This window comes from Triticum urartu, chromosome 5A, assembly GCF_056163025.1.
Source record: "Triticum urartu cultivar PI428250 chromosome 5A, HENAU_Tu73, whole genome shotgun sequence".
Lineage (NCBI taxonomy): Eukaryota > Viridiplantae > Streptophyta > Magnoliopsida > Poales > Poaceae > Triticum > Triticum urartu.
Window position 1 is genome coordinate 400,007,790 of NC_141877.1, and position 72,089 is coordinate 400,079,878.

The 72,089-nt window shown below is 44.2% G+C and overlaps 4 protein-coding genes across 4 annotated transcripts; all 4 read left to right on the top strand.

The window, feature by feature from the left end:
- The first annotated feature begins 1,096 nt into the window (after nucleotides 1–1,096).
- Nucleotides 1,097–5,448, top strand: AAE17 (acyl-activating enzyme 17). Its single transcript, XM_048674133.2, has 14 exons — nucleotides 1,097–1,538; nucleotides 1,620–1,749; nucleotides 1,851–2,101; nucleotides 2,211–2,415; nucleotides 2,539–2,579; nucleotides 2,662–2,787; nucleotides 2,906–2,979; nucleotides 3,159–3,379; nucleotides 3,719–3,813; nucleotides 3,927–4,143; nucleotides 4,367–4,492; nucleotides 4,570–4,668; nucleotides 4,752–4,961; nucleotides 5,098–5,448. Exons 1-14 carry the CDS (start codon nucleotides 1,276–1,278, stop codon nucleotides 5,203–5,205), a joined length of 2,166 nt encoding a protein of 721 aa, XP_048530090.2. The 5' UTR covers nucleotides 1,097–1,275; the 3' UTR covers nucleotides 5,206–5,448.
- Nucleotides 5,449–7,735: 2,287 nt separating this feature from the next.
- LOC125556054 (uncharacterized) lies at nucleotides 7,736–8,546 on the top strand. The gene is made up of 2 exons (XM_087522812.1): nucleotides 7,736–7,864; nucleotides 7,959–8,546. Exons 1-2 carry the CDS (start codon nucleotides 7,777–7,779, stop codon nucleotides 8,225–8,227), a joined length of 357 nt encoding a protein of 118 aa, XP_087378938.1. The 5' UTR covers nucleotides 7,736–7,776; the 3' UTR covers nucleotides 8,228–8,546.
- Nucleotides 8,547–11,292: 2,746 nt separating this feature from the next.
- Nucleotides 11,293–14,076, top strand: CDF1 (cell growth defect factor-like protein (DUF3353)). Its single transcript, XM_048674132.2, has 5 exons — nucleotides 11,293–11,476; nucleotides 11,574–11,716; nucleotides 12,672–13,054; nucleotides 13,416–13,492; nucleotides 13,566–14,076. Exons 1-5 carry the CDS (start codon nucleotides 11,424–11,426, stop codon nucleotides 13,714–13,716), a joined length of 807 nt encoding a protein of 268 aa, XP_048530089.2. The 5' UTR covers nucleotides 11,293–11,423; the 3' UTR covers nucleotides 13,717–14,076.
- An 8,121-nt stretch (nucleotides 14,077–22,197) lies between these two features.
- Nucleotides 22,198–23,358, top strand: LOC147971590 (uncharacterized). The gene has a single exon (XM_087524036.1). The coding sequence runs from the start codon at nucleotides 22,198–22,200 to the stop codon at nucleotides 23,356–23,358; it is 1,161 nt and encodes a 386-aa protein (XP_087380162.1).
- Nucleotides 23,359–72,089: the final 48,731 nt, after the last annotated feature.

The following is a 72,089-nucleotide window of genomic DNA, read 5'->3' on the forward strand; positions in this document are numbered from 1 at the left end:
AATTTGCCAGAGTAGAAGGAATAGGAGAGTCCGTGCATAAGACCAAAAATTTGTTGAAAAAGGAGCCTGAAATCGAAAGACAGAACACATGTCCAGATCAGACCAAACTACACCAAAGGGCAGGATTAAGCAATGTCCACTTCCAATGGATCTTGATGGTGATGAAGACCTTGAGGTTAATAATGACGATGATATATATATATATATATATATATATATATATATATAGAGAGAGAGAGAGAGAGAGAGAGAGAGAGAGAGAGGTCTCACTCCAAGACAAAGAGGCCTAATAGGAGGAATGTCAAGAAGACCTTCATGAGATTATATCTAAAAGAGTAGAGTTGGAGACCAACCGTAAGCAAGACAATGCATTAAGGTGGAATGAGCTCAAGGAGATCGAGGATGATACATGATAGGTTGAGGGTCAAGGTGAAGCTATGAGATGTGCACGTAAAATATTGATGAGCAGAAGATGAAGACCCAAGAGCGTAGGCTTGTTCATGAGAAGGACATGTTGAGGGTCAAAGTAGAGAACAAAATAAGAGGAAGGAGCAAGAGGCAATGCGCATGTTCATGGACACAGACGAGGTGAATGAAATACAAGAGCGCATCACAAGCTCTCGTGGACTCGTGGTTGTGGAGAGATCTTGGCTTCCGAGGTGCCATGGGAGGACACCTCGGTGGAGGTAGTAGGAGTGACAACGCGCGTTTATGGATGCACTTTGTTTTACGCTATGTGTTCTTGCTCTTTGATGATACATCTAATACGATGATAAACTATTTTCAATGACATTTTTACGGAACTCTTGCGCAATATGGTTTGAGCTCACAGAACGTGAAAAATAACATTTGAAATGTTGTTAATTAAATTGTGATTTTGCACTAGATGTGAAAATATAGCTGAAAGATTTGAGAATTGCCAGAGTAGAAGAAACAGGAGAGCCCGCGCACAAGGATTGTTGAAAGGGAGCCTGCAATCGAAAGGCAGAACACATGTCCAGATCAGACCAAACTCCTCCATCATCGTGCACTCGCGCTGCTTTACAAAACAAAAAGATATCACAGCAGATAGCCCGACAAGCTAGCACACACCTCCGTGTCATCCCATCTCATCTCCCCTCGCCCCGTCCCCGTCGGTAGGTCGCTCGCCCGTTCGGTACACCCGCCCCGCCCCGCCACGCCACGCCCGCGATTTCCCTCCTCTCCACGCATCTAGCGGGAAGCACCAACCAGTAGCAGCAGCATCAGTAGCAGCAGCTCGAGCGCGCGCCAGGCATGGCCGCGGCGACGCACAAGCCCCTGGCCGCGATCACCGCCGACGACCTCGCCGCGGCGGGGGCGCCGGAGCCCGCCGCGCTCCACTCGGCGGTCCGCGGCGCGCTCGGCGCCGCCAGCGGCCGCGGGCCCGCCGCGGTGTGGGGGGAGCTCTCGCGGGGCGTGCTTCGCCCGGGGGTGCCCTTCGCCGTCCACCGGATGCTCTACTACGGCTGCTACGCCGGGTCCCCGTCCACCACGCCGCCCGCCTGGACGCCCGACCCGTGAGAGCTCCCGCCTCCCCGATCGAATACCGTGCCGAGGCTCACTCGCTTGCTTGCTCTAACGTGCTGGGGTTTCTGCAGCGAGGAGGCGGCCCTGACCAATGTTGGCCGCGTCCTGGAGGCGCGCGGGAATGAAATCATCGGCGAAGCGTACAAGGATCCAATCACCAGCTTCCGGGACTTCCACAAGTACTCCAACGAGAATCCAGAGGTGACCAGAGATTTTACTTCTCCCCCATGATATCACTGTACCTGCTAAGCTTCCAGAAGTGGACTTACATCTTCAGTTTGGTTTTTGTGTTTCAAGTACAGGCATATTGGAAGATGGTCTTTGAGGAGATGGGCATCACATTCAGCGTGGAGCCATCTTGCATCTTGCGTGACAGTGATGCGAACCCCGGTGGCGAGTGGTTGCCAGGGGCTGTGCTGAATGCTGCTGCGAATTGCCTGACTGCTAAACCCGGAAGGACTTCCAGCGACGTTGCCATTGTGTGGAGGGATGAGGGGAAGGATTCCGAGCCCCTCAACTTTGTGACTGTGGAGGAATTGAGGACAAAAGTTTGGTAATGATATAGTACTGTTCTAAAGATGACTAGTTCTGATCATATAACTTTGCTTGCTTCATTGAAATCTAACTCCAGAAGTGCTTCTTCTCACTTCTGTCTAGAGTAGCCTCGTGGCAAATGCGCTCGATGCACTTAATCTGGCAAAGGGGTCTGCTATTGCAATTGACATGCCTATGAATGTGAATGCCGTTGTTATCTACCTCACGATTGTGTTAGCGGGATACATTGTTGTCTCGATTGCAGACAGCTTTGCTGCACCTGCAATATCGACGAGGCTAAAGATATCAGAGGCAAAAGCAATTTTCACCCAGGTATTTAGTTAATCTGTACATGCTGTGTAATCGTCTAATATTATGCCTACTTTCTGAAATGTGTTTGTGCTTCAATATACAAAGGCGATGTTCTGGCAATATTGATAGTCTTTTGCTTGCCAGGATTGCATCCTTCGTGATGACAAGGAGCTGCCATTGTATAGGTGCGTTATTCAAGTGCAGAGAGCATTGATCTTAAATTCACAATCAGAATTTATTTCTCATACATCAGTTTTTGTTCTACAGTAGAGTTGTGGAGGCCAAAGCCCCTATGGCTATCGTGATCCCTGCACGGGGATCCACACCGATAAAAGGACTCCGTACTGATGACCTTTCATGGGAAGATTTTCTTGGAAGGGCTGATCATACCAAGTATGATGTTACTTTCTCACTATACCTTTCCTATTCTAACTGGCCAGTGTTCATTCTGCTGAATGATGCCCCCACCCCCGTCTGTAACTAGATTGCACTAATATGACCAAAATTGCAGGGCTGGTATTTATACCGCAGTCGAGCAACCTGCCTACCAGTTCAGTAATATCCTATTTTCATCAGGGACCACAGGTGACCTTTAATTTGATATGTAGTGATTTGTTTATCAGTCCTAGTATAAATTTTCTATGTACAACTACCGTCATGTCTATTATTTGCATTAACATGCAGCATTATATCCTCACCACCTATTAATGGATTATGAGTTGATTCAGTTTCTATTCAAACTTCTGACAGCTCCTCGTGTTCAGGTGAGCCAAAGGCGATTCCTTGGACGCATTTGACCCCTCTTAAGGCAGCTGCTGATGGATGGTGTCACATGGATATTCGTAAAGGTGATGTTGTTGCGTGGCCTACAAACCTTGGTTGGATGATGGGTCCATGGCTTGTCTATGCCTCGCTATTGAATGGAGCATCTATGGCGCTGTATAATGGCTCCCCGAATAGTTCAGGTTTTGCGAAGTTTGTACAGGTAAAGATAGTTACATACATAGTTGACGATTCAATTTCGCAGAGTGTTGAAAAGCCGTATGTGTATTTTATTATCTCAGTTATGTTCATTTGGGAACTCAGTACTAATATCTTAATACATTTGGGTACTCAGTACACACAGTAACAGCTGTTTAACATTAGTTATGCACTCATGCCTTATTAGGAAAATTCAGTCCTTCATGGAAGAGGATTGTTATGCATACGTAACTTCTTGTGTTTTCTGTTGCACTGGGCAATATTGATCTGCACCGTCTGTTGTTAATTAAAGTAATGATTTATATCCGTTCTGCTCCTTACTGTTTATTTTATTGACTTGTAGGATGCTAAGGTGACAATGCTCGGAGTGGTACCCAGCATTGTTCGTACATGGAAAAATACGGATGGTACTGCAGGATTTGATTGGTCAAACATCAGGTAATTTCTGGATTAGTTGACCCTCTATGCCTTTTTTTTCTGTTGTAACTTGCATAAGGGAAATAGTATGCTGATGCCATCTAGTTTGTCACTGGCACCGTTCATCTATGCAGATGCTTTAGCTCAACTGGGGAGGCATCAAGTGTGGATGATTATTTGTGGCTGATGGGAAGAGCTTGCTACAAACCAGTAATCGAGTACTGTGGTGGCACAGAAATTGGTGGTGGGTTTATTACTGGATCCCTGTTGCAACCTCAAGCACTGTCAGCATTCAGTACACCTGCCATGGGTTGTAACCTGTTTATTCTTGACAGCAATGGGAATCCCTTGGTAAGTGTCAGCATGGAATTCTTTGAAGCATTTTGGGTCCATTAAGAATTGATGATCACATTTTCCCTACCAATATACATAGCAACTCATACATCAGTTTCATGTTGCCACCAAATGCTACTTTCCTACCACTTGCACATTCTTTCATTATTTGCTTAGACTCTAGCCGTCCATTATTAACTTCTCTCGGCCTAATGTCAGTGTGTTTCTTCAAACTTTACAGCCACAGGATTCTGCTGGTATTGGAGAACTTGCGCTTGATCCAACATTATTTGGGTCATCAACGACACTGCTAAATGCTGATCATCATGAGGTGTACTTCAGTGGAATGCCAGAATGGAATGCGAAAGTATGTATCATGTGTCCTTGGCTGCTTGTATGATCCTCAAAGGTTGAGGCACTAACCGCGTGACTGTGCATATGCAGGTCCTCCGGAGGCATGGCGATGAATTTGAACGTACCACAGAAGGATATTATAGGGCTCATGGGCGTGCAGATGATACAATGAACCTTGGTGGCATTAAGGTAACAATATTGTAACACACAACTCATCTGCCAAATCACAGCTTTAGTTGGTCCATCTACTGATTTTGTATCATCGGTTTCAGGTCAGTTCCATCGAGATTGAGAGGATCTGCAACAGGGTGAATGATGCCATTCTTGAAACGGCGGCTATTGGGGTTCCACCTGTAGGGGGCGGCCCCGAACAGTTGACCATAGCCGTCGTATTCAAAGATCAAAGTCCGCAAGCAGAAGATTTGAATCAACTGAAACTAATGTTCAACTCTGCTCTGAAGAAATTGAATCCTCTTTTCAAGGTGCTTCGATTGTTCTGCTGAACTGCTCATTGATAACTTACTTTAATAGGAATTTTTTGATATAATATCATGTTGTACTTTGCCTACAGTGAAATCACTTGCTACTCTGTTCCTTCCTGATCCCGTTTGTATGCAGGTTTCATCGGTGGTTGTGGTGCCATCGCTCCCTCGAACCGCCTCAAACAAGGTCATGAGGAGAGTCCTGCGCAAGGAGTTCACCCAGGCAAAGCACTCTAAAATCTAGTAGACGTTAGGAAGTGTATTCTGCGCCTATTAAAATTTCAGGGAATCGCACAGCAAACTGTGAATATATGTACGTGCCGGCTCATGTCTTCAGAAATTCAGGTGTATTATCACACACACATTTGTACAGCGAGGCTAATTCACATTGATCTGACATTGCAGATAAGGTACCAATAAAGCATGATTGCTATCATGTACTAGTACTGTTTTGTTTTCATAATAAAGAAATTATCATTCGGCGGAATTTAGCCTATCAGGGTTTGTTATATTATCTGGCCTTGCGCCTTTGGGTATGGTGATCTCTTCTTCTTGGAGACATCATCTTGGAAGCGTAGGTGAGGTTGTGGGCGGAGATGATCCGCAGGGTGTGGACGGTGGTGGTGGATGGGCAACATGGTCCGAGTGGCGCATGTCTCCTTCCACTTGGCCAACAGCTCCCTCTCTTTGCGATGATGGTTCCAAGCCCTTGACGGTGGTGCTCTCAAGGTGAGCTAGGTACGACGAGGTGTTGTGCTCCCAGGCCCAATAGAAGAAGCAGGCCCTATGGTCATTCCAGTGCCTTCTTTTGGGGTCCTAGCGGCAGTTTCCATCCAGGCCCTAGAGTGAGCGTTTTCACTGGATGGCGTTGATGTACCTGACGGGTCCTGACGGTAGTTTTCATCTAGGGCCTAGGGTGAGCGTTTTCACCGCTCGAGGGTGCTGATGTAACTGGCTAGCGTTGTTGTACCTGACGCAGGTGATGGCGATGGCATGGCCTACCTTGACGGCTAGTCTCCCTGTCGAGATGGCCTCTCTCTCTCTTTGCTGCGAGGGTTTGATGATTCCAAGCAATGCTTCTCTTCTCTATTTTTGTCCGTTCGTTGCTATGTGTTGTTCCTCAGCACACTCATGTTGTTTTCATTTTTGTTGTTGTGCTATGTGGTGTGGTGTGGTGTTGTTCTTGTCTATCTGAGGGTGTCATTATTAGTTTAACACCGGGCCTCGGGCCTTGTATTTCTAAAAAAAGGCAAGACTTACTCCAACTCATTATCCGGTCTTGTTAAAACTTGGAAGGCCATTATGGTTCTGTTAGAGTAAATGCATAAGGTAAAAAAACTCATCTTATATAAAAGAAAAATGGACGGTCATTATTATGAAATCAATGGTCTAAAATCCACCTAAATGACCCGATAAACGTGTACCTCCTTGAAATGGAAATGCGCAAAAAAAACTAATCATCCAAAATCCACCTACTCAACGATCAAAGAAAAGTCTCTAGTTTAAAATGTAGAAGTTTTGCCCTGATCCAGACTTCTCCCCGCGTATGTAAAAGACTTGCCTTGGGCTCCCTCCTATGAATACAACAAAGAAGCTATCTCAAGTTCTCGACGAGGGTGAAGCCATGTCAAAGATGACATCATTCTCGTGTCGCCATAGCTCCAAAAAAACATGCGTGAAGATTGTGTGGAGATTCCGTCGCCGCCCTGGATTAGAAGATCTCATGCACTACCTTTCCAAGACCGAGGAGCCTCGGGCAGGTACTAATCTGCTTTCCGCATGGTGCTACACCATGCGTGCCAGGACACCTCCTATCATATGATGATCAGTGCTTTCATCATGCGGATCACAAAAGGTGCACATCAGTTGATGAGAAAGTCCAGATCGTGCCAGTCTATCAGAAGTTTAACATTTGTTCCGCGACACAAGCCACATGAAGAAGTGACAACCCAGTGACACACGAGAGTTGCATGTTGTCTCATACACCGGAGCGTCAACTGCAAATGAAAAATTCATGATGTGCCATTCTCGATGAGTAGACGCCATTCCTCCCCTCTTCCAATCGGGGACACCTTTTGACATGATGACTTAAGCATCATAAAGTCATGCATCGCGCGCCGATGCTCAAGTTTGGCCCAATGTTGGAGATCCAATAGCCGTCATTTAAGAACCTTGGCCATGATGTGCTTCATCTTGGTCCTAGAGGAGATGCACTGGAAGAGGTTAGGAAAATTTCTTGGACCATCCATCTCCAACGACGGCCACCATTGCCGCCCCTCTCCAAGGCTTGTAGAGATCCGGCGCTTGAGCCATAGCCCATAACCAAACCATGCAGTGCACAAAGACAAAGCCAGGTCAGGATGCATGCAAGGGGAATTATTTGGTAAATGTTGAGAGAGATAAATGTGCAATTAAAGACTACTTATGGAAAATTCTTAGTCCATCCATCCAATGTCAATCCAAAAAGTGCTCCGGTGCCCATCTCCAACGATGGACACCATTGCCGCCTCAAGCAACGACCTAGACTTGGCAGTAACCAACCATCCAGTGCACAAAGACAAAGCCAGGTCAGGATGCATGCATGCAAGGCGAATAATTTGGTAAAAGTTGAGAGAGATAAATGTGCAATTAATAAAGACTACTTATGGACACCTGTCATCGCGAGGGCGAGCCCCACAAGTGGGGACACTTGTCAGCCAGCCCAGCAGCGGCCTCCGGCCGGCTCCGGTGGCTTCCACGCGCTCCCTACCGGAAATGAACAGTGTTGGCCAACGTGACCCCCGGCGGAGGAGAGTAACGGCGCCCAGCGCAGCCCATGCACGCATCCATCCATCCATCCATCCATACGAGTCCCAACCCACCACCACCGCCGTCTCTTCCGCCCAAAGCAAACTGCTCCCCCGGTAATCAGCGAGCGCATTGAAACGGATATATACATCCTAACCTGAGCGCCGCTCTCCATCTATCCATCCATCCATACCATCGTCTTCCCCGTAGATTTCCCACGCAACTTGGAGGCGGCGGCGATGGGGAAGCTGGCGAGGCTCGTGGACGGCATCAAGAGGAGGCTGACCAGGAAGAAGCAGGGGGAGGACCAGGAGGCGGCGGCGGCGGCGTGCTACGACAAGGTGGGCAAGACGGAGAGCATGCGGGTGGAGATCAGGAGCCGCCGCGCGCAGGAGCTCATCGCCAAGAACCTCGCCGCCGCCGACTCCATCGGCCACGGCGGCGCCAAGAAGGCCAAGAAGCGCTTCTTCGCCTTCTGACCCACCGGAATCGGGACCTCCGTCTCTCGATCGATGTATCCTTGTGGCAAGCAAGATCGATCAATCCCCGGTCTTGTACTCTTGTCCCCCCGTGTGATGATTCATTAGTTGCTCGATTAGCTCCCTGCCTGCAGTTGATCATCATGTACTGCAAATATGACTATCTCCTCTAAGATTAAGATGTAATCCATGCATGTCTTGTTCTCTGAGCGCTGACATATACTCCGTATATCTGTATGTTGTTCGCCTTCATCTCTGAGATTTCATATACTGTATTTTGTTATTGGAAGATGAACAGTATTAAATGGTGCAGAAAGGTAAACAGGCTGCGCTACAAGAAAACGTACGGCTGTGCTGCGACTCATGGCGCAGCAACAGTGTTATGATGCGGAAATTGTCAATAATTGTTGCAGCAAAGTATGAGCTCTAGAACAACAAATTGAGGGTATATCCCGTTTGGACTGCAGGATTTCTGTTGAAACTTTAGGGACATACTCAATTCTTAATTAATTTTGCCCCAGGATTACCATGCCAAATTTTGGTCAAACTTTTTCTAGTCCATGAGTTGGCGAACGTTAACGCCTTGTTCGGCAATCCATCGACTCTCGGAATTAATGGAGCGAGGAAACTGCAGCTCCGCCCGCTTCGGGAGCGGAGTTGTGGAGCGGAGCGATTTCGAACAAGGTGTAATTATCAAGAAAAATGAACGAAAGTGGACAAACAGATTGGCATGCCAAAACATTGGCAACTATATCGAAACAAACACCGAAATTTTGGTCATGGACGATTCTTTTGGTAGGATGAGCTTTGTTCGCCTTCATTTCTAAGATTTCATATAGTTTTTTGTTATTGGAAGATGAACAGTATTAAATGGTGCAAAAAGATAAACAGGCCACGCTACAAATGAACGTACAGGCTATGCTGCAACTCACGGCGCAGCAACAGTGTTCTGATGCAGAAATTGACAATAATTGTTGCAGCAAAGTATGAGCTTTAAACAACAAATTGAGGGCCTATCCCGTTTGGATTGCAGGATTTCTGTAGAAACTTTGGGGATACTCGATTATTAAGGAAATTTACCCCAAGATTAGCCTACCCTATTTTCCTAGCCAAAAAATTGGTCAAACTTTTGCTAGCCCATGAGTTAGCCAAGATTAGCACGTAAAATGAACTATGGGCATACGGGCATTGGCTTGAAAAAGCATCGGCAACTATATCGAAACTAACACCGACGGGCCTCTTTGATTCACACAATTCTAAAAATGCGGGAATATGAAAAATGCCATGCTCATCTCAACCATACAAGATTTTTGGTTGTTTGCATGCATAGTAGAAAAAACAAAAGGATTCTTTCAAAGAGGTTCGAGTGGATTCTAGAAATCCTATCGAGAGTAGTACAAAGAAATCCTTAGGAACAATTCCTATATGATTCAATCCTATGAATTAAACAACCAACAAAGGAGAAATTCCCAAGGATTCTAACCTTCTAAAATTCCTATGAAAATCCTTTTAATCAATGGAGCCCTGAAGTTTTGGTCATGGATTTTTTTGGGTAGGGTGAGCTTTAGGCACCATCTAGACATACCCAAAACTATAGTTATCAAAGTCCCATAGAATACACCTCTTGGACCTTAATCTCGTAGGAAGTCTAACATGAGCTCATACCTTGTTCTTTTTATTCAAGTCAAATGCACTTTTTTTTATCTCCGTTTACTCTCTCCTCATATCTCTAACTTATTTGTCTTCATTTGCTGTGAACCATCCACAAGGCACTGCTACAAAAAACTCATGGGTTTCAAAATCCTGTAGTACATCTCATCTCGTGATTTATTTTTCCACATATTTTCTATTTCCTGCAATTCAAAGACACTCTTAAATTAATCCTACACAAAATAAACTACCATGGAGAAATAAATACTGCCACAAAATCCAGCAACCTCACCCTGAGACATACAATGGCAAGACATCCTTTCCTTCTCCTAGAGTTTGTATGTTTTTTAGAGGATGGCCAAACACACCATTGACCATCTCCCCTCTATTGTCACGATGTCTTTGTCGCCTCCACCCTATGGATTCAAGATTCCAAGAAACAAGCATTTTGAAGAAATAGTGTGAGATGTCCAATGACATTTTGGGAGGACTTATTTCAGATTCACATGCCTAAGAGTCCATGTTTCTTTTGTGGATATCTGATTTGTAAAGGTTTTTTTTAAGTTGCACAAATTCAAAATCTATTCCAGCATCAATGAAAATTACTACTCTTACCTTAAAGAAACTAGCTGATTGCTCGTGCGTTTTCCAATGAGGGCATACATATTCTAATGACACAAATCGTGTCTGACATACTCCCTCCGTCCGTTAAAGAGTGTACGTTTGACTTTAAAATTTGCTCACAAAAGAGTGTACTTCTAGCTTCCCAATGCACATTAAAGTAGAAAAAAATATTTCTCTCTCATCACAAGGTAATCAATACCAATGACAATTTACACATGGTCTTCTTAATTTCTACATGCACTTAGCTCATTGAGGGTTAGGTAATTAAAGAGGAAAAAGATAGTAGCTTGCACCTTTCCAATGTATTTTTTTACTTAATATCATAATTTGTCCTAAAATTTCTAGATGTACACTCTTCACCGGACGAAGGGAGTATCCCTTACAACAACCATATTATAATGCAACAAGTGATTTTATTTTATTTGATCGAGTAAATGCAAACAATTTGACTGGATTTGATTGCATTTGTCCGACATATAGCTAGTATGATTTGATATATTTTTTATGAGTAGTATGATTTGCTTTGTTTGGATTGAGTTAATGCAATTATTTTACATCCACCAACAAAAGATTTGATTTGATTTGATTGAGTTAATGAGGGATGCTTCACGCCTTCACCAATGGATGTAGGACCACCAACAACTTCACCAATGGAATATCCTTAAAAACAACCCAAATCAACTTTTTTTTTTGAGAAAACCCAAATCAACTCAAAAATGGAAAAGGAAGTGAACAAAGCCCGGCCCACTAAAGTCCGTAGGCAGCAAAGCCAGCCTCACAGGCCCATCACCTGCCTGCCTACCCCCTCCCCTTCTCCGTCTCGTCTTTCTATCCAATCCCATCTCCTTCCCTCCTACGGCGGTCTGCTTCGCCCGCGACCACCTCGCCGCCGCATCCCTCTCAACCACCGCCGGCGTCGGAGATGCAGGCGACGGCCGCATCCTTCCTCGTCCGCCCCCTCCCGTGGCCCCGTCGGTGAGCACAGCCTTAAACCCCCTGACTCCTTGATCCAGGTCTCTTTCTTTTCTGGCGTTCTGACTAGGCCCTGTGCCTGTGATTCTGTTGGGTGCAGCATTGGCAGGAGCGCGTATGGGGCGGTGGCGGTGCGCGGAGGCGTCTCGCCACTGCCGCCGCGGCTGCGGGCGGTACGGTGCTCTATGAGCCTCTCTATCGGCGCCGGTTCGAGCGACATCGGAGACAGCGGATTCAGCTACCGTAAGATAGCTATTCGAACCCTAGCTCCCATATGAATGCCTTCGCTGATTTATTTTCGGAGGATATAGGATTGGATGGTACTGTAGGTATCTGCACAGAAAAAAAGAGAGGATGCCATGGTACTGTAGGTGGCCTTTGCGTTGCTGGTGCACGAGGCAAGGAATAATATGTGTGGGCTGTGCACAATTGAGCTGTCTTTCTGTTGGTTAGTACCTGATAATGTTAATTGGTGGTGTCCTGCGCATAAGTTGCATTGTGATCGTGAGGAAGCTTGGAGTTGCAACAATGTGTGCAAAAGATGCAGATTTAGAGGAATGTTTATTGATTATTAGAAGCTTTTCACTACATAATTTAGAGAGGAGAGATTCATATGCATTATGGGGACAATTTAGAGTCATAAGGAAAGAGCATCAGTGACGAACACAGAATGCAGTTGCTGGTTCAGTACTATATCTTTGTTATCCTGTGGATCGATCAAACTAATGGACCATGTTTTTCTCGCAGTGTGCAGTTGGCTGAAATAGTAGTTAGTATTCTAGTTACAGAGAACTAAAATGATTTGTTTCTATTTCATTGTTGACTTGCTGCCGTATACAACTATACATAATTACATACTGTCAGCAACCACAGACTTGGGATTTATTACAATTTATGAAGCCCCGATAAACCTGTTTTATAATTATCATCAGTAACAAAACTAAATACAGTCTGCAGCTCTGCTCACAAGTAATATTTTCTTCTTGAATGTTGACATGAAAAGCAAATTTGTAGGTAGAAAATTTTCATTCGTTTAGCTGTTATAGCTTGTGTCGATTTGTATTTATCTGTTTCCACAGTTCTTCTTCTTGCAACTCTCAGTTGTTATTCTCATTGATAAGAATGCCCAGAGTCATATGCTCCATCCTTTGTGTTTATCTGAGGACCTTATGAGCAAAGTGTATGTGTATCTCTGCAGAGTATGCTCCGGTCTTCCGAAGATACCGTGAGCGGGATCCCTACAAGCTTCTTGGTGTTGACCGTGATGCATCTGAAGAAGAGATCAGAAGTGCAAAAGACTTCCTAGTTCAACAGTATGCTGGTCACGAAGCAAGTGAAGAAGCTATTGAAGGTGCTTATGAAAAGATAATAATGAAGAGCTACCAGCATAGGAAGAAAACGAAAATTAATCTGAAAACCAAGCTTTTAAAGCGAGTCGAGGAATCCCCGTCATGGGTAAAGGCATTTCTTGGATACTTTGAGGTGCCATCAATGGATATTATTTCCAAAAGATTATTCTTTTTTGCTTTCATCGCTGGGTGGAGCATAGCAACTTCTGCTGAGAATGGACCTGCATTCCAGGTATATGCTTTGATTATCCTGACCTTTGAAAGGTCTGTCTTTTCTTGTTTGGTGACATGTTTCAGTCCTGTGGTTGCCTGTGGAGATTAACCTAAAAAACATGACACATAACTTGTTGATTTCACAAGGACCAAGTTGAGTGCCATTAAGTTCTAACCAATCACCAGCTATAAACTCACAATCCACAATGCTTGCCCTGTGCGTCTGTCTACCCTTATTTCTGTATGACAGCTGAGAATTCAATAGCAATGGGAATGCAAGACCTGATAAGTCCTAGACTTGGATATTTACTTATTATAAGTTAGAAGAGCTTCCCAGCTTAGGGATCACTGTATTGACATGTAGTTTACCTTCTCTGCAGCTTGCAATATCACTCTTCTCGTGCATATACTTCCTTAATGACAAGATGAAGAACCTTCTGAGAGCATCAACTACTGGGTTAGCGAAATTTCTTAGCGAATGCCTTGACTTTTTATCCATAGCATGTTTGCTCACGCATGTGTTCTTCCAGGTTTGGAGTACTTGTTGGTGGCTGGATTGTTGGTTCTATGTTGGTCCCTCTTATCCCAACATTTATCATCCCACCTACATGGTCGCTTGAGCTTCTTACCTCCTTGGTTGCATATGTTTTCTTGTTTCTGGGGAGCACTTACCTCAAATGAAGCAACGTCAATCTTGTAACCGTAAATTGTAGTATTGTTTGGAAAATTTTGGCAGTTACTGAAATCTCTACAATTGCATGTACCGGCAATGTTGTTGAATCCTTCGTCCTTCGTCTCAGCTCAGGATAGAGACAACCGGCGAAGCCAGGTGCTTTGTTTACACCAGTTGTCCACTCATTTGTTTAATTAATTGTCCATATAGGGGGCTGTTCTTCGCTTCGCTGGTCCAAGTGAATCGCTGTATGGATCACCTGCTGAAGCTTAGGCACAGGGTCATGTCAGATTGTTAACTCATACGGAATGTACTATTTACATATTGATATTGATGTGGAAATGATGTAGCGAAATTTTTGCGTCTTACGTAATGCTGTTGCAACTTGCAAGAAGCATCAAAGTCGCAAATGTTATGGCAAGAATATCCCCAAAATGTTCTGGGGATAAGCCTGCCGATGTTAGATTTCCTCCAGCATGGTTTCAAAACTGTTGGGTGCACTTTTTGGAATTTCAAAAACATTATTTTGATAATGTCACGACATAGACTCTAAACCTATTGATGATTAAGTTAAGTATTTGTATACCTGCTAAGATGAAAAATAAGATGAGCATCATATGTTATAATTCTAGATAGATACTTCCAAATGACTGAGCAAAACCGATCTGGACTTGTTGTGGCTGCTTTCTATATATCATCACATTTTTCTTGTAAAAACAGAGTTGGTGATGATGGTGTACCTGTCATCCTGCAATATAGGCCATCTGATTTATATCTGACGGATAGAAAGGAAACTATGGTAATTTTGCAAAAGAATACCCATATCCCTCTTCATATTTGCAAATAAGGCATTTCCTCGTTCATTCTTTTTCTCCCACAAGATAAACTACTCATACAAATGTATCTTGATCTTCCGTGCAACGCATGGGCATTTTGCTAGTCACGTCACATTTGATATTTCTCAGTTGCCTCATAAGTCATAACATAATTTGTGTCAGTCGATTTGCAACCGGGAATAGTGTCCCCCAGTTCAAAACTTCAAATAGAATTTGATGCCGCTCCAATTAGATGTAGTCTGAGTTTGAGACAGGCCCGGTAACGCCTGCGAGGGAGAGCCAGGATCTCACCGGAGGTGGGATGATGCGGCTTGCTGTGGTGTTGTCCCTGCTGGAGGAGGAAGCAGGTTTGCCTTTTGGGTCGGAGAGGTTAGGGGGTTAGGCTGGAGGAGGACGGTCAAGCAGAGCGGTTGGATTGACTTTAAAATGGACTGAAAGAAGAAAATTCAGGCAATTGTGCCTCTTTACTTATGACCATCGTATATGCAGATCACATTTTCCTTGGTCTGGTATTTACTTTAGCTACTTGTCACTGCCAGTTTGCATTATTATTATTTTTTCAGATATCTTTGATTTGGTGTGTATTCAGTTTGTTTGTTTGTTACACTGTTATACTAATATTGTTTAAATTACTTCAGCAATCATTCCAGTGATTATCTTTTGTTTCACGATGCTCATTTTTTTTATCGCATTATAGTCAACATTGTTGGCTTGAACTATAGCTCGTACATTTTTGGTAAAACTCTTATATAGCTGTCATCAACTTTCCCTTTTCATTATCTTCTACTCCCTCCGTCCCATAATGTTAAAACGTTTTCTGACACTACACTAGTGTCAGAAAAGGTAACATTATGGGACGGAGGGAGCACATTGTTGGCTGAACCTGTTGCTGGTGTATGTATTTGGTGTGCGTTTGCAAGTGCAATGAACAAATCTCTCCGATCCATATTAATTTTGTATTAAATCAACGACAATTAATATGGATCAAAGGTAGTAGTATTTTGATCTATATTTTTTGGTCTCTGTCATTCATTTGCCTCCATACCGTTTGAGAAATGTTGGTTAAAACGGAGTGTGCTCCATTCGATGCCACTGCTAGGAGTTTTGTAGTTCAAACTTGTTGTATTTATTTATCTTTGTGTTTTAATGCCTTCCAATTCACCACTAAACATACTTCACATTAAGCTCTTGATTTGCTTTTTATCGAAGATATTCGAGTGATATATATCCAGTTATCTTGCTAATATGTGCAACTTCAGTTATGGTTGTCTTGCTGATGTTGGATTAATATACAGCATTGCTCGTTCTTTTTTTTCTTTTTTTTTGTAAAATGCACCTGGTGAATTTGCGCTGCAGGGTGCCCACGCACTAAACACAACCTGACAGTTCAGAGCTACACAAATTTTTAAAAAGCCAGCCTAGACTTTCCACATAAATACACAATCGAACAGCTACAAAGATTCTACACCACAAATACAAACAAGATCGAGGCATAATGTGTTGGTAAACATTTGAGAAAAGAAGGGGAAAAAGCATCTCTGCAATTTCATAGGAAAACCAACGAAAAAAACATCACTCCCAAAGCTTAAGTAGGTACCGTCTGTACCTACAGTGTACAACAATGCAGAGATTAACCTTTCTGTTAGCACTAAAAGGGATCATTACACTAAAATGAGTCGCATCTGTCACTATATACAGATCTGAGACCATTTCTGATAGTGCCAGAAAAAAATACTTCCAAACATTCAACAAGCCAATTTCTGCCTTTCAGATTCATCATCAAGAAGCCAGTGGACCAGAGGTAGCCAAAGTTTTGCTAGCATTTTCATCTTACATAAGGCCATAAAGGGTTGGATGGTAGTATCAAACTGTTGCAGCTACAGCAAAAACAGCACAAAAGAAACATGGTACTTGCTACTAAACCACGAACATTTTGAATACGTAAACCACCAACTAAGATCTCTCTTTACAACTCTTGGCAAGCTTAACAGAATCCTTTGTCTCAATTAATAGGAATCATCATCAAGGATCTTCCTCTTCCTGCATATATAGTTTGTATCATTATATGAACTTGATATGATTAGCACAAAAAATATTACCATATCAATCATTTTTCCAGAAAACATAATGAATCAACAAAAAAAACTTAGGTGTGCAAGAAAAAAATATGTACATTTCAGGTAATTACAAATGCTGCAAAAAAAATACAATCGACATGTGCATTCGCTGGGATGCAGAAAGAGATAGAAATTAACCTATAAGGTATTTGCAATAGGGTGGCATTGGCCTTCTCTTGGTTTTTTGTGGAGAAGGAAAAGGAAGAGTTCCTTCTCTTAGCTAAGAGATGATACCCTTAGTGTGTAAAGGAATCGCTATTTTCTCCATCGAATCATATGCCTTCTGTTAGTCACAAGTTTTCTAATGGTAGCTCATTGTATAATATGGTTTCGTCTCTAAGTGGGTTGCTTTCTCTAACTGCTGAAGACACCCTTAGAGCAGTTTGGTAGCTCACGAGGCTCATAACCTTGAGGTCACAGGTTCGATTCCCCCAGAAATCAGTGTTATTGCCATTCCCCACACCTTCCCCAGCATCTTGACCGCATATTAGAACCATATACACAAATGCAAGTGCAAAGTTACTCAAAAGATTTGAAAACGTAGTCTATTCTAGCAAAAGATAAACACACAACATAATTGCTGATGCCCCACAGCTCCCAAACTAATACACTTATCAATACTCCTAAATACGTGAATGATTGATACTAAGTTACTACAGTAACATAAGTGAGTAGAGTTGTGAGTTGTGGCAACCTTTATGTAGGAATGGAGCTGTGCTGCACTACATGGTTTCTGATTTGTCTTCAATTTAGAACTTCTCTGGTTCGTGGACTCCATTATTAGCAAGACAAAGGTGCCACATGAAACAGTGGATGCGTTTGACTATCGTGCTATAATTAATTAGGAATTATTGCTCATAGCAGGCACTATCACTAAAACTGGATCATGACCTACCGTTCAACCTATTCCTTTATTAACGATGTACACTCTTTTTTTCCCATAATATATCGGCTGTTTTGCACTTTTTGTTTATTCTGCAATACCTGACATACACATACCAGTCCGGTGGGGAAATAAAGGCGATCATCAAACAAAGTACATCAAAGTTAATAAGTTTATTTTGGTAGTGCCATCTGAACGAACAGTTCATGGATTTGAATGTCCAACACATCAACGACCATCAGAAGTAAGTTTTTACTTCAATTTAAATGCAGAAAGGAATAATAGTATGCAAGGTGGTACCATGAGATTCTACTTCAATTTAAATGCAGAACAAAGTATGCAAGGTGGAGGCAACCCCAAGTCTCCACTTCACTAACATGTTGATTTCCTTTTTATCAAAGTAACCAGATATGTTAATAGTCTAAATCATTTCAATGAGCACAGGACAAATAATTAGGTGAGATGCAAATACCTGGAGACACACATGGGGAGCTTGACGGCAAGAAAACTCGTGAGATTACAACACTTGACTTCATACATGTCGGCGTCTTCTCCGAAAAGGTCTTCACGTCTCATATACGGATGAGTTGACAGCAGTGCCTTGGCATTCATATCAACAGTAACCACCGAAAACTTGTCATAGCCACCATTCGTGCGCTCAGAGTCAGAGTACAAAAAATGCATCACATGTGGCTCCTCCATACTCACAAGAGGGAATTTCAGAATATTGAAGTCATAGTCAGTGCGAAGAGAAGGCAACACTTGATCTGATCGCATAAAAGCATCCATGACCCACTGCATGCCTCCGTTCTCTGTTATCTTCAAACTGTGGGAGGTTATGGTGTAGCCAGAATCGGATGCGCCGGAAAGCTTTCCGTCATCACGGTCGACATGAACAAACTTGAGCCGACGGCCTTCATCGGTGACTGACACCCCGCGGTACATTCGCAAGTATCCTCTGCACATATTAACAGTATCCCCCGGTGGATGGCGAGAGCGACCTTGATTAGGTAAATCAAGGTAAGAGACATTTCCTTTGAACACATCAAATGATAAGATACCTCCCATGCGGTAATCAACCCACACTAGTAGAAAACAAGGCTTTGGTCCAGGCCGAGGTGGCCCATTAGTCCCGGTTCAATCCAGAACCGGGACCCATGGGGCCATCTGTCCCGGTTCATGAGGCCACGGGCCTGCCGGGCCTCGTGGGGGCATTGGTCCCGGTTTGTCATGCCCCTTTGGTCCCGGTTGGTGGGACGAACCGGGACCAATGGGCCTCGCTCCTGGCCCACCACCATTGGTCCCGGTTGGTGGCTTGAACCGGGACCACAGGCTTACCTTTAGTCCCGGTTCATGCCACGAACCGGGACCAATGAGGTGGCTATATATACCCCCTCGCCGGCGAGCAGAGCACTCCACACTGCTCTATTTTTTCTGGCCGGCGAGGGGAGAGCTTTGTGGTGCTCTATCTCACCTCCTATGCACATGAGGTGTTCGATAAAATGCCCGAGCCACAGTAGTTAAGCTTTCTCCTCTCGAAGCTCGACCTCAAAGCTCCATTTTCCTCGAGATTTGTCTAGGTTTAGCGGCCCGTCACGTCCCACTCCCGTCTTCACCGCCGTGGATCGCCCGCACCGATCTCGTCGCCGGCACCACCGTGGTGAGCCTCTTGTTCTTATCTTCTTTCTGAAAGAAAAAAAATTCTTACTTTAGCTAGATAGATACTTGTCTAATTTTCTTACTTTTATTATTGCTTGTTATTATATAGTGCAATGGTTTTGGTATCCGCCCCTGTCGGCCCTCGTCCTGGCTATGATTCGGATGTGGTATATATTATCTTTTTATAACTATTTGGTTCATTTATTGTTTATGACAATTATGCCGACCAACGTGACATAGATTTTATTTATCTAGGAGGCAGTTGAACCGGAAATTCCTACCGACCCTATTGTCGAGAGGTTAAATTTAGTTGAAGAAGAAAACAATTACTTGAAGGAAACAAATAAAAAAATTGAGGAGGAGAAGATGATATTGGAGTTGCATGTTGCGGATGTCGTCGATGATCACAAGATCAAGATGGATGCAGTGCGGTTGAAGATGAGAAAGATTAGAAAACATGCCATTCATACCGAGGCTTGGTATCATTATGCCATTGGATCAATTGTTACCTTGGTTGCGATTATGATCGCATTTGTTTTCGCATTGAAATGTTTTACATAGTTTCAATGTATGGTTTAATTAATTAGATGCTGTGGAGAGCTATATGTTGTTAGATGAGAACTATGTATGTACTTTGGTTTTAATGTGATGATGAACTTCTATTAATTTGGTCACTTAATTATCTATTCATGATGTTCTGTAATGGTTTTTGACACACTTAATTATATATAATGCACGTAGATGAATCAGCAATGGATGTATGGTGACAGACACACCTCCGAGTACATTAAGGGCGTGCATGATTTTCTCGAAGTGGCTGAGGCAAACAAGCAGAATGGTTTTATGTGTTGTCCATGCCCTAAATGTGGGAATACAAAGTCTTACTCTGACCGAAAAATCCTTCACACCCACCTGCTTTACAATGGTTTCATGCCACACTATAATGTTTGGACGAGGCACGGAGAAATAGGGGTTATGATGGAAAACGGTGAAGAAGAAGAGGACGATGACAATTATGTGCCCCCTGAATACGGTGATGCTGCAACGGGGGAAGCTGCTGAAGATCAAGAGGAACCAGACGATGTGCCCAATGATGCTGCAATGGGGAAAGCTGCTGAAGATCATGAGGAACCAGACGATGTGCCCGATGATGATGATCTCCACCGGGTCATTGTCGATGCAAGGACGCAATGCGAAAGTCAAAAGGAGAAGCTGAAGTTCGATCGCATGTTAGAGGATCACAAAAAAGGGTTGTACCCCAATTGCGAAGATGGCAACACAAAGCTCGGTACCGTACTGGAATTGCTGCAGTGGAAGGCAGAGAATGCTGTGTCTGACAAAGGATTTGAGAAGCTACTGAAAATATTGAAGAAGAAGCTTTCAAAGGATAACGAATTGCCCGACAGCACATACGCAACAAAGAAGGCCGTATGCCCTCTAGGATTGGAGGTGCAGAAGATACATGCATGCCCTAATGACTGCATCCTCTACCGCGGTGCATACAAGGATCTGAACGCATGCCTGGTATGCGGTGCATTGCGGTATAAGATCAGACGAGATGACCCTGGTGATGTTGACGGCGAGCCCCTCAGGAAGAGGATTCCTGCGAAGGTGATGTGGTATGCTCCTATAATACTACGGTTGAAACGTCTGTTCAGAAACGAAGAGCATGCCAAGTTGATGCGATGGCACAGTGAGGACCGTAAGAAAGACGGGAAGTTGAGAGCACCCGCTGACGGGTCGTAGTGGAGAAAAATCGAGAGAAAGTACTGGCATGAGTTTGCAAGTGACCCAAGGAACGTATGGTTTGGTTTAAGCGCAGATGGCATTAATCCTTTCGGGGAGCAGAGCAGCAATCACAACACCTGGCCCGTGACTCTATGTATGTATAACCTTCCTCCTTGGATGTGCATGAAGCGGAAGTTCATTATGATGCCAATTCTCATCCAAGGCCCTAAGCAACCCGGCAACGACATTGATGTGTTCCTAAGGCCATTAGTTGAAGAACTTTTACAGCTGTGGAATGAAAACGGTGTACGTACGTGGGATGAGCACAAACAGGAGGAATTTAACCTGCACGCGTTGCTGTTTGTAACCATCAACGATTGGCCCGCTCTCAGTAACCTTTCAGGACAGACAAACAAGGGATAACACGCATGCACGCACTGTTTAGAAGAAACTGAAAGTATATACCTGGACAAATGTAGGAATAATGTGTACCTGGGCCATCGTCGATTTCTTCCGACCAACCATCAATGTCGAAAAAAAGGCAAGCATTTCAAAGGCGAGGCAGATCACCGGAAGAAGCCCGCCATGCGTACCGGTGATCACGTACTTGCTATGGTCAAGGATTTACACGTAATCCTTGGAAAGGGTCCCGGCGGACTAGCTGTTCCGAATGATGCTGAGGGACACGCACCCATGTGGAAGAAGAAATCTATATTTTGGGACCTACCCTATTGGAAAGACCTAGAGGTCCGCTCTTCAATCGACGTGATGCACATGACGAAGAACCTTTGCGTGAACCTGCTAGGCTTCTTGGGCGTGTATGGGAAGACAAAAGATACACCTGAGGCACGGGAGGACCTGCAACGTTTGCACGAAAAAGACGGCATGCCTCCGAAGCAGTATAAAGGTCCTGCCAGCTACGCTCTTACGAAAGAAGAGAAAGAAATCTTCTTTGAGTGCCTGCTCAGTATGAAGGTCACGACTGGCTTCTCGTCGAATATAAAGGGAATAATAAATATGCCAAAGAAAAAGTTCCAGAACCTAAAGTCTCATGACTGCCACGTGATTATGACGCAATTGCTTCCGGTTGCATTGAGGGGGCTTCTACCGGAAAACGTCCGATTAGCCATTGTGAAGCTATGTGCATTCCTCAATGCAATATCTCAGAAGGTGATCAATCCAGAAATCGTACCAAGACTAAGGAGTGATGTGGCGCAATGTCTTGTCAGTTTCGAGCTGGTGTTCCCACCATCCTTCTTCAATATCATGACGCACGTCCTAGTTCATCTAGTCGACAAGATTGTCATTCTGGGGCCCGTATTTCTACACAATATGTTCCCCTTTGAAAGGTTCATGGGAGTCCTAAAGAAATATGTCCATAACCGCGCTAGACCAGAAGGAAGCATCTCCATGGGCCATCAAACAGAGGATGTCATTGGATTTTGTGCTGACTTCATTCCTGGCCTAAAGAAGATAAGTCTCCCTAAATCACGGTATGAGGGGAAACTGACTGGAAAAGGCACGCTGGGAGGGGCCTCAATAATATGCAAGGATGGATATTCTTGGTCTCAAGCACACTACACAGTTCTACAGAACTTTACCTTGGTGACCCCGTATGTCGATGAACACAAGAACAGTCTGCGCTCCAAACACCCGAAGGAGTGCGACGACTGGATTACATGTGAACACATCAGGACTTTCAGCAGTTGGTTGGAAACACGTCTCAGAGGTGACAACACTGTTTGTGATGAGCTGTACTTGTTGTCCAGGGGACCATCTTTGACTGTATTGACTTACAAAGGATACGAGATAAATGGGAATACATTTTACACGATCGCCCAAGATCAAAAGAGCACCAACCAAAACAGCGGTGTCCGCTTTGATGCAGCAACCGAGAGGGGAAAGGACACATATTATGGTTACATAGTGGACATATGGGAACTTGACTACGGACATGATTTTAAGGTCCCTTTGTTTAAGTGTAAATGGGTCAATCTGTCAGGAGGCGGGGTACAGGTAGACCCACAGAACGGAATGACAATAGTGGATCTCAACAATCTTGCGTATGCAGACGAACCGTTCGTCCTAGCCAATGATGTGGCACAGGTTATCTATGTGAAGGACATGTCTACCAAACTGAGAAAAAGAAAAGATAAGGAAGCGAATACATCATACGATGAGCCAAAGCGCCACATAGTTTTTTCAGGAAAAAGGGACATCATGGGAGTGGAGGGCAAGACAGACATGTCTGAAGATTATGAGAAGTTCCATGAAATTCCTCCCTTCAAAGTCAAGGCTGACCCAAGCATCCTGATAAACGATGAAGATTATCCATGGTTACGGCGCAATAAGCAAAATGACACAAGCGAAGAAAAAGTGAAGACTTTCTCCTACAACTATTATGATGATACCATGCCAACTTTGTAACAAACGAGTATGATACCATTATCCGTTTTGTACATGCACATGCTATGTGGGTGAAATTATGATACCATGCCAACTTTCAACTTTTTCAGACTTCATTTGAAATGCTTTAATGTCTTATGGGCCGACCCTCGTAATACCATTATTCAAATTTTAACTATTCAAATTTCAAAACTAATGGCACTAACAGAAAGTTTATAATTTTTTCTAAAACTAATAGCACTAACAGAAAGTTTATAATTTCTCTGACCTAAAAGCAAAAAGAATTTAAAAATAAAGCAAAAAACAAAAGAAAATAAATAATGCAAAAAACAAAACAAAAAAACTGGAAAAAAACTATTTTTATAGTAAAGTTAATCACAAACTTGTGATTCACACAAATTTCGTAGAATTCCAATTTTAACTATTCAAATTTGAAAACTAATGGCACTAAGAGAAAGTTTATAATTTTGCTGAACTAAAAGCAAAAAGAATTAAAAAAAGCAAAAAAAAGAAAATAAATAATGCAAAAAACAAAACAAAAAAACTGGAAAAAGTAAAGTTAATCACAAACTTGTGATTCACACAAATTTCAAAGAGTTCAAATTTTAACTATTCAAATTTGAAAACTAATGGCACTAACAGAAAGTTTATAATTTTTCTAAAACTAATGGCACTAACAGAAAGTTTATAATTTTGCTGACCTAAAAGCAAAAAATTAAAAAAAAAGCAAAAAACAAAAGAAAATAAATAATGCATAAAACAAAACAAAAAAAATGGAAAAAACTATTTTTATAGTAAAGTTAATCACAAACTTGTGATTCACACAAATTTAAAAGAATTCAAATTTTAACTATTCAAATTTGAAAACTAATGGCACTAACAGAAAGTTTACAATTTTTCTGACCTAAAAGCAAAAAGAATTAAAAAATAAAGCAAGAAACAAAAGAAAATAAATAATGCAAAAAACAAAACAAAAAAACTGAAAAAAAATAAAAAAAACTGCCACCTATTGGGCCACCACGGCGTGAATACGACTAGAAATCCAACCTGGGCCAGGATTCAGGCCCGCAGTAGGCCCAATAGGCCCACAGACAGCATAGTGTGAGATTAGGCCCGTAAGCCTGCATTTGAGAGGAGCTCGAGAGGGCAGCCGCAGTGGGGCTTATAAACCACTCCGAGCCCCTCTCAACTAGCGAGGTGGGACTAAACTTTTGGCCGCGGGCAGTGCAAGGCCTTTGGTCCCGGTTGGTGCCACCAACCGGTACTAAAGGGGGCATTGGTCTCGGTTCGTGGCACCAACCGGGACCAATGCTCCTCGCCCCTGGCCCATGACCATTAGTCCCGGTTTGTGCCACAAACCGGGACTAAAGGGTTGGCCCTCGTTGCGGGCAGAGTTTAGTCCCACCTCGCCAACCGAAGGGGGCTCACACCTGTTTATAAGCCCTTCCCTCTCTGCCTTGTTGAGCTCCTCTCGAAGTGAAAATAGATGCCCTAATAGAGAAAAGTTTAACCTAAATTCAGAGTGAATTTCTCTGAAATTCATAGAAATTTACTATGAATTTAGGTTGAATTTTCTCTATAAGCGCATCTATTCTCATTTTTTTAGTAAGTTATCACAAACTTGTGATTCACACAAATTTCAAAGAATTCAAATTTTAATTATTCAAATTTGAAAACTAATGGCACTAACAGAAATTTTATAATTTTGCTGACCTAAAAGCAAACAACAACAACAACAACAACAACAAAGCCTTTAGTCCCAAACAAGTTGGGGTAGGCTAGAGGTGAAACCCATAAGATCTCGCAACCAACTCATGGCTCTGGTACATGGATAGCAAGCTTCCACGCACCCCTGTCCATAGCTAGCTCAAAAAAGAAAATAAATAAATAATGCAAAAAACAAAACAAAAAAACAGGAAAAAAGAATTAAAAAATAAAGCAAAAAACAAAAGAAAATAAATAATGCAAAAAACAAAACAAAAAAACAGGAAAAAAACTATTTTTCTAGTAAAGTTAATCACAAACTTGTGATTCACATAAATTTCAAAGAATTCAAATTTTAACTATTCAAATTTGAAAACTAATGGCACTAACAGAAAGTTTGTAATTTTGCTGACCTAAAAGCAAAAGGAATTAAAAAATAAAGCAAAAAACAAAAGAAAATAAATAATGCAGAAAACAAAAAAAAACTAGAAAAAAACTATTTTTCTAGTAAAGTTAATCACAAACTTGTGATTCACATAAATTTCAAAGAATTCAAATTTTAACTATTCAAATTTGAAAACTAATGGCACTAACAGAAAGTTTATAATTTTGCTGACCTAAAAGCAAAAATAATTAAAAATTAAAGCAAAAAACAAAAGAAAGTAAATAATGCAGAAAACAAAACAAAAAACTGGAAAAAAACTGTTTTTCTAGTAAAGTTAATCACAAACTTGTGATTCACATAAATTTCAAAGAATTCAAATTTTAACTATTCAAATTTGAAAACTAATGGCACTAACAGAAAGTTTATAATTTTTCTAAAACTAAAAGCAAAAAGAATAAAAAAATAAAGCAAGAAACAAAAGAAAAATAAATAATGAAAAAAACAAAACAAAAAACTGGAAAAAAAAATAAAAAAACTGCCACCTATTGGGCCACCACGGCCTAAATACGACTAGAAACCCAACCTGGGCCAGGATTCAGGTCCGCAGAAGGCCTAATAGGCCCACAGACAGCATAGTGTGAGATTAGGCCCGTAAGCCTGCATTTGAGAGGAGCTCGAGAGGGCAGCCGCAGTGGGGCTTATAAACCACTCTCGAGCTCTCTCAGCTAGCGAGGTGGTACTAAACTTTTGACGCGGGGCAGCACAAGGCCTTTGGTCCCGGTTGGTGCCACCAACCGGTACTAAAGGGGTGCATTGGTCACGGTTCGTGGCACCAGCCGGGACCAATGCCCCCCTTTAGTCCCGGTTGGTGCCACCAACCGGGACCAAAGGCCTCCGCTTCCCGCCCTTTGGGCTGCTGAAAAGAGACCTTTGATCCCGGTTGGTGGCACCAACCGGGACTAAAGGGGGGCATTGGTCCCGGTTTGTGCCACGAACCGGGAGCAGTGCTCTTGGTATATAAGTGGCACTTAGAAATTTTGCAGAGTTCATCACACCAGTTGCCCCCGACGACGCCGAGCACATCGACGCCGCCAGGCTGCTCCACCTCGCCGTCTATGCCGCCGCCGCCAACGCCGTCGCCTCCCCGAGCCCGCGCTGTCCTCGTCGCCGACATCCCCGAGCCCGCCGTCCTCGTCGTCCCCGTCGCCGCGTGCCTCCCCGAGCCCACCCTCCTCGTCCCTGTCTCCCCGTGCCGTCCCCGTTACCGTGTGTCGCCCCGAGCCCGCCGTCCTCATCGCCGGACTCCTGCCATCGGCGCCCCCTCGAAGTGAGCCCCCCCTTTCCCATGGTCCCGATCGAGCGCCGCTCTTGCGCCCGAGCGTCCTTGCTCTCTGCCCCTGCTCCATGGTCGCCGCCGGCCCCGGCGCATTGAAGAGCAGAAGAAGAGGAGAAGGAGAGGAGAGGAGAAGGAGTGGAGCAGCAGCAGCAACACGCCCCTGCTCCAGGCTTTGAAATTTCTGATTTTTTTTCAGATATGAAAAGTGCATATAGAGGGTGTTTGATCAAATGCTAGATGGCTTTGGGCATTTTTAGAATTTAGGATATTTTTTGTGGTGAGGTACTGATGCAAGACAAAGGTGATGGCAAAATTTCAAAATTTTTGGATTGGTTTAGAATAGGTTTTCAGCAAGGAATTTGAATCTGGTTAAAATTTCATTTGAATGAAATTTGAAAATTTTGACCTATGGATAAGAAGGTTTTTGGTGAAATGGAGTGTGGGTACTGTCATGAAGTTGGAGTAATTTTTGTGGTTGTAAAAGAGTTAGGAAAATTTAGAATGTGCTAAATATGTCAAAAATGTTTTTTTTGTTCATAGAAAGTTTTTTGTTCATATAAAGTTTTGTGTTCATATACAGAAAGTTTTTAAATATGACTATGGATATATGAGCAATGATGATCCATGGATGTGTGCATTGATATATATGTATTTTTGTTCATAGCATTTTTTCCATTTATATATGTATGTGGCTATAGATGGATATATATATGAGAAATGATGATCCATGGAAAAGTTTTATATATGCAAAAATTACATTTTTAGAAAAGTTTTATATATCTAGCTAGGAAAGGAAGAAGAAGAAAAATAATGAGAGGAAAAAGGAAAATAAGAAGAGGAAGAAACGAGAAGAAGAGGAGAGGAAGAAGAGGAGAAATAAATAAGGAGAAGAAAAAGAAGAGGAGAAGAAGAACGTGATGTCTACTACACAACCTTCTTCTTGTAGACGTTGTTGGGCCTCCAAGTGCAGAGGTTTGTAGGACAGTAGCAAATTTCCCTCAAGTGGATGACCTAAGGTTTATCAATCCGTAGGAGGTGTAGGATGAAGATGGTCTCTCTCAAGCAACCCTGCAACCAAATAACAATGGGTCTCTTGTGTCCCCAACACACCCAATACAATGGTAAATTGTATAGGTGCACTAGTTCGGCGAAGAGATGGTGATACAAGTGCAATATGGATAGTAGATAATAGTTTTTGTAATCTGAAAATATAAAAACAGCAAGGTAACAAATGATAAAAGTGAGCATAAACGGTATTGCAATGCTAGGAAACAAGGCCTAGGGTTCAGACTTTCACTAGTGTAAGTTCCCTCAATGATAATAACATAATTGGATCACATAACTATCCCTCAACATGCAACAAAGAGTCACTCCAAAGTCACTAATAGCGGAGAACGAACGAAGAGATTATGGTAGGGTACGAAACCACCTCAAAGTTATTCTTTCCAATCAATCCGTTGGGCTATTCCTATAAGTGTCACAAACAGCCCTAGAGTTCGTACTAGAATAACACCTTAAGATACAAATCAACCAAAACCCTAATGTCACCTAGATACTCCAATGTCACCTCAAGTATCCGTGGGCATGATTATACAATATGCATCACACAATCTCAGATTCATCTATTCAACCAACACATAGAACCTCAAAGAGTGCCCCAAAGTTCTACCGGAGAATCACGACGAAAACGTGTGCCAACCCCCATGCATAGGTTCATGGGCGGAACCCGCAAGTTGATCACCCAAACATACATCAAGTGAATCACGTGATATCCCATTGTCTCCACAGATACGCACGGCAAAACATACATCAAGTGTTCTCAAATCTTTAAAGACTCAATCCGATAAGATTACTTCAAAGGGGAAACTCAATTCATTACAAGAGAGAAGAGGGGGAGGAGAAACATAAGATCCAACTATAATAGCAAAGCTCGCGATACATCAAGATCGTGCCAAATCAAGAACACGAGAGAGAGAGAGATCAAACACATAGCTACTGGTACATACCCTCAGCCCCGAGGGAGAACTACTTCCTCCTCGTCATGGAGAGCACCGGGATGATGAAGATGGCCACCGGAGAAGGATTGCCCCCTCCGACAGGGTGCCGGAACGGGTCTAGATTGGTTTTCGGTGGCTACGGAGGATTCTGGCGGCGGAACTCCCGATCTAATCTCCGTTCTGGAAGTTTTAGGGTACGATGATATATATGGGTGCAGAAAGTACGTCGGAGGAGCTACGAGGGCCCCATGAGGCAGGGGGCGTGCCCCCCACCCTCGTGAGCACCCCCCGTATCTCCTGACGTGGAGTCCAAGTCTATCCGGTGGCTTTCGTTCCAAAAATAACTTCTCCAGTTGATTTCGTGCCGTTTCGACTCCGTTTGATATTCCTTTTCTTCGAAACACTGAAATAGGCATAAAACAACAAATCTGGTCTGGGCCTCCGGTTAATAGGTTAGTCCCAGAAATAATATAAAAGTGGGAAATAAAGCCCAATATTGCCCAAAACAGTATATAATATAGCATGGAGCAATAAAAAATTATAGATACGTTGGAGACGTATCAAGCATCCCCAAGCTTAATTCCTGCTCGTCCTCGAGTAGGTAAATGATAAAAAGATAATTTTTGATGTGGAATGCTAGTTGGCATAATTTCAATGTAATTCTTCTTAATTGTGGCATGAATATTCAGATCCATAAGATTCAAGACAAAAGTTCATATTGGCATAAAAATAATAATACTTCAAGCATACTAACAAAGCAATCATGTCTTCTCAAAATAACATGGCCAAAGAGAGCTATTCCTACAAAATCATATAGTCTGGCTATGCTCCATCTTCACCACACAAAATATTTAAATCATGCACAACCCCGATGACAAGCCAAGCAATTGTTTCATACTTTTGATGTTCTCAAACTTTTTCAATCTTCACGCAATATATGAGCATGAGCCATGGATATAGCACTGTAGGTGGAATAGAATGGTGGTTGTGGAGAAGACAAAAATGGAGAATATAGTCTCACATCAACTAGGCGTATCAACGGGCTATGGAGATGCCCATCAATAGATATCAGTGTGAGTGAGTAGGGATTGCCATGCAATGGATGCACTAGAGCTATAAGTGTATGAAAGCTCAACAAAAGAAACTAGTGGGTGTGCATCCAACTTGCTTGCTCACGAAGACCTAGGGCATTTTGAGGAAGCCCATCATTGGAATATACAAGCCAAGTTCTATAATGAAATATTCCCACTAGTATATGAAAGTGACAACATAGGAGGCTCTCTATCATGAAGATCATGGTTCTACTTTGAAGCATAAGTGTGGTAAAAGGATAGTAGCATTCCCCCTTCTCTCTTTTTCTCTCATTTTTTTTTATTTTTTTGGGCCTTTTCTCTTTTTCATGCCCTCTTTTCTTTCTATTTTTTTATTTGGGCTTCTTTGGCCTCTTTTATTTATTTTTCATCCGGAGTCTCATCCCGACTTGTGGGGGAATCATAGTCTCCATCATCCTTTCCTCACTGGGACAATGCTCTAATAATGATGATCATCACACTTCTTTTTACTTACAACTCAAGAATTACAACTCAATACTTAGAACAAGATATGACTCTATATGAATGCCTCCGGCGGTGTACCGGGATGTGCACTGATGCATGAGTGACATGTATGAAAGAATTATGAATGGTGGCTTTGCCACAAATACAATGTCAACTACATGATCATGCTAAGCAATACGACAATGATGAAGTGTGTCATAATAACGGAACGGTGGAAAGTTGCATGGCAATATATCTCGGAATGGCTATGGAAATGCCATAATAGGTAGGTATGGTGGCTGTTTTGAGGAAGGTATATGGTGGGTTTATGGTACCGGCGAAAGTTGCGCGGTACTAGAGAGGCTAGCAAAGGTGGAAGGGTGAGGGTGCGTATAATCCATGGACTCAACATTAGCCATAAAGAACTCATATACTTATTGCAAAAATCTACAAGTTATCCAAGCAAAGTATTACACGCATGCTCCTAGGGGGATAGATTGGTAGGAAAAGACCATCGCTCGTCCCCGACCGCCACTCATAAGGAAGACAATCAATAAATAAATCATGCCCCGACTTCATCACATAACGGTTCACCATACGTGCATGCTACGGGAATCACAAACTTCAACACAAGTATTTCTCAAATTCATAACCACTCAACTAGCATGACTCTAATATCACCATCTCCATATCTCAAAACAATTATCAAGTATCAAACTTCTCATAGTATTCAACACACTCATAAGAGAATTTTATTATTCTTGAATACCTAGCATATTAGGATTTTAAGCAAATTACCATGCTATTTAAGACTCTCAAAATAATCTAAGTGAAGCATGAGAGTTCATCTATTTCTTCAAAATAAAACTACCACCATGCTCTGAAAGATATAAGTGAAGCATTAGAGCAAATGACAAACTACTCTGAAAGATATAAGTGAAGATCAATGAGTAGTCGAATAATTATGCAACTATGTGAAGACTCTCTAACATTTAATAATTTCAGATCTTGGTATTTTATTCAAGCAGCAAGCAAAACAAAATAAAATGACATTCTAAGAATAGCAAACATCATGTGAAGAAGCAAAAACTTAGGATCAACCGATGCTAACCGATAGTTGTTGAAGAAGAAAGGTGGGATGCCAACCGGGGCATCCCCAAGCTTAGACGCTTGAGACTTCTTGAAATATTATCTTGGGGTGCCTTGGGCATCCCCAAGCTTGAGCTTTTGTGTCTCCTTAATTCCTCTCATATCACGGTCTCCCTAAATCTCAAAAGCTTCATCCACACAAAACTCAACAAGGACTCGTGAGATAAGTTAGTATAAACTATTGCCAAAACCTTATCATACTCTACTGTAGAAAATCACTAAAATTATTATTCAACATTGCATACTAAATGCCTCTGCATATTTAATGGTACTATCCTCAAATAGAATCATTAAAGAAGCAAACATATGCAAACAATGCAAACACAACAGCAATCTGCCTAAACAGGACAGTCTGTAAAGAATGCAGCAACATCCATACTTCCCTAGCTCCAAAAATTATGAAAGAAAATTCCCACGGTAGTAAATTTACCATATCTTAATATGCAAAAGGTTTCAACATTTTATCACATTCTGACTTTTCTAGGGAATTATTGCAACAACAGTAAACTTTCTGTTTTCAAACAGCAACATGTATACTAGTAAAATAGGCATAGTAAAGGCTATCAATGCCATTTTTATTGAAATAAAAGATTCAAAACATTGTTCTAAATAACAGTAAGAAAATCTTAACAAAATAAATTGACGCTCCAAGCAAAGCACATATCATGGTGAATAAAAATATAGCTCCAAGTAAAGTTACCGATGAACGAAGACGAAAGAGGGGATGCCTTCCGGGGCATCCCCAAGCTTAGGATCTTGGTTGTCCTTGAATATTACCTTGGTGTGCCTTGGGAATCCCCAATATTAGGCTCTTGCCACTCCTTATTCCATAATCCATCGAATCTTTACCCAAAACTTGAAAACTTCACAACACAAAACTTAACAGAAAACTCGTAAGCTCCGTTAGTATAAGAAAGTAAATCACCACTTCAAGTTACTGTAATGAACTCATTATTTATTTATATTGGTGTTAAACCTAATTTATTCCAACTTCTATATGGTTATAAACTATTTTAGTAGCCATAGATTCATCAAAATAAGTAAACAACACATGAAAAACAGAATCTGTCAAAAACAGAACAGTATGTAGTAATCTGAATAAAACGTATACTTCTGGAACTCATAAAATTCTCAAATAAATTGAAGGACCTGATTAATTTATCTATTAATCACCTGCAAAAAGAATTAACTAAATAACACTCTCCAAATAAAAATGGCAGCAATTCTCGTGAGCGCTAAAGTTTCTGTTTTTTACAGCATGATCAACAAGACTTTCCCAAAGTCTTTCCAAAGGTTCTACTTGGCACAAACACTAATTAAAAGCATAAAACCATCTAAGCAGAGGCTAGATGAATTATTTATTACTAACAGGAACAAAAAGCAAGGAATAAAAATAAAGTTGGGTTGCCTCCCAACAAGCGCTATCGTTTAACGCCCCTAGCTAGGCATGATGATTTCAATGATGCTCACACAAAGGATAAGAATTGAAACATAAAGAGAGCATCATGAAGAATATGACTAGCATATTTAAGTCTAACCCACTTCCTATGCATAGGGATTTTGTGAGCAAACAACTTCTGGGAACAAGAATCAACTTGCATATGAAGGTAAAACAAACATAACTTCAAAACTTTAAGCACATAGAGAGGAAACTTGATATTATTGCAATTCCTACAAGCATATATTCCTCCCTCATAATAATTTTCTGTAGCATCATGAATGAATCAACAATATAACCAGCACCTAAAGCATTCTTTTCATGATCTACAAGCATAGAAATTTTATTACTCTCCACATAAGCAAAAATCTTCTCATTCGGAATACTGGGAGTATCATAAGAGACTTGAATACTATTAATTGTTTCCACATTAAAAGAGTAATGTTCAGAAAATAGGTAACCATAATCATGAAAAGTTTTATAAATATAATCACTACTTTTTATAGCATAAATATCATCACAATAATCATCACAAGTAGGAGGCATGCTATCATCATTATAAATTTGCATATTAAAACTTGGGATACTAAAAATATCATCTTCATTAAGCGTAGCATCCCCAAGCTTGGGACAAACATTAATTGCAGCAAATATATTCTCAAAAACATCATCTTCATTAAACATAGCATCCCCAAGCTTGGGCATTTTCATATCATAAGCATAATCACTCTCATAATTAATAGTATGGATATCACCAACAGTATAGCAATTATCATATTCTTCCAAGCGAGTGCCAAAAAGATTTTCAAGATCATAAGAAGTATCATTATATTCCACAATTATATTTTCATGAGGCACAATAGTAATAGGAGCAGCATTATTTGGGAGAGATATCTTTTTACCTCTCTTCCTTTTTCTTTTCTTCTTCTTCACCACATCATGCGTGGGATCAATCCTCTTTTTGGAGCTCCTTATTAATGAGATTGGTTGAATAGAGGGCTCCTCTTCGTTACCTGATTCATCATAAGAAATAATAGGAGAATATTGGGAAGTCTCTTCCCTTTCGTTAGCATTCTCTTCATCTTCTATTTGTTTTCTTTTCTTTATGTAATTGGCAATATAAGGATTTTCAATGAAATTCACCGCGCAATACATATAAATATTCTCTAGATCAAAATCAAGAACTCTACCAAGATTAAACTTTGGAATACCCTCAGTTATACGTTTCATTTCTTCATAACCCAAAAGAAGGCTAAGCACTTTATGATGCTCAAGGGTAATCAAATTATCACAATTTTTGGATACGATTCGGTCATGAAACAATTTGCATTGGAGATTTAAATGACCATGTTCATTGCAAAGTTCACAAGGGGCGTGAAAAATATTGAATTTTTCAGCACAATCATCAAGACTTTCTTGCAACAATTTAGTTTCTAAGTACTTATGCCTCTTGCAATATCTATCTTTCCTATTTGGTGTGTACTTACAAACCCAATGCACTCCACAAAAATTGACATGTTTATAGGAGACATTTTCATCATAACTAGTGCAATCATCATTAGTGTCATGGATATTCAAAGAATCCGTACTAACAACATTGCAATCATTCTCATCATTCAAATATTTAGTGCCAAACATTTTATAGATTTCTTCTTCTAGCACTTGAGCACAATTTTCCTTCCCATCATACTCACGAAAGATATTAAAAAGATGAAGCATATGAGATAAACTCAATTCCATTTTTTTGTAGTTTTCTTTTATAAACTAAACTAGTGCTAAAACAACAAACTAAAAGACTCGATTGCAAGATCTAAAGATATACCTTCAAGGACTCACCTCCCCGGCAACGACGCCAGAAAAGAGCTTGATGTCTACCACACAACCTTCTTCTTGTAGACGTTGTTGGGCCTCCAAGTGCAGAGGTTTGTAGGACAGTAGCAAATTTCCCTCAAGTGGATGACCTAAGGTTTATCAATCCGTAGGAGGCGTAGGATGAAGATGGTCTCTCTCAAGCAACCCTGCAACCAAATAACAAAGAGTCTCTTGTGTCCCCAACACACCCAATACAATGGTAAATTGTATAGGTACACTAGTTCGGCGAAGAGATGGTGATACAAGTGCAATATGGATAGTAGATAATAGTTTTTGTAATCTGAAAATATAAAAACAGCAAGGTAACAAATGATAAGAGTGAGCATAAACGGTATTGCAATGCTAGGAAACAAGGCCTAGGGTTCATACTTTCACTAGTGTAAGTTCCCTCAACGATAATAACATAATTGGATCACATAACTATCCCTCAACATGCAACAAAGAGTCACTCCAAAGTCACTAGTAGTATAGAACGAACGAAGAGATTATGGTAGTGTACGAAACCACCTCAAAGTTATTCTTTCCAATCTATCTGTTGGGCTATTCCTATAAGTGTCACAAACAGCCCTAGAGTTCGTACTAGAATAACACCTTAAGATACAAATCAACCAAAACCCTAATGTAACCTAGATACTCCAATGCCACCTCAAGTATCCGTGGGTATGATTATACGATATGCATCACATAATCTCAGAGTCATCTATTCAGCCAACACATAGAACCTCAAAGAGTGCCCCAAAGTTCTACCGAAGAATCACGACGAAAACGTGTGCCAACCCCTATGCACAGGTTCATGGGCGGAACCCGCAAGTTGATCACCAAAACATACATCAAGTGAATCACGTGATATCCCATTGTCACCACAGATACGCACGGCAAGACATACATCAAGTGTTCTCAAATCTTTAAAGACTCAATCCAATAAGATTACTTCAAAGGGGAAACTCAATTCATTACAAGAGAGAAGAGGGGGAGGAGAAACATAAGATCCAACTATAATAGCAAAGCTCGTGATACATCAAGATCGTGCCAAATCAAGAACACGAGAGAGAGAGAGATCAAACACATAGCTACTGGTACATACCCTCAGCCCCGAGGGAGAACTACTCCCTCCTCGTCATGGAGAGCACCGGGATGATGAAGATGGCCACCGGAGAAGGATTTCCCCCTCCGGCAGGGTGCCGGAACGGGTCTAGATTGGTTTTCGGTGGCTACGGAGGCTTCTGGCGGCGGAACTCCCGATCTAATCTCTGTTCTGGATGTTTTAGGGTACGATGATATATATGGGTGCAGGAAGTACGTCGGAGGAGCTACGGGGGCCCCACGAGGCAGGGGGCGCGCCCTAGGGGGGGCGCCCCCACCCTCGTGAGCACCTCCCGTATCTCCTGACGTGGAGTCCAAGTCTATCCGGTGGCTTTCGTTCCAAAAATAACTTCTCCAGTGAATTTCGTTCCGTTTCGACTCCGTTTGATATTCCTTTTCTTCGAAACACTGAAATAGGCATAAAACAACAAACCTGGGCTGGGCCTCCGGTTAATAGGTTAGTCCCAAAAATAATATAGAAGTGGAAAATAAAGCCCAATATTGCCCAAAACAGTAGATAATATAGCATGGAGCAATCAAAAATTATAGATACGTTGGAGACGTATCAGAAAGGAATAGAGGAGAAGAAGAGAAAATAGAATATTCTATTTTCTCTTCTGCTCCTCTATTTCTTTATTCTTCTCCTCTTTTTTTTCTTCTATTTTTTCTTTGATCTTCTCCTCTATTAATATCTTCTTCTCCTCTTTTTATTTCTTCTTCGTCTTCTTATTTTTTTATCGGATATGTCGTTGTCGATATACCCCGTGTCCCGATAACTTCAACACGAGGGGGGGTCGACCTACCCCCTCCCCAATAATATTATTTTCCCATGTATGTATGCAAAAGTTACATTTTTAGAAAAGTTTTATATATCTAGCTAGGAAAGGAAGAAGAAGAAAAAGAATGAGAGGAAAAAGGAAAATAAGAAGAGGAAGAAAGGAGAAGAAGAGGAGAAATAAATAAGAAGAAGAAAAAAGAAGAAAAAGAAGAGGAGAAGAAGAAAGGAATAGAGGAGAAGAAGAGAAAATAGAATATTCTATTTTCTCTTCTTCTCCTCTATTTCTTTCTTCTTCTCCTCTTTTTCTTCTTCTTTTTTTTCTTTGATCTTCTCCTCTATTAATATCTTCTTCTCCTATTTTTATTTCTTCTTCGTCTTCTTATTTTTTATCGGATATGTCGTTGTCGATATACTCCGTGTCCCGATAACTTCAACACGAGGGGGGGGGTTCGACCTACCCCCTCCCCGATAACTTATACCACGGGAGCACCCCCCGACCCTCTCGCTCGACCAAAACTCTCGAGGACACCCAAACCCAAAACGATGTCGGTCTCCTACCCCCTCCCGCCACGCCCCTACCCTTGAAGCGTTGCCGAGGCCACCCCAAACCCGGAATAAGCTAGGTCTACGTTTGCCACTAATATATCCACATGCTGTCATGTTTGTGTAATAATTGCCATGTTGTAATATTTGCAGAAACAATGGAGTTCGGACGAGACGAGGAACAAGAACTGGTGTTGGGGGACATAATCTTAGCCGGAGGTGATGTCATGTCGTATCTTAACGACAATGATGGTCTGGAAGCAAAACAAGGTGAAGAAGAAGCAGGCTACGGTGATCGAAGAATGGAGGATGAAACACATGATTATGATGGCTCCGGTGATCCAATGCTGGTGCAAGAAGGAGCCCATGATGACGGCTCCGGTGACCGAATAGAGTCCGGCCAGGTAAATATATTAGTTAAGCCTATGATGACTAGCTAATTGATGCATTCATTGTTTTGGTATGTAAACATATTAATTAACTCTCGTCTAATTCTTCTTTTTTCTAGCCCTCCGAATCGAGCACAACTTCGGTAAAGAGATGAGGCCCAAAGAAAAAGTTGTGCTCAGACGAAAGGTTTGAGATCACATAAATCACGTGCGATGGCATGCCAATTGAACCCATCCGGACAAAGGAAGCATTTTCTGCTCAGTGCGGGGTTCTTGTTAGGGACAAGATCCCGATCAGCATCCAGCAATGGTATAAGCCTAAGAACGAAGACCCTGAGGTGTCTTATGTCAATGATATGCAGAAAGATGATCTTTGGACAGAGCTGAAGGCAAATTTCACCCTACCGCCAGAGGAAGATCCGGAGAAGCCAGTTAAAGAGCAATTAATCAAGTCTCATGCTCTTAAGAAGATGGCAGAGTAAGAAGATGTCGGCGACAAACAAGAAAAATGCTGCAAAGAAGAAGCTTCACCATCGCACGGGGTCAGGTGGCTACCTCAAAGCCCGGCCTAAGTGGGCCAAGGCTGAGAATGATCTGCTTGATAAAGGGATCGAACCAGAGACAATGAACTGGCCAGACCATTGCCGGACTTGGTTCTTCGGGGCTGGCGGAACCGTGGACCCTATATCAGGGAAATGCGTTTGGACGGACGAGCAAATGAACATACCAGTCAAGAAGCTAAAGCACTAAATCGATGCAGCGCAGCAAGTGACGTTCGTTCCAAACAGAGAGAACGACGAGCTCACAATGGCCCTCGGGAATCCTGAGCACCTTGGACGGACACGAGGCACGCCAGGCTCCGTTCCATGGAAGGCTGGTTTTCTAGACGCAGGCGGTTACAAATGCCAGGAGAGGAGGAAAAAAGTGCAACAGACCCAAATGCAGGCGCTGCACGCAAGGGTGCAAGCGATATAGGAACGAGAAGCAAATCGCAGCAAACGAACTGCCGAAGCTTCCCCCGAAGCTACCCCGCCATCTCAGCGGAGAAGCAGCGTGGCTTCCACCGAGCTGCTTCAGCCGGAGCATGTCTTGACGGCTCCTGCCAGCTATCCCGTGGATGCTATCACGGAGTCTTAAAATTGCCACCTTATGACGCAATGGATGAATTTGAAGGTCAAGGCGGCTGTTGGCTCTGTTTTTCCTACTAAACCCGGTGCAACTTTTCACTGCCGGCCAATTGCAGAAGGATATGCTAGGGTGATGGTGGATGAAATAATGGAGGGATTTGAGGACCTCCAGCTTGACCACCCTATCGGCGAAGGGGAGACTCGGTTGGGTTCTGCTCTGAAGACTCCATGCCTATGGCGGAAGGAGCTCATCAACCTTCTGAACTGGACGCCTCCGCCTTCTCCTCCTCCTCCGGTGAGTCAGGGCACTCCGCCTCCTCCACCGCCTCCTCCTCCGAAGAGTGACGATCAGGGCACTCGGCCTCCTTCTCCGGCGCGTGGCGGCACTCCACCTCCTTCTCCGCCTGCGCCGGCGTGCCCGAGCAGCCAGCCTCCTCCTTCTCCGCCTCGTCAGCAAGGGCGGAAGAGACCCGCCGCCGCTCCGGCTGCTCCGGCGCGTCGTAGTCCTTCTCCTCCTCCTCATAAGCAAGGAAAGAAGACAGCCGCAGCCGCTCCGTTTGCTCTGCCGGCGTCTAGCAGTACAGCCAGAGGCGGGAGGAAATACAGATTCGGTCCTTCTCTGAAGACTCCAGAGAAGTTACCATACGAGAGGACCCCGGAGGAGAACGCCGAGATCGCGCGAGAAGAAGTGAGGAACTTCTTTGAAGGGGTGAAAGCAAAGAAACATCCACCTCCGGAGGAGAAGGTAGACCCGGTGAAAGCGAAGCGCACTCTGGCTGCCCTGAAAAAACCAGCAAAGTCTCCACCGAAAGGCAACTATGACCGCATTATTGCAAAGTCATTTGTCGAAGCGGAGCGGTCGGGAAGTACTGTCAGTGATCAAAGGTTAAAAGAACGACGAGCTGGGAAAAAAATCCCCAGCTCGGCGAACAAGCGAACCAATCGTGCCCCCCGCTCAAGGTGCCTACTAATGATCCGAGGATGGTGCCTGGTTATAGCAATCTTGGAGATTACCTGCCCGACGATGTACATTATGAGTTCTTGGAGGTGGAGGAACACAAATATGAGTACGGGAAGCCTCTCGTCAAAGATGAAAGATCTCTAACAACGATGATGCGAAGATTCCATGATTGGTACATGAAAACCTGCAGAGAGTCTGGGGGGAGGAATACTTTGACGCTGAGAGTTAGAGAGGAGCATGACCTCGTTGGAATTGAACTGTTGAATGTTCCATTTGAGCAGTTCTTCCAGTTTTTCAATCAAAAGGCCCTCGATAAAGCAACGGTCACTTGCTACTGTCTGTAAGTAGTACTACTTCTTTCATTAAGTCTCTCTATATAGGTCAGCTCTTTCATTGCATGTATTTATAATTATCCTTACTATATTATGCAGATTGAAGATCGCCGAATTGAAGAGAAGGCAAATCGGTGATATTGGGTTCATTAACACAAATCTCATAGATGCAACTGAGGTTAAATATCGTGTCGACGATACCGAGGCCAACTTGCTACGATCGTTGGTAATAAATGAAAACAAAGATATAATACTCTTTCCTTACAACTTCAAGTGAGTGTTACTGTCTTGTGCATATTCGGTTTCCCTTATTAGTCCAGGTTATAGTAATGTAATTGATGAGTTATGCATGCGTGCACAGGTTCCACTATATTCTCCTACATATTAAGCTTGAGTAGGGGCTAGTAACCGTCTTAGACTCGAGACGAAAAGATCCCCAGGACTATGCGGACATGACTCAAATGCTCGAGAAGTAAGTTAAATCGATCATTATCCACCATATCAGCAACTTTGTTCATTTCCTGATATCAAGTAATTGTTTTCTTTGTCTGGCAGGGTTTGAAGAAAATTCACCAAAAAAGCTCCGGGACTGCCGAAGAAGCTGCAATTTAGCCACCCGAAAGTAAGTACTATAGTAACATGTTCCGCGCATCTCCTAGTGATTCAAGCGCTAGTTTCATCAATACCATTTGGCATGCTTGCTTATCAGTTTGATTGACCTTTACTTCTTGTAAAGTGGTTGTGGCAGGAACAAGGGAATGATTTCTGTGGATACTACGTTTGCGAGTCCATCCGCCACACGACCTGTGAACGAGGGTACTCTGACGAACAATATGAAGTGCGTAAGCAATAATATTCACAATTTTATTTTATTACCATCATTTGTGTTGAGTTTCATTTATATATATGTATGTATTGACCTCCTTCAAATTAGATCTTTCAGATGCGGGATGAACTCCTAGCACCAGCTCGTATGCGAGCAATTCAAGAGGAATTGGCGGCATTCTTCCTTGACCACGTGATCGCTGAAGACAGAGAATACTATGTGGATCCTGTGTTTGTATATAATTAGGAGATTATATTGTAAGAGATAATTATTGTATATATGTAGCCGGTAGTGTCGGATAGATATACGAGAACTTGTTGTTCGACCAATCTCCCGGAGAAGGAGAGGTGGTCGATATCACTTCTCTCTGTATGCATATATGTTCATGACGATCTTCTGTTTCCTTCCTTTGCTTACTAGCTAGCTAGCGTGTCTAGTCCTCTCTATACGTATATAGTACGTAGCGTCGACCAAGCACGGACATAAGAGAGACACTTCTCTCTATTAATTAGCTAGCTAACACAATATATGAGACACCTAAATTAACCTCCCAAAAACCCCAAACCTCAGCCCTGAAATGCTGACGCATGGATGCCTATTGGTCCCGGTTGGTGCCACCAACCGAGACCAAAGGCCCTCCTGCCTAGGCTCGGCGCACCGGCCATGTGGAGGCCCATCTATCCCGGTTCCTGTTTGAACCGGGACTAAAGGGTCAGGGCATTAGTAATGACCCTTTAGTCTCGGTTCAAAAACCGGAACAAAAAACCCTTACCAACCGGGATAGAAGACCCTTTTTCTACTAGCGCCAGCAGATATAATTCTTGAAGGATATCACTGTATCATCTGACCAAAGAGAGATATCCAACTTTCCATGCCTAGGATGGAGGATCGGTAGCCGCTTAACCCCCCACTTGGCACCGTCACCTCTACCATCGGTGGTGAGCACGGAGATTCCGGCTTCCCACATGCCGCTGTCTGAGATTGGAATAATTTGGTCCAGCTGCGCCATGGCCAACACTTGTTCATCGTGGCACAAGAAACCAACAGCTTGCGGGAAAATCAGGTGCTGCATGGTCATCTCCTGCCCGCCCACCATACATCGGATGAGCAGGTCGGTACACGCCGGAAGCCGTCTGAGCAGCGGCGGCTGTCCGGTGAGGCGACTCTGCAGACGAAGAGATCCTGATGGCACAAATGGGCGCCCGACGACTCGCCCGGCTTTGCAAGGTCGGTGATCATGAACAGAAGGTGGTCGCCGTGGGCCGCCACGAGGTCGTAGGCGATGTTCGGATCTGTGCCCCTCGGAAATAGCACGTAGAGGCGGGATGCGCCCGGGGGAGGGGGGGGTCGGCCTCGCAGAGCGCGACGCCGAAGTCGACGCCCTAGGAGGTTGTGCCCTAGGCCCTCAGGGGCAGGTAGCCCTTCTCCGGCAAGGATGTGTTGGCGTCCCTTCTGAAGGCGAAGCGATCTAGCACCACCCAGTCGGGGAAGACGACGGCCATGGCGCGGGAACGATCTGCTGCCACTGCAGCCTCGTTAAAACATAGGGTTGAGGCGGTGGGCTGCCGCTAGTGCGCACTGGTTGAGGCGGTGGCCTGGTGGCAGAGTAGTAACTTTTTTTTTGAATTTTCACCGGGGGAGATTTTCCCATCTGAATTGTATTCATTTGCCTATAAGGCTTTTGCAGCCTATCACAAGATAGGTTCAAGTAAACCAAAGATACAGGGGGATACAAGGGAGAAGAGATAAACAGAAAACTGTTGGGGAACGTAGTAATTTCAAAAAAATTCCTACGCACATGCAAGATCATGATGATGCATAGCAACGAGAGGGGAGAGTGTTGTCTACGTACCCTCGTAGACCGTTCGCGGAAGCGTTATATCAACGTGGTTGATGTAGTCATACGTCTTCACGTCCGACCGATCCAAGTACCGAAAGCACGGCACCTCCGAGTTCTGCACACGTTCGGCTCGGTGACGTCCTCGCCTTCTCGATCCAGCAAGAGGGGCGAAGTAGTAGATGAGTTCCGGCAGCACGACGGCGTGATGACGGTGTTGGTGAAGAACAATCTCCGCAGGGCTTCGCCTAAGCACTATAAAAACTATGACAGAGGATAAACTAGAGGGACGGGGTTGCCGGCACACGACTTGGTGTTTCTTGATCTGTCTTTGGTGCTAGCCCTGCTCCTCTATTTATATGTTGAGCCCTGGGGTCTAAACTTGGAGTAAAAGCCCCCACAAAGTCGGTTTCACCCGAAAAGCAAGAGTCCTTCTCGGACTCCAGGGCCAGACGCCAGGGTTCTCGGCGTCTGGACCCACACGCCAGGGACCCTGGCGTCTGGCCCCTGGACTCCGCAAAACTTCCTTTTGCGCTTTCCAAAAACCTTGTGGGCTTTCCCCTTTGGCCCAAATAAAGTGTTCTTGTACCCAAACATTTCGGGAAACATCCAGAACCCCTTCCGGTGATTTCCGGAACCCTTCCGGTGACCAAACACTATTATCCCATATATCAAACTTTGTCTACGGACCATTCCGGAGTTCCTCGTCATGTCCGTGATCTCATCCCGGACTCCAAACAACATTCGGTCATCAACATACATAACTCACATAGTACTATATCGTCAACGAACGTTAAGCGTGCGGACCCTACGGGTTCGAGAACTATGTAGACATGACCGAGACACCTCTCTGGTCAATAACCAATAGCTGGACCTGGATGCCCATATTGGCTCCTACATATTCTACGAAGATCTTTATCGGTCAGACCGCATAACAACATACGTTGTTCCCTTTGTCATCGGTATGTTACTTTCCCGAGATTCGATCGTCGGTATCTCAATACCTAGTTCAATCTCGTTACCGGCAAGTCTCTTTACTCGTTTCGTAATACATCATCTTGCAACTAACTCATTAGTTGCAATGCTTGCAAGGCTTATGTGATGTGCATTACCAAGAGGGCCCAGAGATACCTCTCCGACAATCGGAGTGACAAATCCTAATCTCGAAATACGCCAACCCAACATTCACCTTTGGAGACACCTGTAGAGCTCCTTTATAATCACCCAGTTACGTTGTGACGTTTGGTAGCACACAAAGTGTTCCTCTGGTAAACGGGAGTTGCATAATCTCATAGTCATAGGAACATGTATAAGTCATGAAGAAAGCAATAGCAACATACTAAACGATCGAGTGCTAAGCTAACGGAATGGGTCAAGTCAATCACATCATTCTCCTAATGATGTGATCCCGTTAATCAAATAACAACTCTTTATCTATGGTTAGGAAACATAACCATCTTTGATTAACGAGCTAGTCAAGTAGAGGCATACTAGTGACGTTTGGTTTGTCTATGTATTCACACAAGTATTATGTTTCCGGATAATACAATTCTAGCATGAATAATAAACATTTATCATGATATAAGGAAATAAAATAATAACATTATTATTGCCTCTAGGGCATATTTCCTTCAGTCTCCCACTTGCACTAGAGTCAATCATCTAGATTGCACAGTAATGATCCTAACACCCATGGACCTTTGGTGCTGATCATGTTTTGCTCGTGGAAGAGTCTTAGTTAACGGGTCTGCTACATTCAGATCCGTATGTATCTTGCAAATCTCTATGTCTCCCACCTGGACTAGATCCCGTATGGAATTGAAGCGTCTCTTGATGTGCTTGGTTCTCTTGTGAAATCTGGATTCCTTTGCCAAGGCAATTGCACCAGTATTGCCACAAAAGATTTTCATTGGACCCGATGCACTAGGTATGACACCTAGATCGGATATGAACTCCTTCATCCAGACTCCTTCGTTTGCTGCTTCCGAAGCAGCTATGTACTCTGCTTCACATGTAGATCCCGCCACAACGCTTTGTTTAGAACTGCACCAACTGACAGCTCCACCGTTTAATGTAAACACGCATCCGGTTTGCGATTTAGAATCGTTCGGATTAGTGTCAAAGCTTGCATCAACGTAACCATTTACGATGAGCTCTTTGTCACCTCCATATATGAGAAACATATCCTTAGTCCTTTTCAGGTATTTCAGGATGTTCTTGACCGCTGTCCAGTGATCCACTCCAGGATTACTTTGGTACCTTCCTGCTAGACTTATAGCAAGACATACATCAGGTCTGGTACACAGCATTGCATACATGATAGAGCCTATGGCTGAAGCATAGGGAACATCTTTCATTTTCTCTCTATCTTATGCATTGGTCGGACTTTGAGTCTTACTCAATTTCACACCTTGTAACACAGGCAAGAATCCTTTCTTTGCTTGATCCATTTTGAACTTTTTCAAAACTTTGTCAAGGTATGTGCTTTGTGAAAGTCCAATTAAGCGTCTCGATCTGTCTCTATAGATCTTGATGCCCAATATGTAGGCAGCTTCACCGAGGTCTTTCATAGAATTTTTTTTATTCAAGTATCCTTTTATGCTATCCAGAAATTCTATATCATTTCTGATTAGTAATATGTCATCTACATATAATATCAGAAATGCTACAGAGCTCCCACTCACTTTCTTGTAAATACAGGCTTCTCCAAAAGTCTGTATAAAACCAAATGCTTTAATCACACTATCAAAGCGTTTATTCCAACTCCGAGAGGCTTGCACCAGTCCATAAATGGATCGCTGGAGCTTGCACACTTTGTTAGCTCCCTTTGGATCGACAAAACCTTCCGGCTGCATCATATACAACTCTTCTTGCAGAAATCCATTCAGGAATGCAGTTTTGACATCCATTTGCCAAATTTCATAATCATAAAATGCGGCAATTGCTAACATGATTCAGACAGACTTAAGCATCGCTACGGGTGAGAAGGTCTCATCGTAGTCAATCCCTTGAACTTGCCGAAAACCTTTTACGACAAGTCGAGCTTTATAGACAGTAACATTACCGTCAGCGTCAGTCTTCTTCTCAAAGATCCATTTATTTTCAATTGCTTGCCGATCATTGGGCAAGTCAACCAAAGTCCATACTTTGTTCTCATACATGGATCCCATCTCAGATTTCATGGCTTCAAGCCATTTTGCGGAATCTGGGCTCACCATCGCTTCTTCATAGTTCGTAGGTTCATCATGATCTAGTAGCATGACTTCCAGAACAGGATTACCGTACCACTCTGGCGCGGATCTTACTCTGGTTGATCTACGAGGTTCAGTAGTATCTTGTTCTGAAGTTTCATGATCTTTATCATTAGCTTCCTCACTAATTGGTGTAGGTGTCACAGAAACAGGTTTCTGTGATGTACTACCTTCCAATAAAGGAGCAGGTACAGTTACCTCGTCAAGTTCTACTTTCCTCCCACTCACTTCTTTCGAGAGAAACTCCTTCTCCAGAAAGTTTCCGAATTTAGCAACAAAAGTCTTGCCTTCGGATCTGTGATAGAAGGTGTATCCAATAGTTTCCTTTGGATATCCTATGAAGACACATTTCTCCGATTTGGGTTCGAGCTTATCAAGTTGAAGCTTTTTCACATAAGCATCGCAGCCCCAAACTTTCAGAAACGACAACTTTGGTTTCTTGCCAAACCACAGTTCATAAGGCATCGTCTCAACGGATTTTGATGGTGCCCTATTTAACGTGAATGCGGCCGTCTCTAGAGCATATCCCCAAAACGATAGCGGTAAATCAGTAAGAGACATCATAGATCGCACCATATCAAGTAAAGTACGATTACGACGTTCGGACACACCATTACGCTGTGGTGTTCTGGGTGGCGTGAGTTGCGAAACTATTCCACATTGTTTCAAATGTACACCAAACTCATAACTCAAATATTCTCCTCCACGATCAGATCGTAGGAATTTTATTTTCTTGTTATGATGATTTTCAACTTCACTCTGAAATTCTTTGAATTTTTCAAACGTTTCAGACTTATGTTTCATTAAGTAGATATACCCATATCTGCTTAAGTCATCTGTGAAGGTAAGAAAATAACGATATCCGCCACGAGCCTCAACATTCATCGAACCACATACATCTCTATGTATGATTTCCAACAAATCTGTTGCTCTCTCCATAGTTCCGGAGAACGGTGTTTTTGTCATCTTACCCATAAGGCACGGTTCGCAAGTACCAAGTGATTCATAATCAAGTGGTTCCAAAAGCCCATCAGTATGGAGTTTCTTCATGCGCTTTACACCGATATGACCCAAACGGCAGTGCCACAAATAAGTTGCACTATCATTATCAACTCTGCATCTTTTGGCTTCAACATTATGAATATGTGTGTCACTACTATTGATATTTAATAAGAATAGACCACTCTTTAAGGGTGCATGACCATAAAAGATATTACTCATGTAAATAGAACAACCATTATTCTCTGATTTAAATGAATAACCGTCTTGCATCAAAAAAGATCCAGATATAATGTTCATGCTTAACGCTGGCACCAAATAACAATTATTTAGGTCTAATACTAATCCCGAAGGTAGATGTAGAGGTAGCGTGCCGACTGCGATCACATCGACTTTGGAACCATTTCCCACGCGCATCGTCACCTCATCCTTAGCCAATCTTCGCTTAATCCGTAGTCCCTGTTTCGAGTTGCAAATATTAGCAACAGAACCAGTGTCAAATACCCAGGTGCTACTGCGAGAATTAGTAAGGTACACATCAATAACATGTATATCACATATACCTTTGTTCACCTTGCCATCCTTCTTATCCGCCAAATACTTGGGGCAGTTCCGCTTCCAGTGACCAGTCTGCTTGCAGTAGAAGCACTCAGTTTCAGGCTTAGGTCCAGGTTTGGGTTTCTTCTCTTGAGTAGCAACTTGCTTGCTGTTCTTTTTGAAGTTCCCCTTCTTCTTCCCTTTGCCCTTTTTCTTGAAACTAGTGGTCTTGTTGACCATCAACACTTGATGCTCCTTCTTGATTTCTACCTCCGCAGTTTTGAGCATTGCGAAGAGCTTGGGAATAGTCTTATTCATCCCTTGCATATTATAGTTCATCACGAAGCTCTTGTAGCTTGGTGGTAGTGATTGGAGAATTCTGTCAATGACGCAATCATCTGGAAGATTAACTCCCAATTGAATCAAGTGATTATTATGCCCAGACATTTTGAGTATATGCTCACTGACAGAACTGTTCTCCTCCATCTTGCAGCTATAGAACTTATTGGAGACTTCATATCTCTCAATCCAGGCATTTGCTTGAAATATTAACTTCAACTCCTGGAACATCTCATATGCTCCATGACATTCAAAACGTCATTGAAGTCCCGATTCTAAGCCATACAGCATGGCACACTGAACTATCGAGTAGTCATCAGCTTTGCTCTGCCAGACGTTCATAACATCTGGTGTTGCTCCAGCAGCAGGCCTGGCACCCAGCGGTGCTTCCAGGACGTAATTCTTCTGTGCAGCAATGAGGATAATCCTCAAGTTATGGACCCAGTTCGTGTAATTGCTACCATCATCTTTCAACTTTGCTTTCTCAAGGAACGCATTAAAATTCAACGGAACAACAGCACGGGCCATCTATCTACAATCAAACATAAACAAGCAAGATACTATTAGGTACTAAGTTCATGATAAATTTAGGTTCAATTAATCATATTACTAAAGAACTCCCACTTAGATAGACATCCCTCTAATCCTCTAAGTGATTACGTGATCCAAATCAACTAAACCATGTCCGATCATCACGTGAGATGGAGTAGTTTCATTGATGAACATCGTTATGTTGATCATATCTACTATATGATTCACGCTCGACCTTTCGGTCTCTGTGTTCCGAGGCCATATCTGTATATGCTTGGCTCGTCAAGTATAACCTGAGTATTCTGCGTGTGCAACTGTTTTGCACCTGTTGTATTTGAACATAGAGCCTATCACACCCGATCATCACGTGGTGTCTCAGCATGAAGAACTTTCGCAACGGTGCATACTCAGGGAGAACACTTCTTGATAATTAGTGAGAGATCATCTTAAAATGCTACCGTCAATCAAAGCAAGATAAGATGCATAAAAGATAAACATCACATGCAATCAATATAAGTGATATGATATGGCCATCATCATCTTGTGCTTGTGATCTCCATCTTCGAAGCACCGTCGTGATCACCATCGTCACCGGTGCGACACCTTGATCACCATCGTGGCATCATTGTCGTCTCGCCAATCTTATGCTTCCACGACTATCGCTACCGCTTAGTGATAAAGTAAAGCATTACAGCGCAATTGCATTGCATACAATAAAGCGACAACCATAGTTTGTTGTTGCAAGTTTTACGTGGCTGCTACGGGCTTAGCAAGAACCGATCTTACCTACGCATCAAAACCACAACGATAGTTTGTCAAGTTGGTGCTGTTTTAACCTTCGCAAGCACCGGGCGTGGCCACACTTGGTTCAACTAAAGTTGGAGAAACTGACACCCGCCAGCCACCTGTGTGCAAAGCACGTTGGTAGAACCAGTCTCGCGTAAGCGTACGCGTAATGTCGGTCTGGGCCCCTTCATCCAACAATACCGCCGAACCAAAGTATGACATGCTGGTAAGCAGTATGACTTATATCGCCCACAACTCACTTGTGTTCTACTCGTGCACAACATCAACGCATAAAAACCTGGCTCTGATACCATTGTTGGGGAACGTAGTAATTTCAAAAAATTTCCTACGCACACGCAAGATCATGATGATGCATAGCAACGAGAGGGGAGAGTGTTGTCTACGTACCCTCGTAGACCGTTCGCAGAAGCGTTATATCAACGCGGTTGATGTAGTCGTACCTCTTCACGTCCGACCGATCCAAGTACCGAAAGCACGACACCTCCGAGTTCTGCACACGTTCGGCTCGGTGACGTCCTCGCCTTCTCGATCCAGCAAGAGGGGCGAAGTAGTAGATGAGTTCCGGCAGCACGACGGCGTCATGACGGTGTTGGTGAAGAACAATCTCTGCAGGGCTTCGCCTAAGCACTACGAAAACTATGACAGAGGATAAACTAGAGGGGACAGGGTTGCCGGCACATGGCTTGGTGTTTCTTGATCTGTCTTTGGTGCTAGCCCTGCTCCTCTATTTATATGTTGAGCCCTGGGGTCGAAACTTGGAGTAAGAGCCTCCACAAAGTCGGTTTCACCCGAAAGCAAGAGTCCTTCTCGCACTCTAGGGCCAGACGCCAGGGTTCCCAGCGTCTGGACCCAGACGCCAGGGACCCTGGCGTCTGGCCCCTGCTCTCCGCAAAACTTCCTTTTGCACTTTCCAAAAACCTTGTGGGCTTTCCCCTTTGGCCCAAATAAAGTGTTCTCGTACCCAAACATTTCGGGAAACATTCGGAACCCCTTCCGGTGATTTCCGGAACCCTTCCGGTGACCAAACACTATTATCCCATATATCAAACTTTGTCTCCGGACCATTCCGGAGTTCCTCGTCATGTCCGTGATCTCATCCCGGACTCCGAACAACATTCGGTCATCAACATACATAACTCACATTGTACTATATCGTCAATGAATGTTAAGCGTGCAGACCCTACGGGTTCGAGAACTATGTAGACATGACCGAGACACCTCTCTGGTCAATAACCAATAGCGGGACCTAGATGCCCATATTGGCTCCTACATATTCTACGAAGATCTTTATCGGTCAGACCGCATAACAACATACGTTGTTCCCTTTGTCATCGGTATGTTACTTGCCCGAGATTCGATCGTTGGTATCTCAATACCTAGTTCAATCTCGTTACCGGCAAGTCTCTTTACTCGTTCCGTAATACATCATCTCGCAACTAACTCATTAGTTGCAATGCTTGCAAGGCTTATGTGATGTGCATTACTGAGAGGGCCCAGAGATACCTCTCCGACAATCGGAGTGACAAATCCTAATCTCGAAATACGCCAACCCAACATTCACCTTTGGAGACACCTGTAGAGCTCCTTTATAATCACCCAGTTACGTTGTGACGTTTGGTAGCACACAAAGTGTTCCTCCGTTAAACGGGAGTTGCATAATCTCATAGTCATAGGAACATGTATAAGTCATGAAGAAAGCAATAGCAACATACTAAACGATCGAGTGCTAAGCTAACGGAATGGGTCAAGTCAATCACATCATTCTCCTAATGATGTGATCCCGTTAATCAAATAACAACTCTTTGTCTATGGTTATGAAACATAACCATCTTTGATTAACGAGCTAGTCAAGTAGAGGCATACTAGTGACGTTTGGTTTGTCTGTGTATTCACACAAGTATTATGTTTCCGGATAATACAATTCTAGCATGAATAATAAACATTTATCATGATATAAGGAAATAAAATAATAACATTATTATTGCCTCTAGGGCATATTTCCTTCAAAAACAACGCACGTCAACAACACACATAACAGAGGGAACAACGAGGGAAAACACAACAAAGAGCACCAAAGGAGAAATCTAACGGCATTGGCCAGCCGGACTGAGGGAGTCCTGGATTAGGGGGTGTCCGGGTAGCCGGACTATACCTTCAGCCGGACTGCAGGACTATGAAGATACAAGATTGAAGACTTCGTCTCATGTCCGGATGGGACTTTCCTTGGCGTGGAAGGCAAGCTTGGTGATGCGGATATTTAGATCTCCTACTATTGTAACCGACTTTGTGTAACCCTAACCCTCTCCGGTGTCTATATAAACCGGAGGGTTTTAGTCCGTAGGACAACTTCATCATACAACAATCATACCATAGGCTAGCTTCTAGGGTTTAGCCTCCTTGATCTCGTGGTAGATCTACTCTTGTACTACCCATATCATCAATATTAATCAAGCAAGACGTAGGGTTTTACCTCCATCGAGAGGGCCCGAACCTGGGTAAAACATCGTGTTCCTTGCCTCCTATTACCATCCGTCCTAGACGCACAGTTCGGGACCCCCTACCCGAGATCCGCCGGTTTTGACACCGACATTGGTGCTTTCATTGAGAGTTCCTCTGTGCCATCGCAATTAGGAAGGATGCCTCTTCCCGTCCTTAAAGACGGCGCCGTTACTAAGGGAGCCTTGGCTGTCGGCCAAACTCTACGGCTAGGCGGTTTTCTCATGATCGCCTGTTCGGCCGTTGCGCCGACGGTGACCTCTCGGGTCATCAAAAGCAATCTTCACGTCAGCTCGGAACTGGTCGAGCAGTTAGATCCAATTGAGCTCTCTTTCGTAAACGAGCTCTTAGATCGCATTGCCGCCTTGGGGGTCACTAAGGATTATGACCAGATTGGGCTTAAACCCGATCTAAGAGAAATTAATTCTCCCCAAGTCACCCATCACGTTGCCGTGGTAGAGGCACAGTGCGGCGACTCTTCATCTATCTTAAGGACTAGCTACGTCCGGATTCCCGATCCCTCCAAGCCGGATACCCGCGGAGGGAGGATGTAACTCAAGACCTGAACTTAGAATCAGGCAACGGGCTAGATTCACTAGACAACATCCAAGAATCCAAACTTCAGAGTTCGGAAACTCCTTGGCCTCTGAGTCTTAGATTGGGTGAAGTTCCGGACTTAATTCCACCCACCCACCCGAACATAAGCGATCTATCCCAAGTCAGGCAAAAGCCCGAAGAAATAGTACATCATTACTGGGCAAGGTTCCTCCTGGTTATGAACAGGATAAAGGACTGCCGTGAGGAAGACGCAATCTCAATCTTCTGCAATAATTGCACGGACAAGGGAATCCTCAACGCCACAGGTCGTCGTGATCTTACACGCTTCGCTGACTTGGCGTCCATAGTACAAAAGTACTGTGCGATGGAAAGCGCCTGGAAAACCGAAACTAAATTTTGGGACAATCCGGCCCTGAATAGAAACCTCGTCCGAAATAAAAGGGTGCATCATCATCAGACACCCGGGTTAAAAACCAAAAAACCAAAACCCTCTACAGGGCATGGAATCGTACTGGAGGGATGGCTTAATGGACCCTGTAAAATTCATAATACAGAGGACGCCACACCAAATCATAGCCTTAGAGCATGTTGGATACTCCGGCAGGTGGCCAAAAGGGGCGAAGATCTCCTAATTCCGGAGGCCGCAGAAAGCCACCTCAGGGACTCCAGTACAGTCTTAACAGTCTTCGAGACCTTCGCATCAAATAATATGCGAAAAAGAACACTCCGCAGCCTCGCCGAAGTCTATCAAGTAGCAACAATAAACCCATGGAGTGACACGGCTATTAATTTTAATGCCAGTGATGAACCTAAATTCCGAACAGCTCGAGCACCAGCCGCATTGGTACTCAGTCCTATAGTGGACGGCTTTTGCCTCACCAAGGTACTCATGGACGGAGGCAGCGGATTGAACCTCATTTATGAGGAAACCCTTCAAAAAATGTAAATAGACTGGAACCGCATTGAGCAAAGCAGCACAACCTTTAGAGGAATAATCCTCAGTCGGGAAGCGCGCTGTGCAGGAAAAATCACACTAGATGTGGTGTTCGGCACGCTGGATAATTACAGGTCCGAAGAGGTCACATTCCAAGTGGCCCCGTTCAGTAGCGGATACCACGCTCTACTGGGGCGGGAAGCGTTTACAATCTTCCAAGCAATACCCCATTACGGGTACATGAAGCTCAAGATGCCCGGGCCGAACGGAATCATCACTCTCGCTAGTGATCCGGACATAGCACTCCGCACCGAAAACAAGACAGCCGCATTGGCCCTTGAGGCACTGTCCGAAGCCCTAGCGGCTGAGGAACTGACTACGCTGCGCTCCACGGTAAACAGGGACGATGTGATACTCGACAGAAGATCCAAGTCCACCTCTTTTAAACCAGCGGATGAAATAGTCAAATTCCAGGTCCATCCAACGGACCCCAATAAAACAGCTTCCATCGGGGCACGATTAAACCCCGATGTAGACGCCGCACTACGAGAATTCCTACGGGAGAACTGGGACATTTTTGCCTAGCACCCTTCAGACATGCCAGGAATCCCACGCAGGCTGGCCGAACACAGCTTAAATATCCTAAAAGGATTCAAACCTGTCAAACAAGCCCTTCGGCGTTTCTCTGAGCCCAAGAGACAGGCAATGGGAGAGGAGCTAGCCAAACTATTGGAGGTCGGATTCATCAGAGATATAAAACATCCGGACTGGCTAGCAAACTTGGTGATGGTACCAAAGAAGGACAAATCCTGGCGCCTGTGCATTGACTTCAAAGACCTTAACAAGGCTTTCCCAAAGGATCCCTTCCCCCTCCCCCGCATCGATCAAATTATCGACGCCACTGCAGGACACGATTCGTTGTGCTTCCTCGACGCATACTCCGGTTACCATCAAATCAAGATGGCCGAGTCATACCAAGACGCAACAGCATTCATCACCCCTTACGGCCCATTCTGCTTCAACACAATGCCTTTCGGGCTCAAAAACGCCGGCGCAACATATCAGCGCATGATTCAGACATGTCTGGCAAACCAGATCGGCAAAACAGTAGAGGCATACGTGGATGATGTGGTCGTAAAAACAAGACATGTCGAATCTCTAGTAGACGACTTGAGGCTTACATTTGACAACCTCCGAGCATATGACATCAAGCTAAATCCGGAAAAATGCGTTTTCGGCGTTCCAGCCGGAAAGCTCTTGGGCTTCATTGTATCTGGTAGAGGAATCGAAGCAAATCCAGCCAAGATCCGAGCTTTGTCACAATTGGATATCCCAAAGGACCTCAAACAAATAAAAAAATTAACCGGATGCGTGGCGGCTCTAAGCTGCTTTATCTCCCGGTTGGGAGAAAAGGCGCTACCCCTCTATCACCTCCTTCGGCGCACCGAACACTTCGAGTGGACGGATGCCGCCACGGCCGGACTCGAGGAAATAAAATCCATATTGGCAACAAACCCCGTCCTGGCCGCGCCAAACATCGGCGAACCAATGCTATTGTACATCGCAGCAACCCATCAAGTTGTCAGCGCAGTACTCGTCGTCGAACGGGAAACGGACGGACACAAATTCCCCCTTCAAAAGCCGGTTTACTATGTGTCCACTGTCCTCACCCCATGCAAATCATGGTACCCACATTATCAAAAGATTGCATATGCGGTATTCATGGCATCCCGGAAGCTACGACACTACTTTCAAGAGTGTTCAATCACAGTAGCATCGGAAGTACCACTCAACGATATTATAAACAACCGTGACGCAACGGGCCGGATTGCAAAATGGGCCGTCGAGCTCCTCCCGTTCGACATAACTTATAGGCCATGGCGAGCTATCAAGTCGCAAGTTTTGGCCGACTTCGTCGCAGAATGGACGGAGGCCGAACTCCCTAAAGAGTACGGCACATATTCAAACTGGATCATGCACTTCGACGGTTCCAAAATGTTGGCCGGACTTGCGGCCGGCGTCGTTTTGATGTCCCCCATAGGAGACACAGTTCAATATGTACTCCAGATTATGTACACGGACTCCAACAATGCAGCCGAATACTAGGCCCTTTTACATGGTCTCCGGATGGCAGTATCCATGGGCATTCAACGCCTAGAGGTGCGCGGGGATTCGAACCTCGCGATATCCCAAATAAATGGAGACTTCGATGCCAAGGATCCAAAAATGGCAGCTTACCGCAACGCCGTCCTCAAAATGTCAGCTCGGTTTGAGGGGCTCGAATTTCACCATATAGCCCGAGAAAACAATGAGGCGGCAGACGTCCTAGAACGCATCGGCGCAAAACGCGATGTGGTCCCCCCCAACATCTTCCTGGAAAGGCTGTTCAAGCCATCCGTAGTATGGGAAGGGGAACATGGCAATATTAGCCCGGACCCAACCGCACTGTCTGACGCCGAACAATCTGACATAATCGGAGGCTCTGCCAATGAAATCACAACCTCAGCTCACGTACTAATGGCCGTTATCGCCCCGTGGACAGAACCATTCCTAGCCTACCTTACTAGGCAGGAACTCCCAGAGGACCAAAACAAGGCACGCTGTATAGTGCGGCGATCTAAAGCCTATAAAGTCCAGGAGGGAGAACTTTATAAGAAAAGCACTACCGGAGTCCTTCAAAGGTGCATCTCCGAAGAGGAAGGGCGGAACCTGCTGGCTGAAATTCATGCCGGACTCGGTGGCCATCATGCCTCAGCCCGGTCCCTTGTAAGCAAGGCTTTCCGTACAGGCTTTTATTGGCCGACGGCCCGGGCGGACGCTCAGGACTTGGTCCAACGATGCGCCGGTTGCCAGCTTTTTGCAAACCAAAGCCATATGCCACCCACCGCCCTCCAAACTATCCCCATCAATTGGCCTTTTGTGGTCTGGGGGCTTGACATGGTGGGACCCCTTAAAGGCGGAACCCACAAGAAAAAATACTTACTGGTCATGGTGGATAAGTTCACCAAATGGATAGAAGCCAAGCCTGTTAAGATGGCCGAATCCGGACCTATGATAGACTTTATATCCGGGATCATACACCGTTATGGCGTCCCCCACAGCATCATCACCGATAACGGCATGAACTTTACGGCCGATGAGGTAAAACTCTGGTGCAAAAACATGGGCATCAAGCTCGATTATGCTTCCGTCTATCACCCACAAACTAACGGTCAGGTCGAACGTGCAAATGGTCTCATCATGAGCGGCATCAAACCCAGATTAGTGCGGTCCCTCAAGGAATCAAACACGCACTGGGTAGAGGAGCTCGACTCCGTACTCTGGGGGCTGCGGACCACGCCGAATCGCACCACCGGATACACACCATTTTTTATGGTGTACGGCGCAGAGGCAGTCTTGCCCTGCGACATAATTCATGACTCACCTCGAGTGCGCATGTACGAAGAAAGGGAAGCCGAGCTCGATCGGCAGGACAGTTTGGACGCCTTAGAGGAGGAGCGCGACGTGGCAAAAGCCCGTTCCGCATTCTATCAACAACAGGCTCGAAGATATCAAAGCAGAGAAGTGCGGGCCAAAAACTACAACGTTGGCGAATTAGTTCTACGCCTGCCGGACAAGAAAAAGGACAAGCTGAAGCCCAAGTGGGAAGGTCCCTTCATAATCGACCAAGTCCTGACTGGTAGAGCATACCGCCTGCGAGATGCGTCGGATAACCGACTCGAGCCGAACCCATGGAACGCAGCCCGTCTCCGAAGATTCTATGCCTAGCGCCGGACTCTGTGTTTGTCTCCTTCCTCTGTCCATTTTTTACATTTTCTGTCTTACATTTCTCTCCTTCCCCCCTTTTCTTTTATAGCCCTTAAAGGCTCCTCAAGTGACATGCTACTCGTGCTCATCAAACCTGGGGGCTTCTTTAACAGAAGCTTATTTATACGGGCTTCATGCCCACCACATGTGTCAAACTTCCGCATGTACCTTTTCTTCACCATTATATGCATCGATATGACTTAAGTTTTGGCCAAGCTGGGTTGCCTGGCTTCTGTGCTTACCCCTAAGTTCCCGATTGTTTGGCTAGGTGGTAAAGGGAGCACCTCTGCGATTGTTACTGCCGGATCAGCCGGATGTGTACCTCGGACTGGGTGAAGCCGAAAGCTAGCGTTCTTAAGGGAATATTCGGTCGGTGAACTAAAAGATGACCTTTTTTACTTATTTATATATATGCCCCCAGATGATTTTCCTGCGTTTGCAGTCCGGACATGCACTTTAGGGCATGCCTCCTAGAGAAAGGAACCCCTAACGGAACTATTCTCTCTGGAAGATGTTTCTTACTAACCATGTAATATAACATAACTAGTTGGGCACTTGTCTGATAAAGCACTAATGACCCCTACGCCTGATCTCCATGCATACCCTGGTTCTTACATAACCGGCAGGGTATTCGGACACACTCCGGACCGTTAGGTCCTGAGGTTGAAGCGAAAAGGTCGGCAACGACAAACGATCTACAATCCAGCTAGAAGGCATTACACATGTCAATTAAAAATTACATAGTCACTCTGACTGATTGTATTCCTCTTCAATACCATCTAACAGGCTGTCTAACTTACAGTCCTGCTGGGAATACTTGGCGGCCAATTCTACTTGGCCGTACACTAAGCTTACAGGGATCTCCTTCCCGTCAGGCCCCACAGGTCCGACCTCGGCCATGTGGTTTGGGTCAGACTTCGTGTACCGCGCCTTCACCATGGCCCAGGCCTCCCTAGCGCCTTGTCGGCAGGCCGATATCTTCCACAACCGGAAGCGCCGCCGAGCTCCCTTAAGCTTCTCCGAAAGCTCTCCAAGGCCCTCGGGCATGGAGTGGGAAGGCCATAAGGCTTGGGCAACGCCTCGCATCGCCTGCCGAACTCGCTCGTGCAGTTGCGAGAGCTCGGGAAGAAGGTCACCCGTAGAAGCGGGCATCTCCTCTGCAGGATGACCCGTTAGCATACCTACAGACATTACTCTGTTAGTCGACTTCCTCGCCGAACTCTTTTCTTTCAAAGATTCGCTTAAGCACTTATTAAATATGCCGCGTCGAAGCCGCTGATTCTCCTTAGTGGAGTCCGACAGCTGGCCACGAACACCTTTAAGTTCAACGTCCAGCTTGGTGTTGGCATCCTGAAGATCATTCTTCTCCCGCCTCACCCTTGTCAGCATACTCTCACCGGCCTTTAGCCAGCGTAAGAGTTGTTGCCTCTTCGGATCCAGTCCGGCGCCATCTGCAATATGATTTGCCAGATTTACACCCATGCCGCACTTCGCAAGATACTAATCTTTCGAAGTGTATCTTACCAGAGGGGGTCTCTTTGGGCTCCCCTGCCGCGGCTAGTGCGGCCTCCAGTTGGGCTTTGCACTCTTCCAGCTCCTGGGACAGTACGGTATTCTTCTCTGTGAGAACCTGCATAACAAATGATCCTTAAATCAGTTACTCTAACTGTTTCAAGTCTCGGGGGACTACTGGTACATATATATATTTACCAAAAAAATTCTTACCCGTATGTCTTTTACATATTGCTCCGTGGCTCTGGCTAAACCATTTTGAGCGGCACGGAGGTACGCATCTCCCGAATTGAAGGCATCTAATGCCTCTTGGGAGGAACAAGCGTCGCGAAGAACTGTCCGGCGACGCCTGTGGTTCATGGCACCCTCCACCTCGGAATTGGTGGCAGACAGCCTGTCCGCATCCTCTGTCGGAGGAGCGTCCGGTCCGCGCCTTGTGTTCGTTTCCGCTTCCAGGCCAGGCGTTGGAACCTGGCTAGTGCAGGCGTGATTGGCAACCTCTCCGGATGTAGTCCGGCGAGGTCTCTTCGTCCTGAAGATAGCACGAACGTTAATATGCCCTGAAGGAATAACACCAGGGAAAAAGAGGGTGCGCTATACCTTTGCGCCGGTGTCTTAGTCCGGACTACATTCCTTTTTACCCCACGGGGCCCTGCGGCCCCTCGTTGGCTAGCCGCCGCAGGTTCGGCCTCCCGCCTCGGAAACCTCCCCTGCAAAACACGGTCGTTGTCAGGAAAACTGAAATGCGTGAGAATGGATTCCTTCTCAAGGGGATGAGGCTCCGCTCTCTGTTACCTGGGAGGCCGGAATTAACCCTGGGTAATCAGCCGTAATGGCTACCAAGGTATTGTCCTTGCTTAGCTGATGAAACACCCCGTCGATCAGCTCCACCGATATGTCCGGATCCTCTTCGGAGTCCGGATCGAGGGACCGTTCTGGATCCTCGGGCTGTGGGGGACAGCTGTTTATATCCTTTACTTCGTGACGCAATTCCTGCGTTGAAGTCGTTAGACTACATATTTAATCATGGGAATATAAAACGGATGGGCAAGCACAATTGTCCACTTACCCAACTCGGAGGGTTGTACATAGTAAATCCGCCCTGCGGGTTGACGCGGAGGAATTCCTCCTCTTCTCCCTTGTACAAAGAGGATAAGATCTTTACTAGAGCGACAGCTGAGGCTGGCCCCTTACGACCATAACGGGTGGCGTCATCCTTCCCGTTAAAATCCCACATGGGGTGGCCTCTATATTGAAGCGGCTGCACCCCCCGCATAATGCATGCGGCCATGACTCCAATCATGGTTAGTCCGGAATGAGCCAATAGTCTTATCCGGCCCATCAGGTGAAGGACGTCCCTGTCGCCTTCTTTCTGAGAGCTCCGCGGACGCCAGCTTTTTTAAGGGAGCACTGTTGAATTCGAGGATACCGACCCGGATAGGATCCGGCAGCGGGACATCATCTATATAAAACCATTCCGAAGGCCAGTCCTCGGACGCCTTCTTTGGGGTTCCGGATAGATATCTGGTCCCGGCGATATGCCACACTTCGGCTCCGCCCACTTGATATATAGACCCCTCTTGAGAGCGGGGCACCAGGCAGAATAACCTCTTCCACAGCGCGAAATGAGCCTCAACACCCAAGAATAGCTCGCAAAGGGAGATGAAGCCCGCGATATGCAATATAGAGCCGGGCGTGAGATTGTGCAGCTGGAGGCCATAGAACTCCAGAAGCTCACGGAGAAACGGATGAATTGGAAATCCAAGTCCTCTTATTAGATAAGGGACGAGGCATACCCGCTCTCCTTTGGAGGGATTGGGGGTGCTCTTCGCTTGCTCTCCGCCATTATAGGTGGCGAGTCCGGCTCGGACCGGGACCATATAGGCCTGAGGGAGAAACCCCTTGGCCTGAAGCGACACTAGCTCTCTGTGCGGGATGGAGCACCTCTCCCAGTCTCTAGGTTTAGGACTGGAAGGGCGAGAGGAGGAGCTGCGACGGCTGGCCATGTTGGAATGGACCTTTGCTGGAGGCGCTCTGATGATTACTCGCGGAGAGGAGAAGGTGTGGTTTGGATCTGAATCCCCATCCCATTAAATAGGTGGCTCGTTTATGCGGCTAGGGGTGTGAATGTAAAAACACCCCAACTTTTCGCATTTGTTTGACACGTGGAAGACGGCCATTATTGGGCGTGGAAGCCAAGGTGCGCTATATTACGAAAATCGGACATTATTTAGCAGGTACACGGAATTTGGAGAAGAACCCGCCTTGCAATGCTGAAGACAATATGTGCGCCGGACTCGTCGTCATTGAAGCCTGGTTCGGGGGCTACCGAGGGAGTCCTGGATTAGGGGGTGTCCAGGTAGCCGGACTATACCTTCAGCCGGACTCCAGGACTATGAAGATACAAGATTGAAGACTTCGTCTCGTGTCCGGATGGGACTTTCCTTGGCGTGGAAGGCAAGCTTGGCGATGCGGATATTTAGATCTCCTACTATTGTAACCGACTTTGTGTAACCCTAAACCTCTCTGGTGTCTATATAAACCGGAGGGTTTTAGTCCGTAGGACAATTTCATCATACAACAATCATACCATAGGCTAGCTTCTAGGGTTTAGCCTCCTTGATCTCGTGGTAGATCTACTCTTGTACTACCCATATCATCAATATTAATCAAGCAGGACGTAGGGTTTTACCTCCATCGAGAGGGCCCGAACCTGGGTAAGACATCGTGTTCCTTGCCTCCTGTTACCATCCGGCCTAGACGCACAGTTCGGGACCCCCTACCCGAGATCCGCCGGTTTTGACACCGACACGGACCAAACCACGAAACTGCATCGTCGACGCAATCGAAAGGCTCCACGCATCCGAGACTGCACAACGCCGCGACACCACCCGTGTCGCGAGGCACCTTCGAAGGGACATGCGAGGCCGAGACGACGCCACGGCACCTGTGTGCCACCGGCATAGTCAAAGGGCATCGCCTAGCAAACCAAACCGCGGCACTGCACCATCGACGCAATCGAAAGGCACCACACAACCGAGACTACACGACGCCACGACACCACTTGTGTCGGGGGTACATTCGAAAGGTTATGCAAGGCCGAGACGACGCCACGACACCTGTGTGCCGACGGTGTAGCCGCAGGGCACCGCCAAGCAAAGACGCACCGAGGAGCACTCGAGCACGACACACATCATCGTCGACCCCAGACCGGCCGCACCACCACCACCGACCACCCGCTTCAAACCAGCCAAACACCACCCCCAAACCTCAGGCAAGCAGCATGGAGCAGCGTCTCCAAAGACAGGCGCCACCAAGGTGGTAAAACGACGTCAAGGACGCCGCCGCCGTCCGATCCAGTAGCTGGATCTAAGGCTTTCACCCGGAGAAAGAACAGAGTATGCAGGGAACAATGCATCACACAACGGCGCCTCCAGGGAGGGATCCGACGCCGAAGGGCGTCGCTGCCGCCGGTGCCGACCGAAGCCGACACAGGGCTTTCACCCGAAGCATCACTTGCGCCATCTGTTGCTGAGCCACGCCGCTGCTGAGACCAGAGTCACCACCGCCCGGAGGCACCAACCTCCTGCAACGACGGCTACCGAGCACCCGCAAAACCAACACCAGGCTGCCGAAGCAGCCAAAGGGGGTGGAACGGAGCATGGGGCGCCGGGGGGGTGCCAGATCAGTTGGAGGACGCGAGCAGAGGAGGCACCTCGCGGGCCCGATCTGGATCTGGACAGAAGAGAAGGAATGGTTGGCCACCGGCCTGGCCCCGCCCCCACGTCGCCCGAGCAGCCGTAGGAGATGGCACGACCACCACACCGAGGCTAGGGACCGCACCCCGACGCCCAAAGCCAGCCGCTGGCCCGGATCCGGCGCGTCGTCCAGATCCGTCGCCGAGGGGAGCGCCTGTGAGCGCCACGGCCAGGCGCCAGCGAGCAGGCTGCGCGCCACCTCAACGCCACCCCTGCTCCCCCAGCGCTCACCGCGCCCTCAGCACCGAGCTCGAGTGAAGACGCCACCGAGATGACCCCAGCCACCCGGCCACAACGCGTCCATCGCGGATCTCCCTGAGCCACCTTCAGAGGCAGGGGGCCGCCACCACCACGGTGAGGCCAGCGGCAGCGGCGGAGGAGATGAGGCGCAGGGGAGGGGGGCCGCCGGTGACGCGCGAAGTTCCCCCGAGTCGCCCGAGCGAAGCGACGCGGGGGTCTCTTTTCACCCATGTAACCGGTAGAGTATTAACTCGTGGGCTGGGTCGGGCCTAAATGATCAAACGAGAAAATGAATCGGAGCCATCACAGCCTAGTTAAAACAACATAAGGTTAAGCCTACTGAGCACAGGCCCCAGGCCACGAGAGCATTTTTTATATACATGCTGAACATTTTTTCGATGCACGTTGACATCTTTTAAATACATGATGATTTTCTTATATACATGATCAATATTTTTAAAACATTCATGAACATTTTTTAGAATATATGTTAAACATCTTGGAAAATACATGTTAAACATATTTTGAATACGCGTTGAACATTTTCTAATGCACATTGATTTTTTTCAAATACATGGTGAACGCATTTTCAAATACATGTTTGAACATTATTTTAAATCCAACTTAAAATTTCAAATACATATTGAACATTATTTAAATACACACTAAACATTTTTTAATACATGTGAACCATTTTTTAGATACACCTTGAGAACTTTTTTGAGAATACACGTTCAATATATTGTTAAATACACATTGTACTTAGTTTTACAGGCTGAACATTTTTTTTTGATACACGTCACACATTTTTAAAATACATGTAACATGATGAATTTTTTTTCAAATACATGCTGAACATTTTTTTGAATACATGTTAAACATCTTTTGAATAGTACATGTTGAACATTTTTCAAATACATTGAATACAGATTGAAAAAAAATACATTGAAACATTTCCAGATACATGTTGAACATTAATTAAAATACACGTTGATCACTTTTTTCCAAATACACATTGAACATTGTTTTTTGAATACTCATTGTACATTTGTTTGTATGCATGTTAAACATTTTATATATACATGAAGAATATTTTAAAATACATGTTTATACATGTTTATATATATATATATGCTAAGTATTTTTCAAATAAGTGTTGGTCATTTTTTAACACATGTGACACACTATTTAAGAATTGTTCGAACAATGTTTTTACACTGCATGGACATTTTTAAAATGTGTGATGAATGATTTTAAAAAGTTAAGTATATTAACTTTTGTAGTATATGTATTTACAATATTTGGAAGCATAAAGAAAATAAAAAAGGAATAATAAAAAAGAAAGAACATGATCACAGAAGTTATAGCCGGGTTGCAGGAGGTCGAATGGAAAAAAACTATTAATGGGTCGGCCCACGCTTGAACAAAGTGTAGGTGAGTTGGACGTACAGCTCGCAACAAGCGAGGTATAGCACTACCCTCCTATGTGACACCATCTAGTTACTCAAAAACCCCTCAAAAAAATCTAGTTACTCAAAAAAAGTGACACCATCTACTGCTTTTAATGGACCAAATAATTATATTTCTGCGTGAGAAGAACGGGTCATGGCGCCAAGTATGGCCACCGAGAGGATCCGCCTGGCCCGTGATGGCGTGGAGCTCCTCCTCGACGGCTTCCTCTGGGATCATAGTTTTACCCGCCAAAAATTAGAGGCATATCATAGTTATTGAAAACCATATTTTTGTAACCAAATATAATATTTAGAGTTACGTACACCGTAGGAAAGAAATTGTGTACTAAAATTTCCACACGAAATTCTTGTTTCATGGGACATTTGATATATATAAAAAATCAAATAGAAACAACAAACTTCAACCCAAAGTACTTAAGATTCTATCCGGCTAAACTAAACTAATAAAATCCGCTTTAGAACTCTATGAAGTGAATGACCAACAACTCATCGACTATTTGCTTTCACCTTTCAGACATCTTCCAAATTAATTATTATGATCTTTCCGGTTCACCAAAGCGAGGTTAACTCAGCTTGAGAAAACGTACTCTAGAAAAGTAGGATGCATAATCATTTGGACCAATTGCAAGCTTAGCTGAGTTGGGGACATTTAAAAGATTGGTGGGCTTGTCTTGCCTTTGTACACGTGTAACAACATGCAGCCCCTCTTCAGAGTCAGAGGAAGTGGCATTCTGGTTGGGGAACACTTACAAAGTTACAAGATTGGTGGGCTCGGCTTGTCTTTGTACGTGTAAAACAAGATGCAAGACCTTTTTAGAGCAGAGGGAGTAGCATTATGGTGCCAATGTGAGCCGTTTTATTCGTCCTACAACCTCCAACACTACAGAATATAAAAAACATTCATCACCTCCTAGTTAGGGCAGGGATGAAAAACTTGGTGCCACTATTAAGGGTCCCAGGTGATATAAAGAGGAGAAATAAGGCGAAGCGCATGGAAGACCATGACATTGTCAACAAAAGTGAAACCTAACATCCGTTTGATAGCTAAGTTGCGTTGAAAAAAATTGTGCACCAACTAGGTGAATCTTTGGCGAGCTCGTCCACAACACAAACACCCAAAAGAAATTAATTAGAAGTTGGATTGTTTTCAAATGCGAAGTAAACTAAATAGAAGTAGTCTTCCATAAGTATCATTGTACTCGGCACCCGCAACTTTGCCACATCACTATACTACCTACAGAAACCATTCTAGTGTAGGTCGGGGGTGATTCACATGGTTTTGGAAAGACGAGGGGCTTAGATGTCCAGTTTTAGACTTCAGGGGATAAACTGTCTGATTTGTGAAATCAAAGGGGGTTATGTATACTTCTTTCGTTTGTTGTGAATCAAAATTAGTCTTTCTCCCTGTTTGAGCTAGTGGCCCAAGTTCTCATGGCCGATTCAAGCTAACAAATTAAGTAACTGTAACTAGGCCCACCCTACTCCAAAATGATAAGTAACTAGGCCCACCAAATTCTTGTCTCTACTTTCATCATTTAAATGTCAATATTATTCTTTTCATATGTATGATTTTTTATTGACCTCCACATGGACTTTTCCATGAGGTAATATTTGGCAAAAGCCAATTACGATGAAAAACTCGGAAAGCCAAGTGAAATGAGTGTTTTAAACGTCCTAAAATTCCTAAAACTATTGCATTGTGCTAGAGAATTGATGTTCTACAAACATGTAGAATTTTTTATTGGAAATTAAATTAATTTGGGAGGTATGAAAAAATAAATCCAACCATGACAGAAAGTGTCGCAGCAATGTTCTAGCATATTTTGTTGTTTTCTTACCACAGAAATGAATACATGCTTGTTACAAATTTCACATGCTCATATAGCATCATATTTCTAACATAAAGTATTTTGGAAATTTTGAAACTTTGAATTGTGGTTTACATGATATTTCACCTAGTTTTTACCAGATACTTTCTCTCCATCGATGCATTTGCGCTTTGATTAAGATGAAGAACTCTCTTTTTTTCGGGTGAAGAACTCTTTTTTTTTTCTTGGATCTCAAGTATTATGACCTTGTCCTTTTTGGGAGTATCACATGTGAGGACGGCACAGCAAGAAGGCGTTGTGGGCTACCAGATCATCCAACTTTCGATGTTTGCAGTGCACTTTCCTCCCTCATATGTCCTGTGTATGAGAACGGCCTTCGCGGTTCATAGCCTTTGGTGGTGGCTGGCTCTTGTCGCAGCTCGACTCCCTGTTTGTGTGAATATGGTCTTCACTTGCGTGACATGTCCCGTTAAAACTGTCCTACACATGTAGCTGTCGGGATCATGGAAAGTGGTGGCGACAACACAAAACGACTTCGACTTGATGGTGTTTCTTGAGTACCCAGTCTCGAGTTCCGGAACTGAAAACGCTAGGCCTGACCCTAGTTTGTTACCTGACAATGATGATGTTTTTGCATCGTTACATTGTTGAAGGTATTGCTCGGATTTGCTCCTCAGGGTGAAAACCAAGGATGTGGCCTTCGATGTTGGATCCGACTATGGCTGCGCTTGAGCGTTGTCCCTTCTTGAAGGCGAGCAACTTTTCTCATTGTCTTTGTGAGGCCATGAGATAGTTGGTCCGGATAGTCGTTATTGTAGTTTGTCGATCGTTGTTTTATCATTTTTTTTTCATTTGACTGGACATAACGGTTTTGTATGAAGTTATTCTTTGCCGGTGTAATTCTTAGTGTGTGCATTAGTGTTAACTATGCGTGTCTTAGTCATGCAGACGTTGGTGTGCGTGACCACTTGTTCTTTATTCTCTTGCGAGTTTTATTTTGAGTCAATAAAATCAATATTTGTCGTAAGAAAAAGTAAAATTAAAGTCTAGTAGTGCTACGAGAAGGAATGCAGATTTGCAGCACCCAAGCTCCAGTGCTCTCTATATTTGAACATTTTGACATTTGTGTTTTTGAAGTTTCAAAAGAATGTTAAATTTTTTCCGGGAATACATATACACATTCCGAATACCCATAGCAAGTTAGCGCAGAAATCTCGTTTTGTTTTGGGCTATAGAAAAAAAAATCTGACAATATATAGGAGAGAAAGGGTGCCATTTCTGTCAGAAATTTCTCTTTTTTGTATTTCCCAAAATACAAAGTATTTCTTTTCCAGATTTTTAGCGTGCCTTAGGAATATGTGTATGTATTCACGCATTTATTTTACGATTTTTTTAGAAACGAAAGTGTGTTTTTAAAAAATTTGAAATACCTAGAGCCATGGAGCTCGGTAGCTGCAACCACTTTCCGTACGAGAAGTGACTATAGCAGGTGAAGACGGCATAGCTGCAGGAGCTGATGACACACATTGACACATACATTCAACGACTTGTCACGTCAAAGCATTATACAGTGGTAGCAGCAGGTGTGTAGCTGCACTGCTTTATGCTGCGCCTGCAGAAACCTCACTGTTAGCTAACGGGCATTGCACTCCACAGTGCACTGCAGGAGTTGTGGTGTAGCACGAAAGAAGATGCATGATGGATGGGCGAGCCGGTAGGTGAAGCCGATCTCTGAATAAGAGTATGATGAATGAATGGTGGATCGAATCTGGGGTCAGTTATACATCACATCGGTGTCAGGGTGAGCCTGTTGGCCGGCGAGGCCGCGCCGCTCCTGCCACTCTGCTTCCATCTCTCGTCCTTTGTCTCACCCACCAGGATGACTGTTAACTATGTAGTGTAATGTTGTTCATGAACCAGGGGTTTCCTAGGATCCATGTAGAGTCGGAATATGACGGTGGTTTTGATCTAGGCCCGGGATCTATGCGTTGTAAACACTACACAGGTGCTAGTGCTAATAGAGCAAGTTATATGTAGCGTCCAGCAGGGAGCAGAGGCCACGATCTGAACTCTAATGGTCCTTCTCATGAGCTGTTCCGGGCAAGGGTTGTGCGCGCGGCGCCTTAAACTTGTCTCACCTACTGCATTCCCGAGGGCACTGACGAAGCACCAAGCAGAGCCGCAGACTCGCAGGCGGAGCAGTCGTGTTGATTAACCACACCACACGGGCACAGTCATCGATAGTTTTCAGTCCCACGCGAATCGGATCATTGCGTGTTTCTTGCCGTCGCAGTAGAGCAGAGCATACATAAGGTTCTGTTTGGTTTTAAACAAGTCACCAATTTATAAGTCGAAAAGTAAAAAAAATGATTTATTTTGTCAAACAGACCCAATTTATAAGTCACTCCAAATTATAAGTCATAAGTTGCTCCAGCCCAACTTAAAACTTATAAGTCACCCCTTTTACGTGGGTCCCATCACTTTTGCATAAAAAAACAAGATGGAAAGGTGTGGTCAGATGACTTATAAATCATGTGGCAACCAAATAGGTGTGACTTATAAGTCACTGGTTTTAAGTCACCTGACTTATAAGTTAGGTGATTTATTGGAACCAAACCGGGCCTAAAGCTTGGCAGACGTGGCTCAACTTCTGAAAAAGGATCAAAACACCAAATTTAAGACCCTTTTTCCTACCGTTGGGGTAGATGGTGGTAGGGTATAACTGTCTATCGCCTGAGGCCTGACGGTAGGGAACTTATCCATGTCAGCGTCCTCAACGGCTGCCCGTCCTTGTCGTCAATCCTAACGCCGAGGTCTCCGGCAGTAGGTTGTTACACACTACCGCCATCGACCCAGCGGTAGGGTTTGAACGGTTAAAGGCCGCATGGGGTCGGCTGGCGGGTCCCACCCACCAAGCTAGTCCCCCTTCTTCGTCCCATCGCCCGAGAAACAGAGACCTGCGGCGGCTCTCTCCTCTCCACACTCCCCCCCTTCGATCTTCTCCGTTTCTTTGCCATTCTTGCGGATTGAGATGCGTCCACGAAGAGATAAGTCAGCTCTTTCGATCCCTCAATTATTTTTAGTCAAATAGCTCTAGTTTTGATGGTTTTTCTGGCACTAGGTGAACCCTTGTTCATCTTGAAGTTTTGAAATTTGGATGAATGAATGGATGAATATCTGTTCGATATATGAATGTGTGGATGAATGGATGGATATATGTTGGATGTGTGGATGAATGAATGGATATAGGTGAACCCTAGTTCATCTTTTAGTTTTAATTTTTTGTAACTAAATTTAATTAGAGTTGATGTGTGTATCAATGGATGGATATATGGATGTGTGGATGAACCCTCTAGTTCATCTTGTGGTATTGCTATGTTTAAAATGAATTCATATGCATATATGTGTGGATGTATATATTTAGAAAGATGAATGTGTTTAGATTGATATACATATATTATATATATATATGAATTCATTTTTAACTAAATTTAATTAGAATGGATGTGCGGATATATCTTTGATGTGTGAATATAGGTTAACCCTAGCTCATCTTGTAGTTTGACTCTTTTAAACTAAATGTTGGATGTGTGGATATATTTAGAATGGATATACATATGCACATTTGGTATTGCTATATTTAGAATGAATGTTGATGAAGGATGTGATGCATATATATAGATGTGTGGATTAGATGTTTTATTCAATATGGATCATATTTGTTAGTTATGTGGTTGTGAAAAATTAACTTGAATTGGCAATTGTTGAAGGAGGACCCTTGATCCAAACATCGGCACTAAGTACACCATGCTTGACCCTGCGTTCGACAACTGTCATCGCGCACGTTTTATTGAGAATGGAATGGTAATAACTAATAACTATGATCAACTTTTTGCAAAGAAAAAATTGGCTTTGCAAAAGTAAGTTCTTAACTATTTTCATCTAAATTTTGGTAGATGCGCACCATTGCATATGAAGGGTCACATGAAGGCCTGCCAGATGCAATACGATTGCCGCTACGAGCTGTACTTTAGGAGAGTCGGGCTGCTGTCGTCTGTGCTTCAGTTCAAGCATGAGTCGCCGACGCTCGTCCACTCAACTCTCAGAGCCTTGGCGGTTCATTGGTGGCCCGATACGCACAGTTTCCATCCCCCATGTGGTGATATGATGGTGACCCTCGAGGACTTCCGCATGATCATGATCCTACCGCTCCAGGGCCGGGCTCTTACTAGGCGAGTGGAGAGGAGCAACTGGCAGGAGAGGGTTGTCGCCCTCAACGGTGATTGCCCTGCCTCTATCCATGATGAGGCCCTTGGTGTGGTGGATAACCCAGCATCTGGTATACCACTAATATGGCTCGTTGCCAACCGGTATGGATGCACGCAAGGTGACGGTGCGCGAACTGTGGAGTAGTAGGCGAGGGCCTACTTGTGGTATCTCTTAACAAAGGTCGTGTTTCCATACTGCTCGGGGGACACTGCCCTATGGATGTATCTGGACTTCCTGGCCGATTGGGACGCCAAGGACAGCTGGGGGTTTGTCGGCCTCGCGTACTTATACCGTTAGGTAATAAGCTATCTCAATATTCGTTTATGTATGTATGTATGCTTCTTTAAATTATGTCATCTAATCATGAATTGGTATTTGTAGTTGGACGATGCATGTCAGAGGACCGGAGATAATTATGGTACGTGTGGATGTGCCTGGGCCCTCTCGATTTGGATGTAGGAGCAGTTGTCGCCTTATCGGTGGGTCGTCGTGAAAAAGATATTCGGCGTCCATGGACGGCGTATGGTAAAGAAGGGGACACTTCTCGATACCCTATCGTCGCGTACTCCTAGGACAGGGTTAAAGTCTTCACAGGCAAGTCAATTGCAATGTATAAGGCCTTCACCAATGAGCCGGACAACCTGACATATCACCAGGTAAACCTCTTGCTAGTGTTTTCTTATAGCCACTTTCACGGTTAATTACCAATATTTCTACGGGCTAACTGGTGTCCGTATCATGACACAGGTCAGGCTTTCGAGCTGAACAAGATGTGCACTCGGGACATGTTTATCTGGTGGGCTATTGTCTCATTAATTTGTGTGTGCTCTATCGAGTGGCATGCACCACGACGCGTAGCCTTGCAATTTGGTAAATTCCAACACACCCCACCGAAGTGAAGGAAATATGCCCTAGAGGCAATAATAAAGTTGTTATTTATATTTCCTTATATCATGATAAATATTTATTATTCATGCTAGAATTGTATTAACCGGAAACTCGATACATGTGTGAATACATAGACAAAACATAGTGTCCCTAGTATGCCTTTACTTGACTAGCTCGTTAATCAAAGATGGTTAAGTTTCCTGACCATAGACATGTGTTGTCATTTGATAAGCGGGATCACATCATTAGGAGAATGATGTTATGGACACGACCCATCCATTATCTTAGCATAATGATCGTTAAGTTTTATTGCTATTGCTTTCTTCATGACTTGTACATATTCCTCTGACTATGAGATTATGCAACTCCCGAATACCGGAGGAACACCTTGTGTGCTATCAAACATCACAATGTAACTGGGTGATTATAAAGATGCTCTATAGGTGTCCCCGAAGGTGTTTGTTGGGTTGGCATAGATCGAGATTAGGATTTGTCACTTCGAGTATCGGAGAGGTATCTCTGGGCCCTCTCGGTAATGCACATCACTATAAGCCTTGCAAGCAATGTGACTAATGAGTTAGTTATGGGATGATGCATTACGGAACGAGTGAAGAGACTTGCCGGTAACGAGATTGAACTAGGTATGAGAATACCGACAATCGAATCTCGGGCAAGTAACATACCGATGACAAAGGGAATAACGTATGTTGTTATTGCGGTTTGACCGATAAAGATCTTCGTAGAATATGTAGGAACCAATATGAGCATCCAGGTTCCACTGTTGGTTCTTGATCGGAGATGTGTCTCGATCATGTCTACATAGTTCTCGAACCCGTAGGGTCTGCACGCTTAACGTTCGATGACGATTTGTATTATGAGTTATGTGTTTTGGTGACCGAAGATTGTTCGGAGTCCCGGATGAGATCACGGACATGACGAGGAGTCTAGAAATGGTCAAGAGGTAAAGATTGATATATTGGACGATAGTATTTGGATACCGGAATGGTTTCGGGACATTTCGGATATTTATTAGAGTACCGAGGGGTTATCGGAACTCCCCGGGGAAAGTAATGGGCCTACATGGGCCATAGGGGAGAGGGGAGGCAGCCCACAAGGGGTGGCCGCGCCCCCTCCCATAGGGAGTCCGAATTGGACTAGGGAGGGGGCGGGCCCCCATTCCTTTTCCTCTTCCCTCTCCCTTCCCTCTTCCCCCCTCTGTGAGAAGGAAAAGGG

Bases quoted from the DNA above. Each gene is read 5' to 3' on its own strand.
- AAE17 (XM_048674133.2), top strand. From the start codon at position 1,276: ATGGCCGCGGCGACGCACAAGCCCCTGGCCGCGATCACCGCCGACGAC. The intron at 3,380-3,718 runs GTAAAGATAGTT...ATTGACTTGTAG, and splicing joins GTTTTGCGAAGTTTGTACAG to GATGCTAAGGTGACAATGCT. The intron at 4,144-4,366 runs GTAAGTGTCAGC...CAAACTTTACAG, and splicing joins ACAGCAATGGGAATCCCTTG to CCACAGGATTCTGCTGGTAT.
- LOC125556054 (XM_087522812.1), top strand. From the start codon at position 7,777: ATGCACGCATCCATCCATCCATCCATCCATACGAGTCCCAACCCACCA. The intron at 7,865-7,958 runs GTAATCAGCGAG...TCTTCCCCGTAG, and splicing joins CAAAGCAAACTGCTCCCCCG to ATTTCCCACGCAACTTGGAG.
- CDF1 (XM_048674132.2), top strand. From the start codon at position 11,424: ATGCAGGCGACGGCCGCATCCTTCCTCGTCCGCCCCCTCCCGTGGCCC. The intron at 11,477-11,573 runs GTGAGCACAGCC...TGTTGGGTGCAG, and splicing joins CCCCTCCCGTGGCCCCGTCG to CATTGGCAGGAGCGCGTATG. The intron at 13,055-13,415 runs GTATATGCTTTG...CCTTCTCTGCAG, and splicing joins AGAATGGACCTGCATTCCAG to CTTGCAATATCACTCTTCTC.
- LOC147971590 (XM_087524036.1), top strand. From the start codon at position 22,198: ATGACGCACGTCCTAGTTCATCTAGTCGACAAGATTGTCATTCTGGGG.